At 37.8% G+C, this 72,089-nt stretch overlaps 2 protein-coding genes across 2 annotated transcripts; one reads left to right on the forward strand and one right to left on the reverse strand.

Annotated features, from left to right (window-relative positions):
* Positions 1–4,460: 4,460 nt before the first annotated feature.
* LOC114350529 (stabilizer of axonemal microtubules 2) lies at positions 4,461–21,999 on the reverse strand. The gene is made up of 13 exons (XM_028301368.1): positions 21,992–21,999; positions 19,251–19,398; positions 17,161–17,364; positions 16,113–16,299; positions 15,504–15,646; positions 15,008–15,099; positions 14,416–14,526; positions 13,750–13,846; positions 12,598–12,784; positions 11,326–11,418; positions 8,669–8,781; positions 7,812–7,905; positions 4,461–4,809 (listed from the first exon to the last, which is right to left on the reverse strand). Exons 1-13 carry the CDS (start codon positions 21,997–21,999, stop codon positions 4,727–4,729), a joined length of 1,560 nt encoding a protein of 519 aa, XP_028157169.1. The 3' UTR covers positions 4,461–4,726.
* A 6,366-nt stretch (positions 22,000–28,365) lies between these two features.
* On the forward strand, positions 28,366–38,325 carry LOC114350528 (uridine phosphorylase 1). The gene is made up of 8 exons (XM_028301366.1): positions 28,366–28,463; positions 29,159–29,262; positions 31,837–31,957; positions 33,204–33,359; positions 35,012–35,197; positions 35,455–35,593; positions 37,619–37,812; positions 38,140–38,325. Exons 2-8 carry the CDS (start codon positions 29,165–29,167, stop codon positions 38,233–38,235), a joined length of 990 nt encoding a protein of 329 aa, XP_028157167.1. The 5' UTR covers positions 28,366–28,463; positions 29,159–29,164; the 3' UTR covers positions 38,236–38,325.
* Positions 38,326–72,089: the final 33,764 nt, after the last annotated feature.

Below are 72,089 nucleotides of genomic sequence, written 5' to 3' on the forward strand. Positions count from 1 at the left end.
TTAGTCCCGGGTTTAACTTTTTTGTACTAAGGCTCCCTTCTGGCTCTACCAGCTGGCTCCCTTCGCGCTTCTCACCGCGTTCCCGTCGCGCGAGCTGGCCGAGCCCGCCGCCACGCTGGCCCAGGCCGGCCTGCTCAACTCCACGCTGCTGCAGCGGCTCAAGTAGACAATAAACGCGAGAGAGAAATATAGCGGTTTTATTTCAGTACACAAAACAAAAGACTGGACGCTAGGGCACTTTGAGACACGCCATGGGCACGCTGCACGGCTCAAGTAGGAAATAATAAACGCGAGAGACAAATGGATAGCGGTTTTATTTCAGTACACAAGACTGGACGCTAGCCCCTTTATTACAAAAAGTTAGACTGGTTAGTCCCGGGTTTAACTTTTTTGTACTAAGGCTCCCTTCTGGCTCTACCAGCTGGCTCCCTTCGCGCTGCTCACCGCGTTCCCGTCGCGCGAGTTGGCCGAGCCTGCAGCTACGCTGGCCCAGGCCGGCCTGCTCAACTCCACGCTGCTGCAGCGGCTCAAGTAGACAATAAACGCGAGAGATAAATATAGCGGTTTTATTTCAGTACACAAAACAAAAGACTGGACGCTAGGGCACTTTGAGACATGCCATGGGCACGCTGCACGGCTCAAGTAGGAGATAATAAACGCGAGAGACAAATGGATAGCGGTTTTATTTCAGTACACGAGCGAGACTGGGTCATGGGTCACTTTGGACACGTCATGGATCACTTCATGATACGTCATGGGTCACTTCGTAACACGTCATGCATGGGTCCCTTCGTGGCACGGCATGGGTCACTTTGTGATACGTCATGGGTCGCTTCATGACACGTCATGGGTCATTTCGTGACACGTCATGGGTCACTTCGTGACTTGCCATGAATCACTTCGTGACACGTTGTCATGAGTCACTTCTTTACACGCCATGGGTCACTGCTCAACTCCACGCTGCTGCAGCGGCTCAAGTAGACAATAAACGCGAGTGACAAATGGATAGCGGTTTTATTTCAGTACACGAGACTGGACGGTAGCCCCTTTATTACAAAAAGTTAGACTGGTTAGTCCCGGGTTTAACTTTTTTGTACTAAGGCTCCCTTCTGGCTCTACCAGCTGGCTCCCTTCGCGCTGCTCACCGCGTTCCCGTCGCGCGAGCTGGCCGAGCCTGCCGCCACGCTGGCCCAGGCCGGCCTGCTCAACTCCACGCTGCTGCAGCGGCTCAAGTAGACAATAAACGCGAGAGAGAAATATAGCCGTTTTATTTCAGTACACAAAACAAAAGACTGGACGCTAGGGCACTGAGACACGCCATGGGCACGCTGCACGGCTAAAGTAGGAGATAATAAACGCGAGAGACAAATGGATAGCGGTTTTATTTCAGTACACGAGCGAGACTGGGTCATGGGTCACTTCGTGACACGTCATGACTCATGGATCACGTCATGGGTCACTTCGTAACACGTTGGGTCACTTCGTGACACGTCATGGGTCGCTTCATGACACGTTATGGGTCACTTCATGACACGTCATGGGTCACTTCGTAACACGTCATGCATGGGTCCCTTCGTGGCACGTCATGGGTCACCTCGTAACACGTCATGGGTCACTTCGTGACTTGCCATGAATCACTTCGTAACACGTTGTCATGAGTCACTTCTTTACACGCCATGGGTCACTGCTCAACTCCAAGCTGCTGCAACGGCTCAAGTAGACAATAAACGCGAGAAAGAAATATAGCGGTTTTATTTCAGTACACAAAACAAAAGACTGGATGCTAGCCCCTTTATTACAAAAAAGTTAAGACTGGTTAGTCCCGGGTTTAACTTTTTGTACTAAGGCTCCCTTCTGGCTCTACCAGCTGGCTCCCTTCGCGCTTCTCACCGCGTTCCCGTCGCGCGAGCTGGCCGAGCCTGCCGCCACGCTGGCCCAGGCCGGCCTGCTCAACTCCACGCTGCTGCAGCGGCTCAAGTAGACAATAAACGCGAGAGAGAAATATAGCCGTTTTATTTGTACGTGGGTCCATAGGTCACTTTGCGACACGTCATGGGTCACTTCGTGTGACGTCATGGATCGCTTCGTGACACGTCATGGGTCACTTCATGGGTCAAAAGACTGGACGCTAGGGCACTGAGACACGGCATGGGCACGCTGCTGCAGCGGCTCAAGTAGTAGACAATAAACGCGAGAGAGAAATATAGCGGTTTTATTTCAGTACACAAAACAAAAGACTGGACGCTAGCCCCTTTCTTACAAAAAGTTAGACTGGTTAGTCCCGGGTTTAACTTTTTTGTACTAAGGCTCCCTTCTGGCTCTCCCAGCTGGCTCCCTTCGCGCTGCTCACCGCGTTCCCGTCGCGCGAGCTGGCCGAGCCTGCCGCCACGTTGGCCCAGGCCGGCCTGCTCAACTCCACGCTGCTGCAGCGGCTCAAGTAGACAATAAACGCGAGAGAGACAAATGGATAGCGGTTTTTATTTCAGTACATAAAACAAAAGACTGGACGCTAGGGCACTTTGAGACACGCCATGGGCACGCTGCACGGCTCAAGTAGGAGATAATAAACGCGAGAGACAAATGGATAGCGGTTTTATTTCAGTACACAAGTGAGACTGCGTCATGGGTCGCTTCGTGACACGTCATGACTCATGGATCACGTCATGGGTCACTTCATGACACGTCATGGGTCACTTCGTAACACGTCATGCATGGGTCCCTTCGTGGCACGGCATGGGTCACTTCGTGATACGTCATGAGTCACTTCGTGGCACGTCATGGGCCACTTCATGACACGTCTAGGGTCACTTCATAACACCTCATGGGTCACTTCGTGTCACGTCATGAGTCACTTCTTTACACGCCATGGGTCACTGCTCAACTCTACGCTGCTGCAGCGGCTCAAGTAGACAATAAACGCGAGAGACAAATGGAAAGCGGTTTTATTTCAGTACACAAAAAAGACTGGACGCTAGGGCACTGAGACACGCCATGGGCACGCTGCTGCAGCGGCTCAAGTAGTAGACAATAAACGCGAGAGAGTACACGAGCGAGACTGGGTCATGGGTCACTTCCTGACACGTCATGCATGACAAGTCATTGATCACTTCGTGACACGTCATGGGTCATTGCGTGACTTGTCATGGGTCACTTCGTAACAAGTCATGCATGGGTCCCTTCGTGGCACGTCATGGGTCACTTCGTGACACGTTGTCATGAGTCACTTCTTTACACGCCATGGGTCACTGCTCAACTCCACGCTGCTGCAGCGGCTCAAGTAGACAATAAACGCGAGAGAGAAATATAGCGGTTTTATTTCAGTACACAAAACATAAGACTGGACGCTAGGGCACTTTGAGACACGCCATGGGCACGCTGCTGCAGCGGCTCAAGTAGTAGACAATAAACGCGAGAGAGAAATGGATAGCGGTTTTATTTCAGTACACGAGCGAGACTGGGTCATGGGTCACTTTGGACACGTCATGGATCACTTCATGACACGTCTAGGGCAGGGTTCGAGGATATATATCAAGGGATATATATCAAGATATATATCGGATATATATCCGATATATATCAAGCCGGTTTTGATGATATATATCAACTTTTAAAATTTGTTACTGTATTTGTACTTTTTGACATAAGATTTTTATTTTTTTAGTTGATTTTGCCGTATTTAAAAGAATATTTTATGTTTTTGCTATATTTGTCTGATTTTAAGGTTTAAAAACATTAAAAACATGTTTATGTAGCACATATGCAATAGTATTCATGAATAATACAATAAAATAATAATATGGCTTTCATACAAAATTGATATATATCAAAGTTGATATATATCGGATATATATCATAAATATCCGATATTTTGATATTTATAATAAATATCGGATATTTTCGAACCCTGGTCTAGGGTCACTTCGTGACACTTCATGGACCACTTCGTCATGGGTCACTTCGTGACACGTCATGAATCACCTCGTGACACGTTATCATGAGCCACTTCGTGACACGTCATGGATCACTTCATGACACGTCATGGGTCACTTCATGACACGTCATGGGTCACTTCATGACACGTCTAGGGTCACTTCGTGACACTTCATGGACCACTTCACGTCATGGGTCACTTCGTGACACGTCATGGGTCACTCCGTGATAAATTATCATGGGTCACTTCGTGACACGTAGGATCAATTCATGACATGTCATGGGTCACTTCCTGACACATCATGGATCACTTCGTGCCGTGATACGTCATGGGTCACTTCGAAGCACGTCATGGGTCACTTCATGACACGTCATGGATCACTGTGTGATCATGTGTCATAGCCTAATGGGTCACTAGACTAGATGACGTGTCGGTTCAAGGAAACTGCTGACTAGTAAAAAATTAAACCAAGAAATTATAAAAGTTACTTTTATTTAAAGTAAATAATTACGAAATATAATTTACATATGAATTAACATCAATAACGTTTCTAAACTACGACTAAAATCGTATATCTATGTTATTCTACAAAATATAATTTTAAATAAACATTAGTCGCATATCGAATGTCACGTCCAATCACAATTTCACTATCACAGAAGAATTATCATTCAATAAAATAACCGCGTTATTTTATAACAATCCAAAGCTGATTTAACCTCGAAATCACTACGTCAATACGACGCCATTTTAAATTCGCTGAAATTTGGAACGCCAACAAAATGGCTGCCGTGGCTACGTGCAACACTCCGCCTTGGGGAATGTGCAGGCACATGGGTCGGTCGCTATGCATTCCGCGGGGCATGTGCAGTCACAAGCTGGAATGAGAAAGAAATACCCGTTAATAAAATGAAGCGTGTCAGAACTACCTACAGTTAGCTGCAAAAGAAGTATAATTCGCGTAACGAGGCGAGAGTTGAGGCTGTTGACAAGCAAAGATTTGTATCGCTATCACCCGTTTACACAAACAATAGGGTAAACCACCCAATCATTGGCACTCTACCAATTTATTGGCATGCTCCAGTTTTTTAAGAAAATTAAGGTTTTTTGTAGCCAAACCTTATATTTTTTACTAGAAATTGTACAGTAATATCATTTATTACTCAACTAGCTACACACGTTTTTTATTTTTTCAAACATCGCGGCGCATCAACCATTTGTTTGACAAACCGGGACCTGTGCGAAAAAAACAATCGAAATATTCATTTTTTACTAAGGTAAGAGCTATCATAATCTTTTAAAAAAATGCAAATCTATTTTGTTGTCCCTATACATAATCATTTTGTCTTATTATTGAATATATTAACTGCCTTTTTAAAACATTATTTTATAATTTAACCGCCAACTTTTAATTATTTGTGGTGTGCCAACATTTGGTATGCGTAAAATCTGTTTATCCATTTTATTGGCACACATGCCAATAAAAGGGTATTCAAAATAATTTGAGTTTATTAAAAATTATACCTAGTTTGTCTCAAAATTGAGTTTAAATTGAATTTAAAATATTTTTTAACGTTTTGGATACACCAATCCAAATGTTGGCCCACTGCCAATTATATAAAATCCATTTATTGGCACGGGTGACAAACATTGGTTAAAAAGGTGCCAATAAAAAATATTATCTTTTCAGCCACTTTCAAAGCCTTTCAAAGTCTTATTCCACTAATCCCCGTTGACAATCCCCGTCAACGGGGATTAGTGAACTTTTTGTTCATTAATCGCCGTTAACGCCAATGGAGTTTACGATGGGGATTAATGAACTAAAAAGTTAATTAATCCCCAGTACGTTAAAAATTAAATACATACTCATGTAAGAATCAGGTACCTTCTATTTATTACTGGATAAGAACTCACTTATTATTTTTATTATCAAATTAAATTAAATTTAAGACTGATTACAATACTTAAAAAAAATTAACACTTACCTGATTAACCAAAAGCACTATGGATATTGAATCGTTATTCCCCATTCATCATTTAAAAGAAGATGGAAACGATTACATACAAATTTGGGCCAAGATGTAACAAGATAAAAATGGTGTAAATTAATAGCTTTGTAATCAGGCTTAAATTTAATTTAATTTGATTATAAAAATAATCAATAAGTGAGTTCTTATCCAATAATAAATAGAAGGTACATGATTCTTACATTAGTATTTTATTTTTTAACGTAAGTTTTCTGAATAAAGAAAAATAAAATAAACTAAAAAGTTCATTAATCCCCATTATAAGCTCCATTGGCGTTAGCGGGGATTAATGAATAAAAAGTTCACTAATCCCCGGGATTAGTGGAATAAGCCTTTGAAAGGCTTTGAAAGTGGTACCACGGTCTACTATACAATTCAGATTGAAACATCCTGATCATCGCTCTAAGCCCGGTCCGTTCACAATTTTAACTGACGAGGAAGAACAGCTTTTTGTTGACTGGATAAAATAAAAATCAGTAGCAAAAAAGTATTTCCGAAGAGAAAAGAAGATTTGATAAAAGTGTTTATGGAAAGTTTAAAACCATATTTAAATATAAGCGTTTGAACTGATATGGTATGTTCACAAATTAATGTTACTTTTCTTATAACATATGATTTTATTTTGTTTATTTCTATCACATGAATCTCTTTAAAACCTCTACATAAGACCTAGCAGCTATTTTTCAGTCTTGCAAGAACAGTGCCAATAATAGGTAATTATCACTGCCAATAAAAGGTTTGGCTATGCCAACAACTGGTATTTTGAGGTATTTTTTTAAAAGGTACACTATATTGAATAAATGATTTAATTTATTAATGATAAGTACTTTATAATATTCTGCAAAGATTAAAAGACCAATATAAATGTTTTTTTCTTTGATAAAACATATTTTTACATGCAAATTTTATCGGTTTTGTGAAGTAGCTGCTTAAAGTGCCAATAATTGGGTGGTTTACCCTACTATGAGGTTTCACAGTGTGCGTGGTCCCAAAAATTTATTCATAGACAATAATGTTAGTGGTGGAGTGACACCTTTGTTCGGTATAGGACAGATTCTGGGATTGGACAGATTCGTGGATTCGGCAGATACTGGATTGGACGGACGGACGGACACATGAACAAATCACAGAACTCTATTCAACGCTATGCGTTTCTACTACGTTTGTGAATACGGACGTCTTTGCTGACATTTTGCATAGACGAACTGGCAAGTGCTTTTGTCTTGCTTGAAGACATTTAACAGGAGCGTGGTAGCTAGTGAATTAAGTGTAATGTGTTCTGTTCTATATTGAAATATTACATCAGTGCGAGTATCAACGTGTTCGCCTCAACTTACTTTGAGCGATCTATACCTACACCACTACAATAACTGTGAAGGTGAGTACATGAGTACATGTATCAATTTGTATCAACACTGGTTGTGGTGGTGAGACTTTTGTATTACCTTCTTAACTAACGCCCGTATTCTCAAACATTACTATGAGCTCTCACAGTGCGGGTGGACGCACAGGGTGACACACGAACCAATCACAGAGCTCTATTCAACGCTGTGAGTTCGATTTTATGCTTCACTTAAGCGAGCATCGTTTGTGAATACAGGCGTAAATTAGCTTTAAATTAATCTAAACCGCTTAAGATAGACGCTTGAAATTTGGCATGCAGGTACCTTAGTAAACTTAAAGCTTAGTTACAACAGGATATTGCAAAATTCCCATGGGAACGGGAGTTAGTGGAAAAAAACATTTGTATGAAACAATCTAAACCGTGTAAGATAGATGAAGGGGGTAAAACGGGATCCACGCATACGAAGTCGCGGGCGGCTGCTAGTGCAAGTATAAAAGAGAATGCTCACGTTTGCAGTCTCCATACGAGCAAGGATCCATGTACTGTGTGCAGTCTTCTCCAGGTGGCAGGAACGATGACCGGTAGACGGTTGTGCTCTCCAACTGCAAAGATAAATCCTTATTAGGCCATTTTGGTCTACTATAGGAGTACGACCGTCTCTAAAACCAGACGAAAATTGGTGATTCGGCTTGCACTCCCCACGCTGGCCACATGGCTTGAAGAAACAAAATATAATGTAGACTCAGAGTTTCCAGATAACATCACTTTCAGTGGGTTGTCCAACCTCGCTTTCTGAGCCACTGTGAGCAGTGGCTTACGACATAGAAGACGTGGATAGTTTCACATAGAACATACTACAATAAGATACAATAGGGAATACCTATGCACGGTTTTTTTATTTCTCACATTTCAGTAGCTTTGGCATTATCATATCAATCGGTGCTTTTCTTTAACAACATTTTCAAAAGATGTCTAAGAAGATAATATAGACGTTAGAGATCTCATGACGTCATTGGTCATGTTAGAACAAAATCAAAAAATCAAAATCAAAAATATTTATTCAGTTTAGACCACAAGTGGCACTTATGAACGTCAATAGAAAATAATAAAAAAAGAAAAAGGTAGCCCTTATGGGGCACTTTACATGTCTCCTTATCTTTTGGGCCCTACCAGCGCTTCGAGACAAACATATGGCAAGTGCTGAGAAGAAACGCCGGAACAAACGGAACCGGAACCGGAACGACACGCAGTCCCATACAAGTTACTATGGGTGGGGACCTTTGACGTAAACTTTAAAATGCATATTCCCTATTAACTATGTGCGAGTGTGTGACTATCTTATAAAGGCTGAAATAGGGCTCTTACCCTCTGGCAAGGCTTCTGGTACTGTCCCTTGCAAGCCCATGGGGGCTTCTGGGGCGAAGGCACGCACACCGGCTGGTAAGACATCTTCTGGGTCGTACTGCTCTCCATTTTGGCTGGAAAAACAATTATTATACCTAAGTATTCAGTGAGATGGCGAGACGGTTTTTAAATTTAGGACTTCATAATCAGCATCCTCATTTCAGCCACAGAGGTTCACTGCTGAACATAGGCTTCCCCAATGATATCCACATTAGACATGCCACGAATATTCGGCTACTATTCGGTATTCGGCCTATTCGGCCACTTTGTTTGGTATTCGGTATTCGGCCGAATAATAGGTACTATTCGGCCGAATACCAAATCATTGAAAAAAAAGACACATCATATTAATCAAGATTTGTCTTTATTATCAAACTAGCTGACCCGGCGAACTTTGTTCCGCCTTAATGGCAATAAATAAGCAGACTTTTTGTTATAATTTCGAACGGGATAAAAAGTATCCTATGTCCTTCTCCTGGCTCTAAACTACCTCCCTGACAATTTTCAGCTAAATCGATTCAGCCGTTCTTGAGTTATAAGTGGAGTAACTAACACGACTTTCTTTTATATACAACGTGTCCCAAAATTCAAGGATAAGCCGGCGCCGCAGGGTGGACCTAGTCATGACTGCTTTAGGAAAAATAAGAAAAAAAATCTATCTCAATTATTTTTTAAGTTACACAATAAATTATGAAATTCGTCGAAAATTGACACCCCTTATGATATTTTACATTACCACGACTACAATTTTTCAAATACTTCAGTTTTTTTGTTTGTATCGGCAACTTAAGTAGTGCTGCTGTCCACCCCAATTCTTAAAACCCTCAGAATCCTTGCAGTTTTTACACAAAAGTTAATCAAAATATGATATTTCCTTAAAATTTTGAACGATTTTTACTTACACTCCACTTTGACTCGTCGTTTTGTAAAAAAACAGTATGAACACTACTGCGGCAAGTTTTTTATAAAGTTGACGCAACTATCCAAGATTCCGAAATGGTATAATACNACGTTACTACCACGATGTAATTTAGAGCGTACTTAGAGCGACGGTATACGGAGGACATGGCATGTCTAAATAAGCATGTAGATAATTTGTTGTTAGTTATGTAATATTTACTACTGTTTCGTATCAAAAATGTACAATATTTAAGTTGTACAGGTTTACCTTGTTACTAGGTTGATATTAGATTAGTTAGATACGTGATTAATCCAATTAATCTCACAATAAATAATTTTAATCCAAACTATCGTTATCTACAGAATAGATAATATTATGTAGTACCAAATATACTTATTTATCTCTATTTGTTTTAGAGCGATTTCGCACTATGTCACTAAATCCAAGATCCGTTATCCGATTTTTCTTGTTAGTTTTCTAGACCCATATTTTCACGGATTCGCCACCTAAGGGCCAGTAGGCCTTAGGGCCGGGCTAGGTCCTAGCCTAGCTAATGTTAATTTTTGGACTTTTTCGTTTACTATTCTTACGTTTTACTTACAGATCGCACGGTGAACAGAATGTCTTATTTGAACCCTGGGAGAGTCCCAATGCCAGAATCGTATGCGCCCAACAAGTGCTACGAGAAGCCTTCAGGTATCACACCTCTTGTTCTAAAAACGATGCTAAATGGGTATTATAATTGTAACTTTGCAACAAAAAGTGTCTAAGATAGAACACAATATGCATTAACAATGCGTGCTGTGTAATAAGATTGTAAATAATAAGCCTTGTAAAATATGTATATGGATAAATTAAATAAATACTAAGTCCAGGTAGCAAGAAGGCGCTGGAAGCGGTCCGCTACCAACAAGGCGATGTGGATTAGAGTTGCCACGAATAGTGATTTGGCCGAATACCGAATATTCGGCAACGCTGTCGGCCGAAGCGCCGAATATTCGGCCGCCGAACAAAGTACATGCTAGTCGACCGCGTAAATAATAATCCCATCAAAAACAATACTTGTCAAAAAAACCAAGTCTCGCAACTCAGTTGTTCTACGGTAAAAAGTTGTGAGATCCATGTAATACCAAGTCCAGGCCAGGAAATCTTTAATTAGCGTTTTACATAAATTATTGACTTGGCCATCGCATGAAAACACGTGTAAATTAAATTATTTAGTGCGATGGCCAAGTCAATAATTTATGTAAAACGCTAATTAAAGATTTCCTGGCCTGGACTTGGTATTACATGGATCTCACAACTTTTTACCGTAGAACAACTGAGTTGCGAGACTTGGTTTTTTTGACAAGTATTGTTTTTGATGGGATTATTATTTACGCGGTCGACTAGCATGTACTTTGTTCGGCGGCCGAATATTCGGCGCTTCGGCCGACAGCGTTGCCGAATATTCGGTATTCGGCCAAATCACTATTCGTGGCAACTCTAATCCACATCGCCTTGTTGGTAGCGGACCGCTTCCAGCGCCTTCTTGCTACCTGGACTTAGTATTTATTTAATTTATCCATATACATATTTTACAAGGCTTATTATTTACAATCTTATTACACAGCACGCATTGTTAATGCATATTGTGTTCTATCTTAGACACTTTTTGTTGCAAAGTTACAATTATAATACCCATTTAGCATCGTTTTTAGAACAAGAGGTGTGATACCTGAAGGCTTCTCGTAGCACTTGTTGGGCGCATACGATTCTGGCATTGGGACTCTCCCAGGGTTCAAATAAGACATTCTGTTCACCGTGCGATCTGTAAGTAAAACGTAAGAATAGTAAACGAAAAAGTCCAAAAATTAACATTAGCTAGGCTAGGACCTAGCCCGGCCCTAAGGCCTACTGGCCCTTAGGTGGCGAATCCGTGAAAATATGGGTCTAGAAAACTAACAAGAAAAATCGGATAACGGATCTTGGATTTAGTGACATAGTGCGAAATCGCTCTAAAACAAATAGAGATAAATAAGTATATTTGGTACTACATAATATTATCTATTCTGTAGATAACGATAGTTTGGATTAAAATTATTTATTGTGAGATTAATTGGATTAATCACGTATCTAACTAATCTAATATCAACCTAGTAACAAGGTAAACCTGTACAACTTAAATATTGTACATTTTTGATACGAAACAGTAGTAAATATTACATAACTAACAACAAATTATCTACATGCTTATTTAGACATGCCATGTCCTCCGTATACCGTCGCTCTAAGTACGCTCTAAATTACATCGTGGTAGTAACGTGAGCACGTTCTGACCATTCAGACCATAAGTGCGTAAGTAAATACCTAGATGAGCAAAGATAGAAAATGCATCTGGTATCAAGTGGCCGTTTGCATAGCAATTATAAGCGACACATGCCATTGCAATTTACGACGTGCTTGGGTTAGGAATTAACTACCTATTCATCATTGCAAAAGTGCAGTTACCTACTTTTATCTTTACTTGTTTGGAATATGGTCTAGATATCCATGTACCTAAATCTAAACGCTAGGATACAAATGGTAAGAACTGCTTGTAAAGACAGCAAATTGATTCCATTCTGATCTCTGATGCGTAGCACATGTCGTTATGCATACAATCGCCGTTTTCATTATTTGTTCACTTTAGCTATTTATTGCAGTGTCATGCTGTGGGTAGTTAAAAAATACAGGATGTCCTAAATTAGTATCTTTATTTACACTATGTCACACTGACACGGTGACACCGGAGGTAGCCGGGCCTACGACGCCAAGCCTAAACGCCTATAGAAGTTTCACAAGTTTAGAGTAAAAGTGCTCTTTAAAAGCTTAAGTACTTGCAAAAAAATCGAGTTTTAGGCCTATAACGTTAGTGTCGAGTGACGTGCAAACAAATGTACCTACCTACCTACATTTTTGCTCCACGTCTACAAAACTTTCGGGACACCCTGTATATTAAGTCGCTTACTTTCAAAAGGCTGTTCAACGCTGTGGAACTTGTGCGGCGGCTTGCAGCTCTCAGTCAAGATGCAGGGCTTCGGCACAAAGTCGTGCCGCTGGGTGGTCACGTTCTGCATGGGACCCTGGCCCCACATGTCGTGGTGGCACGGCCGGATCGCTTGCGTCACGCACACAGGGTTCGGCAAGAACGATAGCTGGACGAAGGGAACATAAGCACGGAATAAGTAATAGTACCTACCAAGACATAAGGCTGGTTTTAGTGTCACGCGGACCGTCCGGTGCGGACCCGCTCCGCACGGCCAATCTGTAGGTATGAACTTCTAGGGAGCGTTTTAGAGTAATGCGGTCCGGCCGGAGGAACCGCTCCGCTCCCTAGCAGTTCATACAAATCGGCTGTGCGATTCGCACTGACAGTTCTCGCGACACTAAAACCAGCCTAAGTGAGTATTTTCTCTTGTTTTTCTTTGCCCTAGCCCTTTTAGGGTCGGCTCTCCTTATTCTGTGGCGCTTGAAGTGGATCTAATCATCAGAAAGTACATTTGAATTCAAGTTATTAGTACCTAAGCCCTTTTCAGGGCACATTAAGTACGTTAGAACGTGGTTAGATTGAACCAAATACAGTAAGTCAGCGTCAAATAGTTCGTGATATCCAAAGTAGCCAAAAAGTTCGCAACACGTCTTTCTGGGGTGGGCACGCGTGTAGGTATACGCGCATGCACAAAATAACACGTCGCTGTAATATTATGTAGGTCCTTTCTCATTAAACTCCGGCTCGAAGGACCATGAGGCGCGGCCGCGCGCGTATTTGTGTATGATAGGGCTGGATACTGCGGGTTTCTTGATTAAAACACAATCTTCAGATAACACACTTGTGTATTCGTGGGAGCCGAGACGAGAGAGAGAAAGAGAGAGAGCAAACATTGCCATTACACAAAAATTAAATTCCACAGTTTAGTGTTCCCATGCAACAGTCATCCAAGTACTTAACTGATACCTAACCCGATTACCGAGGTACCACACTGACTAACACCTAAGTGCAATAACTGCAATAGTTATCAACGGCCAAGTGATAAAAAGATGTTGGAGAATTTTGTTTATTTGCTGCCATTTTTTGATTGGTCGGTTAATAACCGACCTTCGATCGTGTGTTTGAATTTACCTTATGCACAGTGTCTCCTTCCATTTGTGCTGTGGATGGCACCAGGTTCGGGGAGGGTTTCACTGGCACCGGTATAGGCGCCTTGGCCGGCAGATAACTAAAATAAAAAGCAACATTCAATACGATTGAAAAGAACTAAAAATTAGATAGTAAAATATGGCTCGGTTTCTAAATCGAGCGTGCTTATTTTCTTCTCAAAGATGAATTACTTAAATATGAAAAGTTATGAAACTTGATTAGAAAATGAGCTCACTTAAACCATGAAATCGGGACATTGTCATCACCAAACTACAAGGTTGTGATTTTAGGATTACCTATACAAGTTACAAGACTATACTCCCATATTCACAAACATTAGTACTATGAGGTCTCACAGTGCGCGTGGACGCACAGGGTGACACACGAACCAATCACAGAGCTCTATTCAACGCTGTGCGTTCGATTTGCTGTTTCACTGAAGCAAGCATCGTTTGTGAATACGGGCGCAACCCTACAGGACACCTATAACCTTATCATCAGGTGATCTGTCAGCTCGTTTGCCTGTCACATAAAAAAAAAAAAGCCAAACCTAGTTTGGTCTTCTATAAAACCCAACCAGTAAAGGTTGAGTAATTGAGTAGTCCTAGGGGATAGCTATTATAGGAGTTAAAAAGGCTATGGGGTCACCTGTTTTTATAAATCGTCTGCGTCTCGAATCTCTTGGAAGCCGTCACCGGATTGGTGCAGCTGTCAGGGAGGATGGCTTGACGGCGGCAGTCGCTCTTCGCGTCTAGAAAACTAAGAGCACAATGACTGTTAGACAAAGCTTTAAGTAGGTTCGAACTTTGATGATGATGATGATTCATCAGACCGATTTCCGCCATGGCCACCACTTCAACTCCTGTGTTGGCGGTGCTGATGCGCCCGAAGATGTGTGATATAGACTTAGCCGATCTTCGCGAAATTTCGTTCGTTTCAGCCTAATGACGTCCACTGCTGAACAAAGGCCTTCCCCAAAGATTTTCATAACGACCGGTCCTGCCCTGCCCGCAACCAGGTTCTTCCCGCGACCTTCACCAGATCGTCGGTCCACCTAATGGGAGGCCTGCCCACGCTACGTCTTCCGGCCCGTGGTCGCCACTCGAAAACTTTTCTGCTCCAGCGGCCATCATCTCTACGAGCTAAGCCCGATCACTGCCACTTGATTTTAGCAATTCTGCGGGCTATTTATTTTAAACACAAAACAGACAAAAATACTAATTCGAAAATTAATGTGTACCTCATAGTGTACGTCGTGTTTCCGTCTAGCTTGTGACACGGCTTTTGATACTGCCCCTTGCATGCCCATGGAACAGGCTCTTTTGGCAAAATCTATGGACAAAAATAATAATAAATCGAGATGGAAAAAATAGCGTTATATTTCGTTCGTTTCAGCAAAATGACGGTCACTGCTGGACAAAGGCCTCCTCCAAGGATTTCCTTAACGACCGGTCCTGCACTGTCCGCATACAGGTTCTTCTAGCGACCTTAACCAGATCGTCGGCCCTATCTATTCATCAAAGGGCGTTTTTATTATGAAGAAAGAAATAAGACTAATAATAATAAAAAGCTCTCATGTAGCATGAAATTCTGCTTCTGCAAAGACGTTTAACCGCTGATAGATTTTGTTAAGTTCCTCACTTGCTGCCAGCGTGATATCAAGTGTCTGTCATGATTTTAGGTTTTGATAATACCTTTTCTAAGTCTACGGATCTAGTGATAGCTATAGACCTTACCTGGTTAGGCATAAAGCTCATTTTGTGTGTGGTGGTTCCCTCCATCTTCGCAGCAGGCTTCTCGTAGCAGCGCTCCGGCGCGAACGACTTGGTCAGCTCGATTTTTTCGGGAGGCAAGTACGATAGCTTGTTGATTGTGCGATCTATAAAACATCAATCGTTATTTACTTTTGCTCTACATCTCTAATGCTTGAAATATAAAGAGCTTTCAATTCGAAGTATAGCAGATTCCCGCGAGTAGTATGTTTAATGAAAGTTGGTACTTCTTTTCAAATATTTAATCTTATGTTTTTCGATGACATTCTACAATTTTACGCATTTGTTTCCAAATTCACACAAGTATAATTTAAAGAACCATAACATTTTTTGTCAGTTAATATGATTATGGTATAAGTCCAAACTCCAAGATGGGCTGCAAACTGCAACCGCAGGCGACACTGCGGCTAAGGCTGCGGCTGACCGCAGTGAAAAAGAAAAAGTCAAAGAGACCGTGCCGTGGTGGCTTATAGTTTGTGGGTCTGCAGTCCATCTTGGACTTGTACCTTCCTCTACAAGATTAAGAAAATCACATCCAAATATAAACGTTCTGACAGCAACAGTGTGGCTCACTTTCGAACGGTTGCTCCACGCTGTGGAACTTCGGGGGAGGCTTGCAGCTCTCTCTCAACACGCAGGGCTTCGGCACGTAGTCGTGCCGCTGGGTGGTCACGTTCTGCATGGGACCCTGCCCCCACATGTCATGGTGGCACGGCCTGATAGACTGCGTCACGCACACTGGGTTCGGGAGGAAGGATAGCTGGGGAAAACCACCATATTTTTTTATTGATGGCAAGGGAGTTAAATCTCTTTTGAATTATTAAAAAAAGCGTGCCATCATGCCTAAAAAGGTAAGTAGTTGCTCTTGTTTACTGTATTTGCGCCACTGACGAATGACAGGACTATCTTACGAGCAAGTGAGTCCAAATGCGACAGTCCTCATTCTGCTTAGGAGCTTATCAGTTGGCGCCAGGTATCTACTTGGGAATGACAGGATCCACGCTAGGCACGTCAATTAGTGACCGCAAAATATGCTAACTTTCTTTCGGTCAACCGGTGACATGAAAGTGGTAGAAGCTCTTAGGATTCAAGGCTAGCGTATAATACGGTACCTGCGACTGCGATAATATGCGATACGTCAACATAGCGTTACATTAGTTGCAACAAGTTGTATTTTTGTCGCTGACGTCAAGGCTCTTCAAATTCTTACGACTGATTGTTTAGTTAGAAGATACTATTCGATAAAGAAATTATTACAAAGGTGTGATTAACTAACAGACGGCGTGTTTTTTCTTTTTGGATTGCACTTTTAATTACTCTAATCGGCGTACTTTTTGAAACTTATCATCATCATTTAATTTTCCTCCTTCTGATGTCCAGTTCACTGCTGAGCATAAGCCTCCGCCAAATATTTTCCATAATGACCGGTACGGCCTCCAACTCCAGAACCTTGCTGCCCCATCGGCCATCAGTCCTGTGTACTATGCGCCGTGCCTATTGTCACTTCAGCTTATTAAAATATCGGGCTATGTCACCGATCTTAGTTCGTTTATGGATCTCCTAATTTCTGATTAAATTGACCTTTACGAGATAGGTAATGAATCAAATCATTTAACCATACCTTTTGCACAGTACAGCTCTCCATCGGCTCGCAACTCGGCACCAGGTTCGGCGAGGGCTTCCTGGCGACTCCTCGGAGGTTCTTACACCCATCCACCGGTAGATACGACATGTTGTAGGTCGTACCCGACTCGACGCGCGCCGTCGGCTTCATGTAGCAGCGGCGGGGCGCGTACGAATCGGGGATCCGGGGTTGCTTGTAGCACTAAGAAACAAAGGTTTTGAGGAATAAATACGTGGCGTGACGTCACATAGACACTGGTACGGATAGAACGCGGGGAGGCGCGGGGTGAGTGCGAGGGAGAGTCGTATTCACACACACTGAAAACCAGCGCCGTGGCCTTCGTCACCGTGGGCCACGGCATATGCTAAGGGGGGTCCCGTTGCAGTGGGCATCTTGTTTGTGAATGGGTGGCACTGCTCAGTTTACTCTTGTTTTTATTTTTTCTTCTTCCATTATTATGCGCCACTGTCATGTCTATGTAATTGCCTGTGTTTGTGTGATGTCCATTGTAATAAATGTATCTTTCTTTCTTTCTTTATTCCAGCGAGATGCGCAGTTAACTTGACCGGGTTGAACTTTAGTTACTTCAAAGGACCAGTCGATGGATTTAAATGTTTTACTTATTTATTGTTTATACAATAGAACAAAGTAGGTACAGACGACAGCGCGTCAAGGTAAACTGTAGCATCTGACGTTGCTGTGTAATAGGAGTGATTTTGCACTAAGAATGAATAGTCTCATGTGCTGTCACTCACTGAACTTACTTTACATTAGTTCACAGTCTACCAAACGGAGCAATATGTAGATGTCGGCAGTTTTAAAAACCTAATAAGTAGGGGAGACCGAGGAGAATTGTAACAGGGGTGAGTTGTGACATTGTCGATTTTTGGCAACCTATTAACTTATCAGCGAGCGTGTATTTGTTAGCTCGAGATTCGAACTAAAAAACGCGCACTGTTACAAGCTCGCTAAGTAGTTAATAAGTTTCAAAAAATCGACCATGTCACAACTCTCCTTTGTCACACACAATTCTCCTCGGTCTCCTCTACTTATTTATGTAAGCTCACAGACACAAAGCGGGTTGGTTTTTCTCACCATTTTTCGAAAAGCTAACAGAAAAGTCAGGACAATGTGACAGAGTTGAACAAAATTCACACTCTAACTGTTTTAATGAAATTCAGCGTGTCTGAAATACAAGCTGTACCATGGAACCAGGTTGTACCAACTATACTATGTATACTGCACTGCGACTAAAATAGTCGAAGCGATGCTTATAATCTAGCTTTTGTCTGGGAATTCGTAGTTAAAATAACAAAGCCCCTATTAAACGCTGACTTTAATACGAGTCTTAAGTTATTTTATTATTTTCTGTAATTTTTTTACTACAAAAGTTTGCTGCGGATTTTTTTGGATAGGAATGATCAAATTACTATTTTCGTCAAATGGCAAGAATAACATGGAGTTGATAATTCTTTATGTGATCAAAGTGACGAGAAAGAGTTGTGTAAAGGCAATATGAAATCTGGAATTTATAGCTGACTGAGCAGCTGGCAACCGGGGCGCCAAACGCGTACCTCCTACTCTTGAATTACACAGGCAAAATTAACATTCAAGTATGATTGTGATCACATCACAGCCGAAACAGCCGTGAGTATCTAAGTAAGTACCTACGTATGTAACTCATTATAGTAAATGTCGCATTGAGACCCTTGTTTCTGACCCGGTGGGTCATGCTCCGGGACCAAGGTCCAATTGACGATTGAATATCTTGGTTTTCTATAGTTAGATCGGAAATCTGATACCGCGATGTAGGTTTGTAGGTACGCGCTTATATCAGCGCCATCTGTTGAGTGGTGCCTGCACTAGTTTGTAGTGGCGACTAAAAAAGAAAGACACTAGTCTTGTTAACGCGACATTATTTTATGAATGAGTTACACTATGTACTCATGGCTTAACATGTAACTCATTCATAAATGTCGCGTTATTCGTTAAGACCCGTGTCTTTCTATTTTAGTGGAAATGGAACGCGAAAGTAAAAATCTTGTAGTGGCGAGTCGATAGATGTCGCTGTTAAAAATATGCCTCACCGGCTTGACAATCGGCGGCTTCCCACAGCAGCAGCTGCGGCACGGGCACGGCTGCTCCTGCCGCCCGTCCATCGGCCTCCCGTCCTGCGGGCCCGACTTGACGCCGGCGGTCGGCGCGCACGGGGCCGCCGCTGGGCATGGTATGCACCTTGAACAATAACATCAAATAAAATATTTTATTCAGTACTTCTCTTTAAGCCACGTTTTCACTAGGGGACATGTCGCGGAGATAAGTCGTCCGACATTCACGTAGTTTGTATCTGCAACTTTATCCCTCGACATCTGACTTGTTCACACTAGCCAGTAGTGAACAGTATGACGCCCGAGGAGCGACACAAAGCGACTAGCGTCCTCACTACTCAAAGGCTGTCGGGCGGCTGTCGAGGGACACGAAGATGGCGCATGTCGATGCTCTGCGAGCATCGACAAGCGACAAGTCTCGCGACCCGTAGATGTCGCAAGCGACGTCGGGCGACATCGCGCGGGACACGTGAATTTCGTGTCGGGCGACAGAGTCGCGGGACAAATGTCTCCTAGTGAAAACGCGGCTTTAGACAGGTGGCGCGACCCGTGACAGTCCACGCGACCCCTTATTTTCCTGTTCCCTTGATGGTACAGTGGAAAATAAATTTTAACCGCTGTACCCTTGGCCGTAAAACCCAACCAACTTAAATTGTACACGTGACCAAGGGGACTAGGTTTTCTTGAATTTGGGCAAAAAACAAAAACAAATGAACATCGATAAAAACAAATGAAGTAACATGGATGTAGATAAAAGTAAAACCTAATTATAATTAATTAAGTACATAATATAATAAAAGACAATATTACGCCATTTTCCTGTACCACTTCTGAAATGTCAAAATTGTAGTACTGTCGACCGTCATGTAATAAAACAATACCGCCATTCCTCTCAATAAAACAAGGTATATCATCGTCAATGCAATTAGCTTCCATGATAAAATTCACAAAAAATATTGTAAAATCAGTTATGAAATAACATTCACAGGGACAATTGGGCAGAAGAATAATATCAAGATATCATATTTCTTTTTCAGAATAATAAAATTAGCCAAGTGCGTGTCGTGCCACGTGCAATGTAGGGTTCCGTAGTTGTCCGTCGTTAACACAATATATTTCAGAAAAACCAAGCAAATACTTAATCTAATCACTTTAAATATTTTCTTCTAAGGAATTTTATAATACATGAGTTAAATGACTATTACTCTAAAAAGAAACGGTAACATTAAATAAGTTCAATATCAATCCTAAAATAGGTACAGGATTACACTTGAAATGTAAAACTATAGTCTCAATCTCATTAAACATAGGTAAATATTAAATCTCATTAAATATGGGTTATATGGGCAACTAAAAAGTATCATCTAACTCCTAAATTACGAAGTTTGACCTTTCATCATTAGCTCACCTAAAAAACCTGAAGTAATACAACTGTATGTAGTACATACGTACCTAAAATATTTGAAGAATTATTCTCCAACTCCTAACCGTTAAGGAGTTTTACCTTCCATCATCACCTCATCAACATTAGATGATGACTATCAGATGCATATACTTGAATATCTTTAGAATAAATATTAAAAACGATATACATGCCTATAGAATTTAAAGGTTGTGCTCGATTTCCCTAGGATCCCATCATCAGATCCTGTCTTGGTGACAATGGGACCACTACAGAAGTGTACCCTATCGAACAAAAAAAAATAATTTTGAAAATCGGTCCACAATTGACGGAGTAATCGGTGAACATAAATAGAAAAAAAAAACATTACATACAGCCGAACATATTATAACCTCCTCCTTTTTTGAAGTCGGTTAGAATAGCGTAATATTGTCTTTATTCTATGTACTAAATTAATTATAATGTACTTAATTAATTATAATTAGGTTTTACTTTTATCTACATCCATGTTACTTCATTTGTTTTTATCGATGTTCATTTGTTTTTGTTTTTTGCCCAAATTCAAGAAAACCTAGTCCTCTTGGTCACGTGTACAATTTAAGTTGGTTGGGTATTACGGCCAAGGGTACAGCGGTTAAAATTTATTTTCCACTGTACCATCAAGGGAACAGCCAAGGGTACACAGGAAAATAAGGGCACGCGACCTGTCATTAGCCTATGATCGCGCCGGCGATAGCGATCTGCACGCGTTGGTGTGGTTGAAGCTTTAAGCCCTTTTCAGAGTTCTTATACACGTCTCAAATATATGTTGCTTGACTACTTAGGGACAGCATGGGCTGGTGCTGAGAAGAGGATAAAGAATAAAATATAACAGAAGAAGAATAACATGAACAAAAAAAACATGAAAATGTTGGCATTCCATGAACAAGACGTTAAATGGCGGCGCATGATTGGGAAAGCTGAACCCGCGTAACGGGATAAGGCGAGGCAGAAGAAGAAGAATAACATTCAGCATCAGGTTTGACAGGGCATTGAAAGAAAGACATTTTCATTCGTTTCAGCTAATGACGTCCATTGCTGGACAAGGCCTCCCCCAAGGTTTTCCACAACGTATACTGCTTCCATACCTCAGGCACTCAGTTTGTGCTAGACATGTAGCTCTTACCGACTACCCTCATGAAATTCCATGGCAAATATCGTCGACGTCGGTCAGGCTACTACCTACGACAATACTTAGACAACACATAGGCCCAACAGTGGGCCAATAGGGACTGAAACATGTCTATGGATTTACAAAGAAAAGAACAAAAATACTCACTCTGGCATGATTTAGCAATAGCACCTAAATCTAAAAATTACACTGTATAAAAACATAAAATAAAACTAAAACCTAAATAAGAAAAGGTACTGAAAAGATTTTATAAAAACATCTCTACTGAAATGGATCATAGAAAATGACAGGAGTGAACATTCGATCGTTTGTTTTTTAATTTTTAAATATTCAGGTTGGTTTTTTCTTTGAAAGAGGTGGTACTTATTATATGTACTTAAGTACAAACTTTTTGTATTTTTTTTTTGTGGATTTCTACATTTATTATAGGTTGCGAAAAGTGAGTTGAGGCCACACAAGCCAAGATTATTATTGTCTGTATAATTATGACTGCGCTGCTTGACTTAAGGTCCTATGTCCCCGAGATGGGGCAGAGGGCGTCCACAACAGTCCTCCATCGCGTTCGGTCTTGAGTTTCGCGTTTGATCTCGCTCCAGGTCTTGCCAATTTTCTTCGCCTCGTCTGCTATAGTGCGCCGCCATTTGCTTGGGGCGACCACGTTTGTGTTTTCCTTGAAGGTTCCAATCCAGGGCCTGCTTAGATATGTGATCGGGATCCCTTCGGAGAGTGTGGCCAATCCAGTTCCACTTGCGGCGCTTGATCTGCTGGTCGATCATGTACTGCGCTGCACTGTATTCGATATTTTGAACTTGAATGTGCAATGCGTTCTGTATTAAAATAGCTGAGTGACAATATAACTTCGTGAATGAGTTAGCAAATGAAACAAATCAGTGGAACATAATTTATATTCTTTAAATATGTTCAATTGGGGTTTCATTACATTACCAATATTTAACCTTAAGTGAAAGAAATTATGTATCATTTATTTTCAAGTATACGGCTTTTCACAATTTATCAAAACCATCCATTTTTTATAACTATCCCGCCAAGAACTTTTTGTTTTTACTTATGCTTTTATTAAACTTTTGCTTAGTATCGATTCCTCGCGACTTTCTGGAAGATGTAACCTAAGTAATCATTGGTAAAACCCAATGATGTAATTGGAATATACGTCTGATTGCAGAACTGCAACTCCTCTCAAGCGACCCGCGGCGGGAGGAGACGCACGTCACGAAGCTCTAAAGTGCTCTGCGGCGGCTCCCGCCGCAAATCACTTGTCCAAGTTCGGGACCTTGTCATTTAAAAAATATAGTTCTGTTTCTTTCGCTCGAAAGTAATAATGCTTAAGTATGAATGTGATAGCTATATTTTCTAGGCACTATGGTTGCTTTTCAACCAAATTTTTCTCAGTCTGTGTTTGAAGATGACGCGATCCGCGGTGCCCGTCTGGGTAGTGAAAAAGATGGATGTTTTTTATCGTTTAGATGCTTTGGAAGTGTGTTTTTCTTTATAAAAAACGTGTATAATGTGATTAACTTTGGAAATAAGTGTTAATATATAACATTGCTTCTAATTTTGAAGGTGAATCAAGTGCAATCACAAAAAGTGACAAAAATGACGAATCTTTTTTTTCAAGTAAGTGTTGTACCTAAAATATATATTTGTTAGCCTTAAAAGTTACACCAAAAGACGGGTAATTTTATCCAGATTCCAAAAATGTGACTCGATAGTATGTAACGGTAATAATGATAAGCTATTTTAGGGAAAATGCGCAACGGGANGGCGGCTCCCGCCGCAAATCACTTGTCCAAGTTCGGGACCTTGTCATTTAAAAAATATAGTTCTGTTTCTTTCGCTCGAAAGTAATAATGCTTAAGTATGAATGTGATAGCTATATTTTCTAGGCACTATGGTTGCTTTTCAACCAAATTTTTCTCAGTCTGTGTTTGAAGATGACGCGATCCGCGGTGCCCGTCTGGGTAGTGAAAAAGATGGATGTTTTTTATCGTTTAGATGCTTTGGAAGTGTGTTTTTCTTTATAAAAAACGTGTATAATGTGATTAACTTTGGAAATAAGTGTTAATATATAACATTGCTTCTAATTTTGAAGGTGAATCAAGTGCAATCACAAAAAGTGACAAAAATGACGAATCTTTTTTTTCAAGTAAGTGTTGTACCTAAAATATATATTTGTTAGCCTTAAAAGTTACACCAAAAGACGGGTAATTTTATCCAGATTCCAAAAATGTGGCTCGATAGTATGTAACGGTAATAATGATAAGCTATTTTAGGGAAAATGCGCAACGGGAATTTTTTTTTTTTCCCGCGGGAAGTGGGGGGCACTTCACGCAGTAGCGCCTTCCCGCCGCAGGTCGCTTGAGGGGACAAAATGTGCAAGAAATAGAGAGAGCTATACTCTCCCATGCATAGTTTATATTGGGACATGTACAATTACCTGAAAAAGTGCTTACTTACATACTTACTATAAAGATGAATTTACATAATATTAAATTAAATACGCTATGTCGATTATATTTTAGTATTTTACTAAACGATGAAGCATATGATGTCCTGCATGCCCAAACAACTGTACGCAATGAATGCTACTGACAACGCCACTCTTGTAGCGGAGTTTTGGGCTGACACGACAAAATCAGGCTTCGAGTTGTTGTAATTTTTTTTAAACTAACTAATAGAATAGTTTTAGGATGACGTCATTTTTCCCGTGAATGTCGTGAAAGCCGATTACTTATNCGATCTATCATTATCCCCCATAACCTGTTTGGCCAGGGTGGGGAGTGTAGGCAATCCTCCATTTGCCTTTGATGAATGAAGATAGAGTCGAGAGCGTAAAGAGAGAATAGAAGGGCAATTTTATAGTAAACTAGTAGCCGCCCGCGAGTTCGTACGCGTGGATCCCGTTTTACCCCCTTAGGGGTGGAGTTTTGTAAAATCCTTTCTTAGCGGATGCCTACGTCATAACATCTAACTGCATGCCATATTTCAGCCCGATCCAGTGGTTTGGGCTGTGCGTTGATAGATCACTATGTCAGTCAGTCAGACAGTCAGTCGGTCACCTTTGAGCGATATATATTTAGATAGTCAATATCTTTAATGCATTCCATGTTGTACATAAGTTAAAAATAATAATAAAAATAAACTTTTTTAAAAACAAGCTTTTATTCTGAATTTCGAAAGCCTGTATCGCGCATGGAATTTATTCCTCTTTTTCTCTGTTTGCGCTACAAGCTTTCGAAATTCAGAATAAAAGCTTGTTTTTAAAAAAGTTTATTTTTATTATTATTTTATTTTACAATTTTTAGTTATATCTTAATCTCAGGACCCTGGACATTGTCTAATACTAAAGTGCTCAAAAAGACAAATCCAACGAACCCAAACACGATGAGTTTCCGCCGTTTTGTTTAGGAGTTCCTATGGCTACCTTCCGACTCCATCATCAGACCAGCTCAATGGTACCATAATATTGCATTGTCATCGTACTTACATAAGTATACCAAATTTCAGCTCAATCGGTTGAGGAGAACTGGTCTTAAATTCAGTTGCAAGATTTGTCCCACACATACCTACTAACAAGTGAAGTCAATATAAAGCTTGTAAAAAAGTTTAGTGTTACATGTCTCATACGTTTACATTTGTCGGCCGTTTGGTGTAGTGGTTCGAAACGGACTACTATTCCGGAGGTAGCGGGTTCGATTCCCGCACAGTACAAACATTTGTGTGCAGAACATATTTGTTTGTATTGGACTGGGTGTTTTCTATGTACTATAATAAGTATGTATTTACAAAAAAAAAAGTATTTAAGTATGTTTATATCAGTTGTCTAGTAGTACTCCTAGTACAAGCTTTGCTTAGTTTGGGACTAGAAGCGCAGTGTAAAATGTCTAAGGATATTTATTTATTACTAGCGGCCGCCCGCGACTTCGTACGCGTGGATCTCGTTTTACCCCCCCCCCCCCTTCATCTATCTTACGCGGTTCAGATATTTTCATACAATTTTTTTTCCCGCTAACTCCCGTTCCCGTGGGAATTTTGCAATATCCTGTTGTAACTAAGCTTTAAGTTTACTAAGATACCTGCATACCAAATTTCAAGCGTCTATCTTACGCGGTTTAGATTTTTTCACACAAATGTTTTTTCCCGCTAACTCCCGTTCCCGTGGGAATTTTGCAATATCCTGTTGTAACTAAGCTTTACGTTTACTAAGGTACCTGCATGGCAAATTTCAAGAGTCTATCTTACGCGGTTTAGATTTTTGTATACAAATGTTTTTTCCCGCTAACTACCGTTCCCGTGGGAATTTTGCAATATCCTGTTGTAACTAAGCTTTAAATTTACTAAGATACCTGCATGCCAAATTTCAAGAGTCTATCTTACGCGGTTTAGATTTTTACATACAAATGTTTTTTCTCGCTAACTCCCGTTCCCGTGGGAATTTTACAATATCCTGTTGTAACTAAGCTTTAAGTTTACTAAGGTACCTGCATGCCAAATTTCAAGCGTCTAACTTAAACGGTTTAGATTTTTCATACAAATGTTTTTTCCCGCTAACTCCCGTTCCCGTGGGAATTTTGCAATATCCTGTTGTAACTAAGCTTTAAATTTACTAAGGTACCTGACTGCCAAATTTCAAGCGTCTAACTTAAGCGGTTTAGATTTTTCATACAAAAAGATTTTCCCGCTAATTCCTGTTCCCGTGGGAATTCCTAAGTATCCTATAACCTGCCCAGGAGTATGAAAAATAATTGTACCAAGTTTCGTTAAAATCCGTCGAGTAGTTTTTGTTTCTATAAGGAACATACAGACAGACAGACAGACAGACAGACAGACAGACAGACAAAAATTTTACTGATTGCATTTTTGGCATCAGTATCGATCACTAATCACCCCCTGATAGTTATTTTGAAAATATATTTCATGTACAGAATTGACCTCTCTACAGATTTATTATAAGTATAGATTTATTTATACATATTTGTTTGTACCCTACCGCTGCTACAAAATGCTGGAGCGATTTTGGGATTAAAAATGTCATGTATTATACCTAAAATAAAAATAAAATAAAATGTTAGTAACTTTAACTTTAATTTCAAGCGGTAGATCAGATACTAAATGACTACAAACAAGTGATCATTTATTTTATCCTGTAGCATAAGTAGACTCCTAAGCTGTAGGTAGGTAAGTAGGTTACACCTAGTTATACCCAATTTAGTAGTACTTAGCAACACGCATTATACGCGTTGTAATGAAATAAATAAAATAACTTAGCAGTTATCATCTAATGAGATAATGAACAATGATAAAAAAATCAAGAGGAAGCTGGTGACCTAACAGGCATCATTGACCTATTAGATATTGATAATATTGCGATGATGGTTGAAAACACAAAATAAATAATAATCGCTATTTAAGTAAATATCTTATTTTTATTTGTCTTCAGTAAGTATTAACTTGTTATTTCCACTCTATTTCTATCTATAAAACTCAAACGTGAAGGATCGGGCTGAAATATGGCATGCAGGTAGATGTTATGACGTAAGCATCCGCTAAGAAAGGATTTTACGAAATTCCACCCCTAAGGGGGTAAAACGGGATCTACGCGTACGCAGTCGCGGGCGGCCGCTAGTTAATAATATAAATCCTTACACATTTTACACAGTACTGTTTTGGTTAAAGCATCAAAAAGCATGTTGCGGTGGAAAACAGTCCAGTACTTACCTTACCTCCTAGTTATTAAAACATACCAGACTAATTACAATTAAAACGTTCATATTATTACCTATTACTATTCTATTGGTATAAACTCGTATAAAATATATTAATATATTTTCTATTCTGATTTTTCTGCACAAATGCTAAATAAGTAGCGTTGAATTAATCAAGGTTAGGTTGTCAAGATTTTTGGTATTATACCTAAGTACCAGCTGCTGTAACTTGTAATATTTTATTAAGATATATAGAGGAATAAAAATGCCAAGTTTTTGCTACCCTTTCTTCTGTGCTTCCTCCGCCATCTTGGAGAAATCGTATAAACAAATTACAAAAGTTTAAGAAAGTTATAACCCTTTCTTCACTGTTACCTTCTCTCATTTATTTCTGAAACCCTTGAAACTTGTAATTATGAAATAAGAGCTTGCTGTTACCAATGTAGGTTTATTAGTTATAATTATTATAAAAAACTGTACCTATGCTAAATAATTTTACCAAAAAATATTTTTTGCAGTACTTACCTACCAAAATCAATCATGATGACTCTCTTCATAATGATCTTTTAATAATGTGATTGTATGCAATGCGAAGTACTTTGCACGCGAGTGTACTTATATCGTTTTATCTCTGTTTATGTATTTTTATTTCAATTTCTAAGTATTACGAACCATAATATAGGTACTAGCGAGGGTTCGCTTTAAGCTAGCCTAAGCAGCTATTAAAGATTAATATACCTAATTAGATAATGATAAAAAGATAAGATATTATTATGCATTTCAATTGCTGTTGTCTTGCAGTGTGTTTCTGACAGTGCGCATGTAAACACGTTTTCGATAAAACATAATTAACTTATTACAAATATTTTGTGATACGATTTGCCGAAGAGAAATACGTGAGTTTATAGTGTTTTTTAATTTATGTGGTTTTTAATTTCTTTCGAATGTCAAAACCATTTATTTTTATTTACAATTTTATAAACTATTGTAGGTAAGTACTTAGTTAATTTTATTAGGTATTATTATTTTATCGTTATGCAGCAGTGGGAAAAATAATTTATAAGTAATTAATTTTATTTATTCTTAATTATTTACCGCCAATACTTACTTAATACGGTATTGTATAGAATAGCTATTAAAACGTTCTACACATTAAAGATCTCGTCTTGATACTTCTGACTTCAAATGAAATAAAATAATAAATGGGTTTACAATAAAAATTCTAATTAAGTTTTTGATCATTTGAAAGTGCTGTACGTAAATATGTGTTTTAAACAAAAAAACTTGAAAAAAAAAGCGACTCTAATCGCCAAAAAAAAAAAATTACGGCGGTGTTGATCGATTTTCATTGGCATATTACTTTAAGATGTATTCAATTACTGTATTTTATTAGGTATAATTGCTGTATTTTATTGAAAAAGAGGCTGACAAAGGTGACTGAGTTTCTTCCGCCACTTTTTCTCAGCGCCAGCCCATATGTTGTCCCGAAGTGGTGGTAGGGCAAGCTATATTTGGGACGTGTATAAGTGCCCTAGAAAGGGCCTATGTACTGAATAAACTATTTGAATTTGATGGTATTTCTTATCAACAGTGAACCATGTCTTGCGATTGTGATTATATCTTGAAGAAAGAAGATGTAGAGACGCAGCACTACTCCAATTGCAGCTCTCTGGCAGGAGGGGCGGCCAAACTTAGGTATAGTCCGTCATCATCATCATCATTGCAGCTACAGGACGTCCACTGCTGATCTGAACATGGTCTCCTTCAATGTTTTTTATACAGGGTGTTAGGTAAATGGGTATATGAGCCGACACTAGCCCATGTTGACATGGTCATATAAATGGTATGGTGAAGTCAGAAAATTGATATCTTCATTTTAATTATTTTAATTTTCATACAAATCGGATTTTATGAAATTTATTTTGTATGAAAATTAAAAAAATTAAAATCATGATATCAAATTTCTGACTTCACCATACCATTTATATGCCTATGTTAACATGGAATAGTGTCGGCTCATATACCCATTTACCTAACACCCTGTATTGCCCGCATGAGGGGCGGCCAAACTCAGGTAGAGTCCCTCATCATCATCATGATTTCAGCCAGAACGTTCACTGTGGAACATAGGTCCCCCTCCAATGATTTCCATATTGCCCGCATGAGGGGCGGCCAAACTCAGGTAGAGTCCCTCATCATCATCATTTCAGCCACAGGACGTCCACTGCTGAACATAGGCATCCCCCAATGATTTCCATATTGCCCGGTTGGTAGCGGCAGTTGCTAAGATTCCTACGATCGTAAAATAGACTTGTTTCTAACTTAAGAAAATCTCTCTGAAACTCTGAAGCTCATAGCAGACTTATCAACTCGGAAAGGTATAAAACACCGTATCGCATTTCGCGCGTTGTCAATTGCGAGGCGAGGCGTTTATTTACAATGCCAGTTCATTCGGATTTTCATAGTGAACGCACGTGTGGACTCTGTGAGAATGGAGGAAAGCGATGAAGAACAATGCAAAGCGAGCGCCGGACTGCGTCCACTGATCGGCATTACGTATGACGTCATCGGCAGGCATCGCAAAAGTTGCCTCTCGGAGCATAGGTGTCGGCATTGTCGACGTGCGTACGATGCGGACAGGTGGACGCACTTATATGAGTTTCTATATAAATAATACTACGATGTATTTTCATACACTGAACACTGACCGACTCGAGTTGATACGGTTACTTACGATCCTATTCCGGGTTGATAAATTTATGTGCTACGTCCTTTAGCGCCTACGCTAAAACTTGCGCGAATACGCGAAGCGGTGATCGTTTTACTATACAGTGTGAGTCACGTTAAAGTGTACATATGAAAATAGATGAAACTAGACCTATTTTTATCGAGAAAAAAGAGGTCAAAAAATTTTTGAGATTTTTTTTTAATTTTTTATAGAATTTTTTTTCTTCAAATTACTTATTGTAAAGAAAACGTAATAAATTTTAAACTAAGCGGTATATCCTGATAAAATAAAAACAGTAATAATGCTAAATAACAGGCAATACTAAAAAAATACATAAAATACACAAAAAATGCCAACAAATAATAAAAAATGATACTTTTTGAAAAAAATCTGCTTAAAAATTCGTGTTTTTTTGGTTATTTGATAAATTTCTCCAAAAAATGCCCCTATAACCGGTGGTTTTTATTACTTTGTATTATTCTCTATCGTATTATCTTTGTAAAACCAAAAATCGCATGTCTCTATCCCTATCACAACATTTGCTATGATCGTTTGAACAAAGGCCTGCCACAACATTATTCTCCGCTACAGGTAGAGACAATTTTAATTTTAACTAAAATGCTTATTTTACTTCGAAATCTTTTGTTTTTATTTGAAATCTAACTTGTTTTTATCAAAATTACAAATCTAGAGCCATTTTCAGTTTTGTTGTTAACGAAGCGTTGAATGGCGCGCCCGGAGAGGCTTAGTTCAAACGATCATTGCAAACGTTGTGATAGGGATAGAGACATGCAATTTTTCGTTTTACGAAGGTAATACGATAGAGAATAATACAAAGTAATAAAAACTACCGGTTATAGGGGCATTTTTTGGAGAAATTTATCAAATAACCAAAAAAACACGAATTTTTAAGCGGATTTTTTTCAAAAAGTATAATTTTTTTATTATTTGTTGGCCTTTTTTGTGTATTTTATGTATTTTTTAGTATTGCCTGTTATTTAGCATTATTACTGTTTTTATTTTATCAAGATATACCGCTTAGTTTAAAAGTTATTATGTTTTCTTTACAATAAGTAATTGGAAGAAAAAAAATTCTATAAAAAATTAAAAAAAAATCTCAAAAATTTTTTGACCTCTTTTTTGTCGATAAAAATAGGTCTAGTTTCATCTATTTTCATATGTACACTTTAACGTGACTCACACTGTATAAACATAATTAAGTCAAGTAAATAGAACATTAAAAAATATAGAATTAACAATAAAAGTATTAACTTAGTTTAAAGACGTTGGAAATAGCATAATATAATTAATGACAGTTTTATTATGAGTGCAATAATGAGTCTAGCTTTTATAATAAATAAACCAAACGGTGTGAGTAATTCCACTCTACCATCCGTGCCACCAGGATCTACAGTTTATTGGTCAATAAAACTCGCACTGTTTTAGGTGGACAGTCCTGGGGCCTACCTTTACATAAAATTACAAAATAGTTATATGTATTTTATTGAAATACGCGGTTTATTTCGATATTTCCCTTACAGAAACCCGGATGGCACCTTGACATTGAATAACAAGCATCTGAAGTCACTGGATTCGGATTACCTGTATCATTTGGGCATAGACACCGGGAGCTATGATCTGTCCATGTTTGAAGACGTTAAGGTAAACATTTATAAATCAATATTTTAGAAATCTATACTTATAATAAATCTGTAGAGAGGTCAATTCTGTACATGAAATATATTTTCAAAATAACTATCAGGGGGTGATTAGTGATCGATACTGATGCCAAAAATGCAATCAGTAAAATTTTTGTCTGTCTGTCTGTCTGTCTGTCTGTATGTTCCTTATAGAAACAAAAACTACTTGACGGATTTTAACGAAACTTGGTACAATTATTCTTCGTACTCCTGGGCAGGTTATAGGATACTTAGGAATTCCCACGGGCACGGGAATTAGCGGGAAAATTCTTTTGTATGAAAAATCTAAACTGCTTAAGTTAGACGCTTGAAATTTGGCATGCAGGTACCTTAGTAAACTTAAAGCTTAGTTACAACAGGATATTGCAAAATTCCCACGGGAACGGGAGTTAGCGGGAAAAAACATTTGTATGAAAAAATCTAAACCGCGTAACATAGATGAAGGGGGTAAAACGGGATCCACGCGTACGAAGTCGCGGGCGGCCGCTAGTAATTACATAAAACGTCAATATTAAGGCTGAACTCAGCAATAAAGTTAGGTGGTGCAACTGCATCACCTAACTTTGACCGTAACTATGACGATAACCGGTGTTTTTACCTGACTGCGCCAGAAGGAGGGTTATGTTTTTCGAGTGTATGTATGTATATAGGGTGGAATTTTGTAATGCCACCTGGAGGGAAAGTACACTTAATACTGTAGATAGAAAATTTTACTCAAAGAAACCATTCCTTTATTTATGAAAAGAAAGAGAACTGCATCCTTTATTTTTGAAAAAGAACTTGTGATCCCCAACTTTTTGAATCCCCTATGTCCATCAGCGATAATGTAGAACTTTTATGGTGAAAGAATTTTTGAAATCGGTCCAGTACCTCGAGCATGAACAACTTTCGTCTTCGAATAGTTTGCGTATTCGATAAAATTCGATACTCAACCATCGATATAAACGATAACTTGACAATTTTGATTCTCAAAATAAGTTTCGTGCAACCATTTCTCATACTAAGTTCACTTTACGATACGTTCACAAGGGCGCTGTTTTAGTTCTCGTTCTAAATCTTTTGATGGCGATTCGAATACGCAAACGATTCGAAGTCGAAAGTTTTTCGTGCTAGAGGTCTTACAGTAGTATTTGAGAATATTCGTTACGAAAATACAGATGTTTTCTCGTTAACATAGTAAGTAAGAAATATGATGTTTTCGGTTCCAGTTTGTCTGCTTGGGCGGTAAGAAGCATAGGATGCACGAGTTTGCCAAGTACATGACTAGAGTACTTGGCTTGGAGACAGGGGAGAAGTTGGTCAACTTGACCAAGCATTCCAAGAGGTTCGCCATGTACAAAGTAGGCCCAGTCCTGTCTGTCAACGTGAGTATTTTATATGGTTTTTTTTAAATTAATTTAAACAGGTTTTAACGCACTACGCGGTCACGGCCGGTGCAACTCGGTCAAAACGACAGGCAAATACAGGTAATATTTCAATGTCACCTATCCGCGTATCGCGTTAAAACCTGTTTAAATTAATTCAATTATGCAACGCAAAAGTTTAAAATTAATTACTTTTTTTAAGTCCCGTGTTAACCCCTGGTTAGTTAAAGGCCTATTCAAACCTGAGCGATATTCGCTGCCGTTGTGGGTAGAGGTACATACCGCGCGGGTTTCGCTCAGGTATTTAGTATCAAATACCGCGGCTAGAGCGACCTGAGCGATATTCGCTGCCGCTGTGGGTAGAGGTACATACCACGCGGGTTTCGCTCAGGTATTTAGTATCAAGTACCGCGGCTAGAGCGATTTCTCTGCCGCAGACGGTAGCGAATACCGCTTAGGTCTGAACAGTATTATTACCGCATACCCACTGGGTTTTCTCTGCCGCAGACGGTAGCGAATACCGCTTAGGTCTGAATAGGCCTTAAAACCCACAAAAACATTTTCATGTCAAACGTTGCCAAGATGTGACCATGGCTTGCATTGTAAAGAAGTTATCAGATATCATGTAGAGTCAAAATTAATAATAAATTTAAACTAAACGCCCTATCTCTTTTATCTATTGTCAGGGAATCCCCTTGTCGCGACTTTGTGATGTAGATAGCATGCTATACTTAATCTGCCTAATAATATTTGAAAGAAAGAAAGAAAAAAAAACATTTATTTATTGATGATGTCTTACCCTTATTGTAAATAAAATCTAACAAGTGCTGACTTGTTCAATTATTATCAATCACTAGCTGACCCGGCGAACTCTGTTCCGCCTTAAAGGCAATAAATAAGCAAATCTTTCCTTATTTGCTCACCGTTTAGACCTACCCTGGACTACGACAAAAAATTTAACACCAAAATCAGCTCAATCGGCCCAGCCGTTCTCGAGTTTTAATCAGACTAACGAACATCAATTCATTTTTATTTATACATATAGATAGATATATTATCTTATAATTTTTGTAAATCGAGTAAAACGGTGCATGTTATTGCATGCAGTGTACCTAAGTATAGGCAGACTGCAACTGTCTTCAAAACAGTAACTTAGTACATACGCATACAGAAAGCATTAAAATTCTCTTAATGTTAAGTGTGAAACTAAAAACTTCATAAGACCAGCACACTATAAACATGAATTTTAACGAAAATTTGATGATTTGTAAAACTATTTTAATTACACAAGAAAAAAAATTTCGAGCATGACAGATTAACGAAGCAACTTCGCGATTTGTGTGAAATTGTCAGCTCGCTGTCTGTAACTTTTAACCGACTTCAAAAAGAAGGAGGTTCTCAATTCGAGTGTGTGTGACCGACACCGAGGCTTATTAATTATATTAAGGCTGGTTTTAGTGTCACGCGGACCGTCTGGTGCGGACCCCGCACGGCCAATCTGTATGAACTTCTAGGCAGCGTTTTAGAGTAATGCGATCCGGAGGAACCGCTCCGCTCCCTAGCAGTTCATACAGATCGGCTGTGCGGAGCGATCTGCACTGACAGACCGCGTGTCACTAAAACCAACCTAACGGTTTACTTTCTCTTTCCAGCATGGCATCGGAGTTCCGTCCATGACGACCGTCCTTCAAGAGGTCATAAAGCTGATGTACTACGCCAAGGCTAAGGACCCCATCTTCATCAGACTGGGAACCAGTGGGGGTCTCAACGTCCCGGCGGGGTCCGTCGTGATATCCTCGTGTGGACTCAGCGGGACAATGGAGAAGTCTTATGACTTGGTAAGTGGGAAAATAAGCTTTATTGCAGTTCGTCGTAAGGCTTGATTATGAAATCCAAAAGGCCTTGGTAAAATTATGGGAATTTTGAAGACTTTAAGGTTAAGAACCGTACCAGAAAGCGCAGCGTGGAATGTCCAAGACGTGTGGAAGACAATGTGAACTGACAAAAATTACCGGTTGTTATGGAAATCCTCCTCCGTCCATTTTTAATTTGATTGAAACTTTATAATTTACTTGATTTATTTTTATAATTCCAGCCAATATTGGGCCAAGTCAGACGTATGCCAAGCATCTTGGACGCGAGGCTTAGTCAAGAGATTCTTCAGGTCGCCAACGGAATCAAAGAATTTAATACCTACATCGGGGCTACTATGGGTGCTGACGACTTCTACAGAGGTTTGTTTTATTATTATAAAAGCGCTTTTTAAAAGCCTAAATTGCAAACGATAATAATGGCTTTTATGACTTTATTGAGGCAATAATTCATGTTAATTTAAAAGTCAATACAACTCCTACTCAAATATTCTAGAATCGACTTCCAGTTGGACCAATATTGACTTTGCAAAATAGAACATTTAAGTTACGTCAAAGGTGGGTGTTTGCAGTCTATGGATAAATTGATGTAAAGTCTAATTTTTTAGAAATCAGCAGAAATGTCATCAAAAATGGCCAACTGACATAAAAATATTTTTAGTCTGTGAACTAGTGATGCGACAAAACCTCTCGTTAATCGCGAAGTGAAATTATTGTAGTACTTGCGTATCATCGCCGGGTGATCGTCAAAATACTAAAAATATGCAACAATGTCGCAACATTGAATGTGATTGTGAACTGATTATGAAATTTTCGAGAACAGGAAACAAACTGTATGCACAGATGTAATAAAAAAAACACACTGGACAGTAAAACAATCAATGATATCCGTAAAGTTATTAAACTTCAAATAGTTGCAAAAAGTTCTGTTTGACAGTGTTGCTACTAGTGACATCTCGCTCGCTCAGTTCTTTGTTGCTCTATTCCGCTAGGGACCTCCCTAGGGTAATTTAAGATGAATCAATTGAAAGAATATTTTTATTTTATTTACTTATATAGGAAAATAAACAATGGAACAATACGTAAGCATAATTGCATAAAAAAGTAAAATAATTTCGTTTAAATAAAACAGACTAAAAATTAAACTGACTCCGAAAAAGTATACACTAAAAGTAGAAAAATAATTTTACGTTATTTCCAATATTGTCGAAGTTATCGCTGGAAAACTAAACAAAGTATCTTATATTTTTTATTTAAAATTAATCAGTAATCGGAATAAGTGAATATTTAAAATAATATCGATTAAATTTACAGATTATTGTCTATGACTCACAGGTTACAGCACTGATGTGTCAGAGACAAGTCATAGACAATATGGAGATAACACATGATTTTAAACGTCAAGTCAATTTAACAAGTCTCACAAATTTTCATCGTCCACGTATTTTGCTAAAATATCCTTGGTGCGTTTTCAGGCTATTTCATTACGTGGTTTCTTTCTTGCGTCTTTAGGGTTACATTTTTCCACGAACTGAGACAAATCTTCCATTATTTTGGATCAAAAACAATAAAAAACCGCAGCAACCTTAAGCATGTTATGAAAAAATCTCCATACTGATTTCGCAGTAACATGACCAAAATACCGTGCTGCCATTGGTCAATCAACTTTTAGAGGGTTTTGAAAGAAACGGACGGCGTTTTAGCGGTGTTTGTAACACAAACCAAATTTTAAGTGCTAGTTTAGTAGTCTTTTAGTGAATTTTGATCGAAAATGATTGAACAGTATGATGAGAAAATTGCAGTAACGTCATTTAGAGATTTAAACAGAAATTCGTTGCAGGAGCGTTTTAGCGGGTTTTGAAACTAGACGACTCAAATATGCGAATATCAGTCCGTCCTCTCCAAGCAGTCTAGACCGCATGGGCCAAATCCTCCATTCGTTTTAGTAAATTAGAGAGAGTCGTGCTCCTGCAATGGAGACAAAATAAACTTAACTTCGAACTGCCATGTTCTTGTGATTAATTTCGTTGCGGGTCCAATGACAGAATTTAGCTTTCCCTGGGACAAACTAGACTCTCACTGGCTGGGTTTTATTGGCGGTCAAACTGTAGATCCTGGCTACACAGGAGTCGCATTTGTGGGAATGAGAGGTTGTATAATAGATCGTTTCATCCACGAAAACGCGCCCCACCATTATTCCGCTAATGTTTGAGTGTTATCGGTAGGTACACGCTAAATTAGCCATGAGTGCACGCACACGCACACTACAATAATGATGCTCGGATCAAACTCCCCGCACCTTGCGCTTCCCTCGACCAAAAATTGGTGGGGCGCGTCTTCGTATATTTATAGATCTTGTATAGTTCTGTTGACTGTATTTTTTTACAGGCCAGGGGCGTTTGGACGGGCCGTTCTGCGACTACACAGAGGAAAACAAGATGGCGTTCCTGCGTAAGCTGGCTGGACTGGACGTGAAGAACATTGAGATGGAGGCAACAGCATTTGCTGCCTTCACTTCTCAGGCAGGCGTGCGTGGTGCCATCATTTGTGTGACTTTCCTAGATCGTCTCCACGGGGATCAAGTAAGAATGCATTTCAAGTGATTTATGTTTTTTTAGGTGACCTACAGACATAGCGCATCACTGAGTAGTTTTCTGCTGCGGAGGGATGACATGATGAGTGCATATGTGATGTATCAGCGCTGTCATGTTACATACATATGATTGCAGCATACCTAAACCTGAAGTCTCGCTGACTTTTCTCATAAGATAACACACGATCGCACCATTCTACCTACCTTCTGTAGGAACTATACCAATTACTATACCATGGCTATAGTACAGTTTTGTGTGTTGTTCACATAAAAACCTTTAGGTATATTAACAATAACATTTATCATTTTCTTTCAGGTTCTTACGCCTCCGGAAACTTTGGCCAAGTGGGAAGAGAGGCCTATGGCTATTTTAGGCAAATTAATCGCTAAATACTGTGACAAAAAGGCTTAAAATAGCAACGAAATAAACTTTGAACGAATATGTTTTTTTTAGATTTTATTTTAAGAATAAAATATTAGACCTAGTAATTTAGGGTACAATAAATTAAAAACCTTAAATTGCTTTTTATACTTTTGTATTGTAATCATCATTATTCAATATTATTCAATAAATAAAAAAACTCAACTTGAAGTTTGATTTAATCTACACACTTATCTTTGTAATTTGTTATGAATTACTTGTAGTAGCCTGTAATGTTATTCTGATGTAAAGCAGCTACTATTTGGATGGATGCATATTTTTTACTTTTTCAATGAAATAAAAAGTGTCATTTAACCATTCTCACAAACTTTTAAATTGAAATATTATCTTTATTTGTGAATCATAGCTAACGTAAAACATGTTTCACACTTAAAATATTGTAGGTAGAAATATGATATTGTCTGTACCCATTAATCAATTTATTAAAAACATTAAAATACTATACTTATATTAATTCAATACTACTTTGGTATAATAATATGGTATTCAATACTACTTTGCGTAGACCGTTACATGCATTGGTCCCGTAGTACGCTCCGTAGTCGCTCCAATGATTTTTCCCTCCAAATCCGTTAGTTCGTAGCCAAAGCTCGCAGCGGGCGGACGGCGCTACGGTTTTCGTAGCGTATTTGTCGCAAAATATCTTAATTTCCTTTATAAAAACCCCGCCCTCGGTGCGTTTTCACGTTTTTAGTGTGGAATTGCGTGTAAAGTGACAGTGTTTGTGTGTTACACGAAGGTTTTGAGGTATTCGACTGTGCGTGAACGTGAAGTGAGGATAAAATAAAGGTTTGCGCTATCGAGGATTGCGTGCGGTGAGAGGTGCACTGTGTCATTGTGTTAATCCTGTAAATTTCGACGATGGCTTTTGGAAGTGAGTAAGAACATTTTATTCCTTATTACAGATTTCCTGGATAAATTTGATATTACTATTAAATTAAGGGAATTCTTCCTTACATTTGTTTATAATAAATTCAAATCAAATTATTTATTTGCGATACAACTCTTAATTTTAAACCACGCAGAATGCTTTGGCGAGGCTCTAATTGACAGCTTAACCCCAAGTAGAGAAACTTCAGTAATTACGAGTAGCGTCTAACTTTACTTAACCTGCATAAGTATATGTGCTCCAGCAAAGCGTCATATTTTTCGTGGCATCGTTTTAATGTGGTCTGCGCCTAGGCTTAACCTGCAAGGGTTTAAACAAACCATAAACAATAGTTAGTGATTTCTTTATCTTACTGGGAACCAAACCATGGACTTGGGGTCGGGAAACAGACCTATAATCATTAGTTAGCGATACTCTGAGCCTAGGGGTCGAGTTAATCCCTTTAAGCTAATAAACGGATTTGTACGCATTAAGTTCGCGCGAAAACACGTCTAAGCGTGGCATAATTTATATAATTAAGGGTTAAATGCCTAAGTTAATATATCTGAAGGTAAATAAAGTAAATATCGTAGGATCAGACGATTCGGTTTGTTATTTTAGGAAAGACTTGATGATGATGATGAAGTAACAATAGAATCAAGAGAAATACCTAAGAATTTTGTGGTATTTTTTTTTCATTTCAAACGTTTCCTATACCTGTTGAAGGCCTGAAGGCCAAGACCTCCCAACGCTCCATTTGAAAAAATTTAGATTAATAAAGCTACAAAAATGATTTAGAATAGGTAAATACGAGATTTATGTATTCAGCTCTGTATATTTGTTACAGCCTGTTGTCACAGCTGTACCTACAAATAAACAAAGTGGCATTCTGAATTAGGGCTAACGTATTTGCGGTCAACGGCTGGCGAAATTGTAGAATGACAGGATGTTACTTGATGCTACTTGATGCTACACAGGCACAAACAGCTCTCCCCCATAGTATCATTTTCCAATGATACTAAAGTACGCCTATCAAACATACTATAAACATATACATATGTATATTAAAGTAATAATAACTGATTTATACCTATTATTTACGAATACCTCCTGGGCATTGGCTTTTCTTCAATCTTCTTTGTCGGCTGTGTTTTAGAGCATTAAAAGCTTGTTTTAGAAAAATTTTTTTTCTTTCCAATTTAATTTGAGGTAGCCCTCCTCGTCCTAAAGCGGGTTTTCTTGTTGTTGATTCGTTTTTTCATTAAATACTTTTGGTTGTTTGCTTACCCATTTTAAATTGAAATGAACCAGTTCCGCCGTTGTTTAGGTTTCCGGGTGAAGCTCGCTTCCACCTTCGGCCTGATCATCACTTATCATCAGGTGAGATTCAGGTCTAGAGCTTCCTCGTTGGGGATTAAAAAAAAATAGAAACAGTAAACTTTTATTTGTTACAGTCCCAGAATCATTACAGTAATAATAATTATTAAAAAAACATTAACAAACTAGACAAGCACAGGTATATTTTCCATCACAAGACTCATTTCTTTGTACAAGCCAATATAGATTGTCGTATTATCGCATCAATACAGGAAGTGTCCCTTTTGCGTACCTCTCCGGGTTCAAACATTTTCAGGGGCATGTCGCGAGATGTGGACGAGTACGTCCTTTGTGCCTTTGTGGCGCAAATTGGGGCATTACCGAGGGTTCCACTGTCAGAGGCGACTAATATAATTGTGTTTGACAGGCTGAGTGCTGTGTGGAAAGAGTGCTGTGGAAATAGAGGTTTTTGTTTTGGTAAAGCCTGATTTTCATTTAAAAGTGCTGAGATTAAGTTATGGTTAAGATTAAAAAGAACCGAGATTATAAGCTTAGGGATAAGTAGGCACTCGTATTGCAAATGTAAGAAATATTCATATTATTTGACGTCACAACATAAACATAGACAATAAGTTCAGCTTTTAAAAAATCTACCGAATGTAATAAAATGGGATTCATCCTACTCTCCCTGAGAATGTGATCTTAAATGATGACTAAGGCAAATTGAAATATGTGGACATTAGGTCTCCCTAACCCGTCTGGTCAGCGTGGAGAGTGTAAGCCGAATCCTCCATTTGCTTCTGGCAAATTGGAAATAATCTTGTTGTTGCAGTGGAGACTAAATGACTTGATGATGATTCAGAGCGTATTGTAGTTACTTTATTTTTTTATGCAGTTTTTTTCAAGTTAAAAGTTAGTTTTTTTATACAGAAAATACAGGTATCTGACTGCAATCTGGTGCTAAGTGAGATGCAGTCTAGAATGATACATACAGGTTGCCCTGTAAGTGCCTATTCACTCTCACCTTGAAGAGGCTCAGTTATAGCGTTCGGGAAAGATAGCAGCAGTGTGGTAGCAGGCAGTGAATTCCAGTTCCTAGCTGTTCGCATTTTGAAAGAGTTATCGATTTAACGACAATAGGCACCTAAACTGCCAGCATCATCATCATCATCATTTCAGCCATAAGACGTCCACTGCTGAACATAGACCTCCCCCAATGATTTCCACAGTAGCCGGTTGGTGGCGGCCTGCATCCAGCGCCTTCCCAAAACTGTACTTTGACAATATTATAATATGATCCCTGGGTACCTATATCATGATTAATAATGTGTGCTCGCTCGTTAAGAGAAGCTGTTCTCTTGCAATCTAAAACAACGAGCCAAGTCGAATTGTATAAATTATCATAATGACTTTCTAAATTACCGTCCTAAATAAGGATCTCTGTGAACAAGAAGATTAATGTTTTTACTTTATTCCGAGGCAGTAAATTGCCCAATGTAAGGTTAAGTGGGTTTTTGGAATAATCTAGCAGGATGGAGGTATTTTCACATAAGTAAGTGCCGTGTGTGGGACATTTTTATGAGAATGAGGAACAGTCCTATTTATTAACTACTAGCTTTCCGCCCGCGGCTTCGCCCGCGTGGAATTTTGTCTGTCACAGAAAAACTTTATCGCGCACGTCCCGGTTTCAAAAACCGGGATAAAAAGTATCTCTATTCCAAATTTCATCAAAATCGGTTCCGTGGTTTAGGCGTGAAAGAGAGACAGATAGACAGAGTTACTTTCGCATTTATAATATTAGTATAGATGTAAAAGGCGATTTTGATGATACCTGAAAGCATTTATCTTCCCTGTCAATCTAGGTCTTCTTTTCAAGTCAGGTGTTGCTACTGTATTTTTTCAATATAATTTAGATGCATACTCGTATAGTCATAGTTTCTTTTCTGAGTTTAAGTACAATGTACAACTTTTTGATCAACAAAGAGGAAGCTTTTGATTTTCATTGCATCTCACCTAAAGGATAGTGAAGATTAGGTCGATTCTATTGCAGATGGACTTTTAGGTATAACTGTAAGTCCTCAACAAATAATAAATAGGCTAATTGTTTTCTCATCTAAACTGTTATTACCTACATTGTTTTCCGTTTTTATCAACAAAAATCTCTGTTTCAAAATTCATCCCTATTTAGGAAGTCTATGAATCTCTCTCTATAAATATTAAACGTCACGACTCCTCGTGGTCACGAAAGGCTGAAGTTGATGTATGGTCCCACAAAAAGGGTTTATTTATTTGTCCACCAAACGCCTGTGGTTTTTCCGAATTTTCCTTTTGGGATTTCATATGATATACGTTTTTTATCAAACCGTAACGCTTTATTTGCATAAAAATTGCCGGTGGTACGGGTGTTACTCGTAAAGATAAAGACTAAATAATTAAACAAAATACAATAATAACGTTTATGTGTAGAAATATAATATAGAAAAACTTTTTTTTTTTTTTTTTTTTTTTTTTTTTTTTTTCTTTTTTTTTTTTTTTTGAGTATAAGACCATTTTTAGGGCCCAAATAAATATTGCTCAACTGTGCTGATTAATGGCGGAAGAGACTCACGCCCGTATCCCCGTATTGACAAACATCTAAATATATAAAAGGAGAAACTGACTGACTGACTGACAGATCAACGCACAGCCTAAACGGCTAAACGTAGGCACTTGAAATTTGGAAGGGACGTAGCTTAGATACCGTAGAGGTGCACTAAGAAAGGAATTCCCGAAATTCCCACGGGAACGGGAATTAGCGGGAAAAACGTACGAAGTCGCGGGCGGCCGCTAGTTACTAATATGAGGTCTCACAGTGCGCCTGGATGCACAGCGTGACATACAAACCAATCACAGAGCTCTATTCAACGTACAGCGTTTGATTTGCTGCTTCACTTAAGCAAGCATCGTTTGTGTATACGGGCGTCAGTGTCCTTTGTCAGCCCTTGTTTATTATAGGAAATACTTGTATAATATCTGCGACCTAGGAAAGTAAGTATGCACATAAACCATTAGAAGTACAAGTAGCTCTACAAAACAGTACTTACCACACACTTTTATTGTATTAAAGTTTTCCCCAAGACTAATGTACAGACTTTGAGCACGATGAAAAAAGACCCCATCCTAGCTTTTGTCCTTGAAATGACTACTAATAATACGTTTAAAATAATGTTTTCTTTTGTGTTCATGTCCTTTATAAAATACTACTTGTAAATGTCTAACAATCGATAGCAATGATGAATGTTTATATGTTTGACTCATCCAGCGAAATCAAAACGAACGCGTTTCATCAGCAATCAATTGAGTCGTCCAAAGTCAACGTGGGTGGCAATGAACACGATGTCGGGGGTTGATTCTCACGCGTCAGATATTTTAGTTCAAAAAATATCGAGCAACCTTATTCAAATCACAGCCTTTCTTTCAAATTAATGATTGAATGATTGATTGGGATATAATAATAAAGAAATGGAGATTGACTCTCACAGGATACTTATTTACTACTTAAATTAGAAAGTAAATCTGCCTGTTTTATTAATTTTGATGAAATTTTATATAAGTAGATAGAGAAAGATAAGCAAAACATAGTTTTTGACCTGGTTTTTGAGAGGGATACACTCGAGCAATTAATCATTTCTGTGATAGAACGAACTTCCTAAAAATCGTGTATTTTATTGTAAAAAAAAGGTACAAAAAATCTTCCACGAAGTCTATTCTAAAAGTGGTATCAACATGAAATGTTTGATACTTCAAGCTCCATTGCTCTCTATTCTGTTCAGTAATATCTCCTGGGATTGGTGTCGCTTTTTTATCTGGAAACGGTGTGTTTCTCTGTAAAAATCTGTATTTCCTTTTTGAGACAAGTGAAAAACGAGTGTGGCATTTTCTGTACTGGTTTTTTATAACCCAATAATGTCATTTTATAAATTAGAAATGCCCATGTGACTGTAGCGAAACGGCCACACCATATATTTTGACTAAGGTGTAGAATTTATGAAGTTATGGCTTGTAGATAGCTCGTGTAGAGTCAAAAACTTGGCTCTACATGAGATCTGATAACTTTTTGACAGTACCAGCCATGTTTTATGTACGTCGTCTTGGTTTTATGTACAGACATTTTAGTTGTAAATTCACTCCTAACAAAAGTACGTAAGACCACACAGTTTACCTTGACATGCCGCTGCACATAAAATATTTTTGGTGGGTCTACTTTATAACCGACTTCAATAAAAAAGAGGTTCTCAATCGGGTGGTATATTTTTTCACGACAAATCAAAGCAAATCGAAAATATTTAATTTAATTTAGACCTCTAGTGGCACTTATGAACGTCAAAATACAGTAAATAAAAAAAGTAGCCCTTATGGGGCACTTTACATTTCTTTTGGGCCCTACCAGCGCTTCGAGACAAATATAATATGGCAAGAAATGCCGGAACAAACTCAGTTACTACTGGTACCAGTAATTATCTAACGGTAAGAATAACCAAATTCAAGTACGAGTATATCAAATACAAGAATACAAGAATCGGCCCCTGGTCATTTGTCGAAGCAATTCAGTATATTGGTTATCGACGCCACGTAGCTTCGAATACACATGATCAATTTGATTGACGCCTATTAAAATAACGAGTGGCTGTCAACGTGGTGAATAGTCTTTATTTGATGGTTTTATTGGCTAGAAGACAGTACGCGTATGTTGTATTGTGTATAGTTTGGTGTCATAACGTCAATGTGGCCCTGAAAGCAATCCAAGTAAGATAGACAATACATTAAACATTAGAGAGCTCGTTGTGTCATTAAAAAAAAAGGTATACCAAAATTCGTATCGTGGCTATCTTCTAAATATATAAAAGGAGAAACTGACTGACTCACTGACATATCAACGCACAGACTAAACGGCTTAACGTAGGCACTTGAAATTTGGAAGGGACGTAGCTTAGGTACCGTAGAGGTGCACTAAGAAAGGAATTCCCGAAATTCCCACGGGAACGGGAATTAGGTTGCAAAATAATTCACTGTCCGTACCTTTAACAGTATTGTGCCTTCCTATATTATATTATGTATTCTGTTTCAGTGAAGTTTACTTAGTTTCTAAATACAAAGGATCTATTCAGCGGTCGGTAACTTGGCCTCGTTATGAATTAAACTAGCCTTTCTTCCGGATCCACTCGTGCTATTCCTGTAAGAACGGTTAAAAAAGTTAGTTAAGTTATAAGTAAAGGTTAATTTGACGTTCCTTGCGTAGTAACTTAACTTTACAACCTTCCACAAATTAATTTTGAATCATAATTATTCAAAAGGGATTAAATTGAAAATTCATTGGGGAAGTTATTTGCACGGTCTATTTTTGTCAAATTAATACGACAAGCGGGTTGGCTAGATTCATTTTGTACTCAATATTAGAAAGGTACTTACGCCCGTATTTATAAACGATGCTTGCTTATGTGAAGCAGCAAATCGAACGCACAGCGTTAAATAGAGCTCTGTGATTGGGTCGTGTGTCACCCTGTGCGTCCACGCGCACTGTGAGACCTCATAGTAATGTTTGTGAATACGGGCGTTAGGTAGGTTACGTCATCTAAAACTGGACCTCTTACAGAAGTAAATTTTCTTGGGTGAACGCATATTGATTAACAAAGCGAATGCATGCATAAACTTCATAGTTTATTCATAGCATAGTTTATTCATGGCTTGCAGAAAATAAACCATGGCTTCACGCGTGACGTAAAATGATTTAAAAAATGTAATCTATGCTATATGGAGCATGAAAAAGGGCTATTTTTTCTGTAACAGGTCAACACAAGGTTATTACTTATGAACAGTTTCTCACATTTCAATGTGTGTTTTCATTTAGGATCGTATTTTAAATATGTATTTCTTCCAAATTCTCCAATAGCGTTCAATAGAATAGTTGTTTACTGACGAGCGTCTACAGCCAAACATGGAGACTCGTATAATGATGTCTCATGAATTCTACCTACTTATAGGTAGTTCATCTGTTTCAGCCAAAATGACGTCCACTGCCGGACAAAGGCCTCCCCCAAGCATTTCATAATGACCGGTTCTGCGCTGTCCTAATCCAGACTCTTCCCGCGACTTTCACCAGATCGTCGATAATTATACCTATGTAAAAAGATAACATATGGTTATATGTTATCTTCGGTCTCGAGGTATCGAGTAGACTGTAAAATATAGAAAGAAAAGGTGGTTCGATGTCCCTTTTATTATTATAGTTGGAATATTACTTATATTTTTCGCGTAAAGTATCCGATAGATTCGTAAAATGACGAAAGCACATTTATTTGCGTCCGGGAGGCTGGGAAAAGTAATACCCTAATAAAATAAGTACCTACGGCACAGTGAATTCTAAAATCCAATAAATCGGATTTCCTTTGACCTATCGTGTGAAATGGGAAATAAGTGAATCGGATCGGCCCTTTGAAGATACGGATTAAGTAACCGGAAGAGTAAATAAGTTTAAGTTTGATGTGTTACGATACATCAGAGTTGCTTTTGAGTTTTCATCATAATCGTCATTCTAGGATTTCCCGATGGGACCGTTGGAAGCGACTTTCTACAACTTTCCTACAACTTTATAAGGTCATCTGTTCATTTTGTGTGTGCCTATATGTGGACTTGCGCTTGCCTATATTATGTGGATTGTGGTATTTTGCTCGGCCGTAGTTTCACGTGCTATATGCCCTGAATCTAATAGGATTCACTATAAAACATTATGAACCAACTCACATCATCATTATCAGACTATTTGATCTCCTCTCTCTATCTGGTCTTTCAGCACTACCCTATAATTTACCAGAGGCTGGAGGATTTACCCTAAACAGGTTATGAGTTACTAGGGAGGCTTGAGATGTTCGCGTGTTTGTGCATTAGTCGCCTCTAACGACATCCATGTAAGTACGAATCGACTAGCACTGCAGCATCAAATATACTTATTCCATACTCCTACCCTAGATAAGTTTCCAGAACTAATAAAATACCAAAAAAATACTACCAAATGAAATCAGGTTGTTGCCCCCGGTTTTTGGCAGGCGCTTGTGTCCTGCATCGAGAAGTGACAATAAAACTGTGTAAGAACGAGATAGCTTTGTCTGCAGTAGGGAGGGACAGAGAGGGGTGGTCAGACGTGCTTGGCAGCCAGATTTGATTGAAGTACCCTTCCACGTTGTGCTTTGAGATAACATTATCGTGGGTTGTATGTAATATGTGAGAGCATACATTTAGGTAGACAGATGCTTTAATGTTAGCTATAAATTGAACAGAAATAACAAAAGTAAGGATATTTTAGCCTTATTCTAGGGAGAATTACTTAGGCCCGATTCGAGCAAACTTTTATCCGAGAATAACTCCTGGTATAACTGGCACATTGACAGTTTCAGTATGGGAAACGTCAAAAAGTCGAATAACTGACGATTTATTCTGAGTTTAATATTTACTTTTGTTTGGTCGAATTCACCCTTAGGCTGGGTTGCACCATCTTACTTTAACTTTGATAAACGTCAAAAATCGGACAAACTCCAAACAAAAAGCACCGGTTATCGTCATAGTTAGGTGATGCAAGTCAGCCTAGTTATTTATATCTTAGGTACCAAAATTAATTTGTTTTTGATCCATAGTACGTTAAAAGATATCCCATTTTATAAGCGTACTATTTTGTAACATTTTAACATCAGATCTAATCAGACCTATCTATTTTAAAACGAAGCTTTAACTCTCGGTTTGTAAAATATATTGTCCCAATAATCCAAAGTATCGACTAGGGCATNTTTCAGAAACCACTTACATTCGTGTTATAAATCTAGATTTATTATAATAATATGTAGATTCAGTAAAATAATAATATTTTATGTAATAATTAATGAATTTAAAAATGGTATCACCGTACGTGATCTACATAGGTAGTTCTTAAATAATATGTAATTTAAAAGAAAACCGTCTGAATGTTGTGCTTACCCTTAAGTGACATATACATATATCAGAAATGTTATCTTCATAAATGTTAATCATAAGAGTATAATATATATGTTGTTGGTATGCCATATAAATAAATAAATAAATAAATAAATAAATAAATAAATAAATAAATAAATAAATAAATAAATAAATAAGTTCTTATTTCTAATCTCGAGGACAAAGCACGAGCATAATCTATATATATAAAAGAAAGTCGTGTTAGTTACTCCACTTATACTCAAGAGCGGCTGAACCGATTTAGCTGAAAATTGTCAGGGAGGTAGTTTAGAGCCAGGAGAAGGACATAGGATACTTTTTATCCCGTTCGAAATTTTAAAAAAAAGTCTGCTTATTTATTGCCATTAAGGCGGAACAAAGTTCGCCGGGTCAGCTATATCTAATAAATGTAATAATTTTAAATACAATTCCATATTTTATTAAATCAAATAAACTAAACATACTCTAGTCAACTGTAAGTGGTGTAGTATAGTTTGGAGCGAAGACGGAATCCATCCACGATACAAACTATACACGATCAGTACGCAAAATTCGTGTATAGTTTGTAGTGACCGACTTACAAAGAGACACTCCAAAATATACACGAGCAGTTTCCTATGTGTGCGTTCTGGCCATGTATAGAACGGAAAGACGCAGCACGTTGTGCCCTATATTCAAAGGCCACGTTTTCGAGCCGTATATCATCACTGGTAACACACACTAATTGAAGACTTTCGTCTTCATATTCGACGATTTACCTCTTTCTCGAAATTGCATCTAACTACCTAGCTGATCGTTTGTCCGTGATAGACATACTTCATCATCATCATCATCATTTCAGCCATAGGACGTCCACTGCTGAACATAGGCCTCTCCAATGCTTTCCATGTTGATCGATTGGTAGCGGCCTGCGTTTAGCGCTTCCCTGCTACCTTTACGATGTCGTCGGTCCACCTTGTAGGTGGACGTGGATAGACATACTTACTTGTCAACAATCTCGAGAATGGAGCTCCTAACCGAAACTGGGTAAGGAGCAACATGGACATTCGACATAAACTTCGTTTTTCCATATTCATCCGAAGGCCTACCTGTTGGGAAACTCGATTAAGATCTTCGAGCATTGTGATAAGGTCTTCCAACGGTTCTGCCTTAATACGCAAAACAGACGGACGATGAGGCAGCAAGATTCTGAAGTGGAGGCCATGTACCGGAAAGCGCAGCGTAGGACTCATAACCAATAGGTGGTCACACAATCACCGACGACCTCATAAAGGTAGCAGGAAGGCGCTGGATGCAGGCCGCCACCAACCGGCCATTGTGAAAATCAGCATCGGAGCCTGTGTTCAGCAGTGAACGTCCTATGGCTGACATGATGATGGCTCGTGGTTTTGTGAGTTGTACATCGATAATCAAAAAAACGAAAGAGAAAAAGAGAAGAAAAAAATTCGAATATGCTTGTAATTTTATCAATTACAAGATTTACAAGCATATTCAAGTTTTTTACCACTCTCTACAATTTTTGTAACACGTGATTTGAATGACTAAAATTCATTCCGCCAACATAAAACAGGGTAATATAATAAAGGAGTAAAAAAGTTTGTTTGATACCTGTCATTTTACAAAAACACTTTAATTATTTGCTAGTCCATATAGGCTCATTTCAGTAACCATTCATTATCAGTAGGCCTAAGATGCACGCCGTGATAACTTTTATCGACGTCAATTTGTATGGGCAAAATCGATAAAATGGCGTGATAACCGCCTATCACGGCGCGCATCTTAGGCCTACAGGTGATCCGTCTGCTCGTTTGCCTCTTGTCACATAAAAAATCAAATGCAATTACGTTATGGGTATCATAACGTAAAAATGGTTTTAAAATACTTCAATTTTGAAGTGCTGTTTTGTACCAAATTAAAGATTTTGATTAAAATCATTATTTTATTGTAAGCAATACAGAATTCTTACAAATATAACCAAATATTAATTTTATAGCACATGAACTCAATTCCGATATTAATATCGGAATTCCGATATTGAGATCTAATATCGGAATCCAATATCGGAATTGAAAACCTTCCGATATTACATGCCCTAGTATCGACGCAAAGCCCTTTGAATTTTTCAACACCGTTGGGTATTCGTACCTATGACTATATTGTACCTACTCGTGTCAAAAGAGCTTTGCATACTCCAGCAAAGCTTTCAGAGCTTTTGATTAAAACACGAGCGCTTCAATAGCCTTCATCAATATTAAAGACTACCTAACTGATACGAAAAGAGAAAAGCACAAAATCTAAAAATCTCATTTTTAGATTTTGTGCTTTTCTCTTTTCGTATACAAAAATTGTTTAATTAAATTACGTCGTAGATTTCTAGTAAGCTCAAGTGAAGATATTAAATTGCAGAACGGATTATAGAATAGAAAATACGTCACAAATGTTACAGGATATACCAAGTGGTTAGAATCACTTTTATACCTATTTCCTTATAAATACTTACATGTAAGTCTTTAGGTATTTAAAAATTTAGGCATATTATGCACTCCAGTTCTTTGCTTGATTTTTTTTTTCATAAAGTAATATTTTTGTACACCCTCAGTTGGAATTGTGTAAAGCAATCGTAATCATTTGACAGTTCATCGTACGATAAAGTCAGTTAAACAAAGCATTTGACAGAATAATCGTACGTTATGAACTGGCAAATGATTACGATTGCTTTACACAATTCCGCCTCTGGTGTCTCTCTTACAAAATAGTAGCCTCATAAATGACAAAACGAAAAGTTATTTCATACATTTATTTTAATATTATAAAGGTTCGCTTTCATTAATCCTAGAGAAAATTACGTTAGGTTTGTGAGAAGCTCACGTGTGTTGGTAGAAGGCGATCAAAGCTTTCCACACACACTCACACACAGACTCATGGGTTTGATGGTACAGTTAGCCAAAGAATACTGCATGAAAATAAACCCGTCATGTAGTAGTTGTTAACTGACTAAATAAAATAAGATTCAAAGCTAATTGAAAAATAAATTTTGTACTGTAATTAGTCGTAGGCAAGTCAAAAAAGACAATATTCAAAAGAAAACTTCTAAATCCCCTTCATAAGCCACACGAAAACTATTCAAAAATACATAATACCAATGACTTCAATGTTTGGAATGCAGGTGTGGTTTTGTTCCCCAGTCGACGAAGCACATGATGTCGTGCCCTGCGTGCCCAAACAACTGCACGCAGGAAGATTTAATGAATGCTACTGACAACGCCACTCTTGTAGCGGAGTTTTGGGCTGACACTGTGTAGTTTTGTTATCGTCACGACAAGAAGGAGAAGAATAATGTTAAAACGTCACAAAAAAAATAGATTAACATTTTACCTACTGCCTTTTTACAAGCTTTTATTTACTTTCACATGTCTGGTGTCTATCGTCAAGTCTTGCAACTTAAAATTGACCCTTCCCGGTCTCCAATTGAGCTGAATTTTTTTTTACTGTAAAACTCCCTTGGTTGACTGTACAATTATCAAAGCTTTGAGAGTTCGCCACGGTCGACTGAATAGAAACCATGATTAAAGAAAAACATTGGAAAACTTTGTCTATTTAACGGTTAGACTATTTTCCTTTTTACCTTCGACTATTATTTATCTAGGGCAGGGTTTCCCATTTTTTTTTGTGCCAAGGAACCCTAATAGGCTAGTTGCCTAAAAAAATTTTTTTAGTCCGTAATGTTTAATATCAAAAAATATTGGACACGTATATTTTTATTTGTCAATCTAACAAATAATTACATAGTTATGGTGCGTTGAAGTTGCGCACGACGTCACAACGTGCGGCATTTTTAAGCAAGCGTTGACGTCACGGGCCTCTTCTTATGAACTTTGGGGCGCTTTATCTCTTTAAATTTTCATTAGTTTGAAAAAGTGAAAAATACGTGTAGAGTATTTTTTGATAAGTTAACTGACGGACTAATTAAAACTCTTGCTTTTTGACCCAGGCAACATCCCCATTGATTATACTTTTCCTAGCGGAACCCCCGTACTACTCCGCCTGCATGCCCTGCCCCTCCCTTGTGCGTAAACAAGTCGGTGCGAGCGAACACGTCGGTCACGAAACGTGGGATAACATTTTTTACGGAACCCTTGCGGCCTTTTCACGGAACCCCAGGGTTCCGCGGACCACCTTTCGGGAACCGCTGATCTAGGGGATTCAGGTTATTAGGCATCTAAATAAATTAGAATTAAAGTAGGTGGACGACAACTAAAAAGTTTTAAATGACGTCATATCACAACTTATCATATAAATGCGTGGTCAGTTTAGTCTGCGCTCAACTAATGTGCCAATTTTGGGCTTAGGTTTTCTTCCTTTACAAAAATTGTATCTGACAACTACTTAGTAGTGATTGAGTTTGTCCCTTTTTCTCAGCACTTACGAAAAGTTAGCTGGACCCAAACATAAGGACATCCTACATACGAATCTGTAAGTTAAGTATACCTTTTTACTTCTTGTAGTCTTGTAGTTATGTTAAGGGCTATGTGCCAACCTTTTTATTTTTTTGTCGTAACAGGTGCCAACTTTTGGTTGAAATTGAATAAACATTATATTTCAATTCCAACTAATAAAGACATCACTCCACCAAATCCGTACAAGGCTTGTTCTTAGTCTAAACCTTGTTGATAGATGTTTGGGCCTAGGTCTTAGTTAAGTTGTGGAATGAATAGGCTTACATGGTACAGACGACAGCACATCTCTATTGCAAAATCATCTTTATTGCAACTACCTATGATGCCTTAAAGTGTAGCTTCTTTAACTACTGTACATTTTTTTATCCATATCGAGGAAGCTCTTGGCCTATATCTCACCTGATGGTAAGCGATGATCAGGCCGAAGGTGGAAGCGAGCTTCACCCGGAATCGTCAACCACAGAGGAACTGGCTATCTTACCTCTAACTGCCGGAACACAACATTGCTGTTAACATTGTTGTTATGGCGACAGACTTAGGTAAGATGGTGGTAGCTAGCCAGGCGGACTTGGAACAAGCCCTACCACCAACCAAACCGAACAGAAAATTCTGCCCCCACTGGAAATCGAACCCGGGACCTCTGCGTCTGAAGGAGGTAACCACTAGACCACAGAGGCGGTTAGAACATTAGAATTAGATTAATGTTACAAGTCACAGAGTTCTGTAGATTATGAAAGCCAAATAGGCCACTTCACTGTCCTGGAATTAACATAACATTGTCCAAATGTCACCATTTGTAGCTGTCTGGCGGCCGAGAGAGACATACGAGAATATAATATTTTTTCGTATGTAGAGACAGTAGGCTTCTTTAAAGAGCTTCTAAATAATTGTCGCCAAGACACGGTTAAGTAGGTATATCAGCACATTTTAAAACAAAGTTTATTCCTAACTACTCGTAGCTTTGGGACGTGGCCTCGTCCCCGTGAAACTCCATCTTTCAATGAAATCTCGCTCGTCTCACCCATCTCTTTCATAAAATGGTTCAGTAATTTAAGTGGGAAAGAGTAACAAACATGCGTCCATCTATCTTCACAAAATATTAGTAAGATACCTAGTTAAAACTAGTAGGATGATGATAATATTACAAAATGTCGATTGCTAGTAACGACGAGCTTTCTGCTCATTCCTGAAGTAGGCGTAGCGCAAATGAACAGCTGTGGGGAATTACGTGTTTGTGTATTTACAGGGTGGGGACAGCAGTAATAAAATTATTAACTTGCCCACGAACTCTGCTCGAAATTCATTTTGTCACAGAAAGACCAAAATCAAAATCAAAATCAAAAATATTTATTCAGTTTAGACCACAAGTGGCACTTATGAACGTCAATAGAAAATAATAAAAAAAAGAAAAGGTAGCCCTTATGGGGCACTTTACATGTCTCCTTATCTTTTGGGCCCTACCAACTTGTTTCTCACTTATTTACTTAGTAAGTTCAGTTACATGTATGGTCATATAGCCCGCGTCTTATTCTAATAAACAATAAAGCTTTATAAAAATCCATTCTGTAAGCTTTTGCGTGAAAGAATAACAAACATTCATAATAATATTATGGATGGAGCCATTCATCCTCCTCACAAACTTTCACATGTTTATTATTTATATTAGTAGGTAAATACGATACTAACTAGTACAATGCAAATGTAGCGATGGAATCAAGCTGTATTTGGAAACGAGTATGTGCCCTTAAAAAAATTGATGTCGCTCCTGGTCATTAAATTAAAAAATCGATCTCTACCCAATAATTATTTGTGGACCTAATGAACGTCGAATTACGTCGAGGAAAGAAAAATCAAATTAAATACGCACGAAGGGATGTTCCCTCATCCCATTCAGGCGAGTCATCCTCATTTGCCAAGTAACCTTAACCTTTTTGGACACACCAGGCTGTTTATTTTTGTTGCAAAATCGCCCTTATTACAACCACGTTACAGTCGTGGAATAACATCTGGGTTACTCTGAAAAACGTTATCCGAAGTGTCGAACGTTCCCATCTCTTTCACGCAAAGCGAAAAGCCAGCATGAGCGACGGTGACAGGTAGACCTGAATCTACGAAAACAGCGTTTTGGAGTAGCCCTGCTGTATTGAAGGTCTGAAGTTTGAATTTGAAGTCTCGATTCATTGTGCTAAGGTTCAAATTGCTACACAGAGTTGAGATGGGAGAGGTTTAGTACCGGAACACATCAAATTGTATTACCTATGTTAGTATAAAATTACGTATTTTCCGGTTGCCTCTGCAGTAACTGGACTTGTAATTTTACTGCAGTACATGGACAATGGACATAACAAATCGTTATCGTTTATAGTTTTGTGCAGATTTCACATTATCCCTTTTTTAACCGACTTTAACAAAATGAGGTTCTCATTCTATTTCTAACTTCGGTAAATATAAAAACAAAGAATTTTATTTCAACTAAAAACAAGTTTTTCCCTTCTATCCCCTCTACGTATTCATATTTTTCTACACCAAAAATTTAACTGGATGAGGATACTCTACTGCAATAAATTCGCCCTGTATTGTTGTGAAATACATAGAAAGAGTCAAAGATAGGGAGTTCGATAAATAAAAAAAAGGTACTTTGTTTATTAAGGACATAACAAATGAACTTCAGCCATTAAAAATACAATTTAGAAAAACGTGCCGTTTCAACTTCTAATCCATCTTTAGAGCCCTATTTTCCTTAATTTGCCTGTATTTTCCTTCATTTGCCTGCAAGAGAAAAACAAGGCTAAAACTCCGTCGGGGACTGACGATCGAACCGCCCTCTGGTGGAAGTTTTAACAATGAACTTAAATTTAGGGAAATTGCATCCGATGTACACTCGACAGCATATTAGATTAATTAATAAAGTAAAGTGGCGAATTATGCAATGAAACTTTAATTAATCGTATGCAGGGTTACAGGGAAACTCGACTTTTCCGTAAAAGGGGTTAAACTAGAGATCATTAACCAATTCAGTCCCATAAACCAGTGGTCAAAACTGGATGGCTAGTTGTAGTAACGGTTCATAGAATTTATAGAAAACAAAAAAACCGATAATAATCCTACTAATATTTTATAATATTTATATGCGAAAGTTTGTGTAGATGTCTGGATGTTTGTTACTCTTTCACGGAAAAACTACTGAACGGATGTTGATGAAACTTTACAGTATTATTGTTTAGAATAACATACTTAAAAGAGATAATTTATGAGGTTCTGAGACAAACTAAATTTCACGCGGGTGAAGCCGCGGGCATAAGCTAGTAGTTAATAAACTCCACCACTCCCACTCTGAACATTGAATTCATACTCTAAATTAAGCTGAAACTAGGTTACTTTAGATCACTGGTTTTAGTTGGTTCATAGCGCGGTCTTTTTTATCGGTTTGAAAAAGATAAGTGTTACTTTACATGTTCAATTGCATTTTATGTTCGTCGACATTTTTTTCAACTGTAATTATTAAATTAAGAGTACTTAAATATTTTTGAATTTGACTGTACCTTACTGCTTGCTAGGAAATTAATATTGGAGATCATCAACAAATCTTTTTAACAGGAAGAAAAAGTTTCAGACTATGTAATCCAATTCAGTCATTTTGTAATCAAGTTGTAGGTATAATTGAAAAAAATCATGAAAAATAAAATGAAAGAAACTTTTTCGAATATTCATCAAAAGTGCTTTTTAAAAGCCCATTTGCAAAAATAAATGAGTTTTAATGAGCTTTTAGTTTTTCATCAATTTTAACTGTGCTATAAATTAGCAATAAGCTCTTTAATTGAGACTTGCTCTAATTAATTCGTGGGCCAAATAACTGCGCACTAATTATTGGACAAAGTTTCGGCTAATTAAGGACACAAAATGCTTTTTTATAACGATAAAGACTTGTCATATGGACTAACCCTTTACCTTTACTTTTTATGAGTTATTTAAGTTTTATTTTCTAAAATCTTCATTGATTTTTCTTGATGCAATACTTTTTTATTTGGAAAGTAATGTTTTTCAAAACATTATTATTACGGAGTGAGTTCGATTTCAAGATTTTTTTTATTCTTGTCGATTTATTTATGTTCATACACGTTACGGATTGCACTTTATTGTCAAAAAATTTTGCGTGCTTGACAATTTCTGTCCTTCTTTAGACTATAGATAATGTTATAATTAAAATATCATTGCAAAATAGAATCTATTTAAATACTTAATAAGGTCCTTAGCTTAAATATCGCGTAGTCCGTAGCCATACTTGTTATTTGCCAATCTGCAGTTTTTACACCTTATTGATTATCGGCTTATCCCAGGCTATGAAAGGCACCTCATTTCTATTCAATGGGTGTTAAATTCTATTCGAATAATGGGCTGAAAATCGGCCTTTAAGGGCAGACTTCAGGCTATATATTTTTTGTTGGAAAATAGAACTTATTGCCTCTACATAAGATCCCAATATTTAGCTTGATATACCGGCTGTACAATGATGTCGAAACCTCAAACTCCCAACTGAAAATTTAATCAAAACTGAGGCAAATCCTGTCTTTTAACGATAATGGCCAAAGTGGGAGCGATATTCGGCCGTTCCTGACGTCATCAGTCCTTTCAGGATTTCGGTAATGTAATCTAGGCTACGCAAGCGATAATCGCTGTCAAAACATTCGAAATACCTACGCTTTTAGGTCGAGTTTGGTTCGGGAACACGACAACTTTCGTTCGATGCGTTACGTAATACAGTACGGCTAGCACGAAAAACTTTCGAGTTCGAATTGTTTGCGTATTCGAATCGCCATCAAAAGATTTAGTACGAAAACTGCAACAGCGCCCTTGTGAACGTGTCGTAAAGTGAACTTAGTATGAGAAATGGTTGCACGAAACTTATTTTGAGAATCAAAACTTTCACGTTATCGTTTAATTCGAAGATTGAGTATCGAATGTCGAATACGAAAACGATTCGAAGACGAAAGTTGTTCATGCTAGAGGTACTGGTCCGGGTTTGGAGGAGTAGGTAAAGCCGTGAGCTGAATTTAATGGAGGACGATAATGTATTGCGATACATTTTCCAGGAACTTTGGTACAGGCATCTGGCTTAGGTATAATGTTGTTTGCACATCGTCTTAACCGTCATTATCTGAATATAGCTTTATACAAGCATCAATATAGCTTAATCTTTTCCTTACCAAGATATTATTAAGAAAAAGTTGTTCAACAAATTATAGCGTCCCACTTTTTAAATTAGAAAATTTATTTTCAAGTTAGAAAACATAATCGGGCATCTATTATAATCTATTTTTCATTTCTTAAAATAAATAAACAATGTCAGAGAAAGCCATTCTTCTTTAGTTAAGATTAAAAAACCTTTTACAATTAAAACAACTACCTATGTATTTTATGTGTTTTGTGTGAGTGTGGGTATGTATAAAAATATTAAATAGGTACAATACATAATTAGTATTAACGTTAATCGAATCTTCATAAAGATAAACCACTCCGACATCATTCCCTATCGCAAAAACAAGGACCTTTACCTCAACATCTCCCGGAATGTAAATTGAATTGTTCGAAAACAATCCCACATAAACAAAAACAGCCTCTTTTCCACCGCACACAAACCTCCCTTTTATGTATACCAAAACATCCAGTTTATCTTGACCCGTAAATCCTGAATTTGACTTAGAGTTTCGGGGTTTTATAAGATCTTTTTATACTGGTTGAGAATCTTTTGTCTTTTCGGCGCCAATTCAGGTGAAAATATTGTGAATATAGTTTGAATATTGCATCTTTTATAATCAAAATGATGTCACTACTTTGCCACTTTTCCCTTTTTTATCAAAACACATTACTGATAGTGCGTAATATAGGGGAGACCGAGGTGAATGTAACCTGTAACAAGCCTGTAATGGTGCGTCCACGCTGGTCATCCTGCTCACCCTGCTCTTGAGTGAGCAGGATGTCGAGTTTGCCGCGCGAACCAATTCACCCAGAGTGGACGCACCATAACTGTAACCAGAGGAGACGCGAGATTGTCGACTTTTGGATTTATTAAATATCATCAGCTCGCACGCAACGGCCTGCATTTGTTAGCTCGAAACTTGAACTAAAAACTCACACTATAATATGTAAGGGAGAGTCCGCTAATTTGGACCAGTTTTTTTCAATCCCATTTTACACATAGTTTTCTTTTGTTTTTGCTAATGTCCATGGTATATGATAAAAGATACATTATTCAACTTACTATTTCATAAGTAGTAATTAACATGATTGTTGTATATTTAGCACAAATCAACAAAGTACGAGTTCAGAGCTTCGGTCCAATTTAGCCAACCGGTTCGATAATTTGTACCACAGGGTTACTAAATTGGATTTCAATTAATTTCAAGCCTATAAAAAAACTATGGCAAAATATTATACGATACATTCTTAACAAATTAGGAAACGAAAAGGAACAGTAGTTAATAACATAGACAATCGATATTGTTTTACACGTTATCACGATTTTGAGTACAAGTTTTGTAATTCCAATTATCGTAACGCACACTTGTACCTAATCTACTTTGCCAGTCGTTTGCTTTCATTTATTGTTAGTCAAACATAACTACGCTATTATAACTTCAAAATATGATTTACTAAAAAAAAATTCAAAATCCTTTGGTAAAGTTCCATACAACTTGATGTGGTACAATTTAGCCGACTAGGTGATAGTGCTTTTAAAAAATCGGTAAAAAATATAGCTTACAAATACCGAAAAATGTTTCAAATAATTGTAATCCACACTAATTTACGCTTCTAAATAATATATTAGAAACACCCTGTGATTAAATTTAACAAAATTACAAACTAAACATGTATTGTCAAAAGTTACTTGAAAACGATGAAAACATACTTTTCAAAATAAAACACACGTGTTTGTTGTCACGGCAAAAACCACATGGCCGATATTAATTGATTTTAGTTGTGTATCGTTGAGTGTTGCAATTACAGACATTCAATAAATACTTTACGAAATATGAGGGTGGTACAATTTACCCGGCGGTACAATATACCGAACTCTCCCCTATAAGCACGATAGTAAGTAGTCAATAATTTAGTCCCAAAAATCGACAATGTCTCAACTCTCCTCTGTTACAACTCACTTCGAAATCCCCTATTTTGTAATTTAACGTACTCGTACTCGTACACATGATAATATTAGTAACACTAATTACCAGCAATAAAGCACCAACATCATTCAAAAACAAATAGAATCCATTCATAAAATATTCCATTAATCATTTCTCAACTTTGACAAGAACTGTACAAAGAAAAAAAACTTCAACTTTATCTACAAAAAATATTGCAAAGTAATTTTCCGCTTTTGTAACTCGGTCTGTCGTAGTCAACAGCACATCGACTCTACATTTTCATTGCAAAACAGTCTCTATTGCAAACGCCATAAGATGCCACTGTGATTAACTTGATGTGCTATCGGTAATAGGGGTGGGGAGCTTCTTTAGTAGCTTTTCAAAGCTAATTCATCAAGTCAATCACGAAATACGATCTTTAAATTGCTTTTTATTACTAGGTATTTTGTGTTTTGAAGCTAACGATCTATTATAATGATAACAATTTATGAAATAATTAGTCGATAGGCAGATATTTAAAATCCTTTTTTACAGTTAGCTAAGAAATGAAGGTACACGAAGGCTATGAAATGGGTACAGCATTTCTCTACGAGTATAATTTTGAATGATTTATGTCGAATACTGAACTAAAAGTTTTGCAATTAGGCTTTTTAAAGCGTTTTTACAGTTTATGGTAATTTTAACTTGACAATTACTTTGGGGCAATAATGTGGGCCAGTACTTAAATATTAACTACTTTTAAAACTATTCTATTTTATCAAGATCTCGGAGTAAAAAAGTGTTTAGGTATATCCTAGACCGCAATATCTGTCATAAATGTTTCAAAAACTGATAAGAACTTACTTTATAGGTGACACAGAAATCTTCAGGAACATCATACTCGTTCTTTTACTACTCTCTCTCTCTTTTTACGAGACTTTAGCCGCCATTTTTGGCAGTAACACTGATAGCATACTTTTTCGCTGTCTGTTTGACTCCCTCTCAATGTGACAACGCTTTTCACTTAGCATTTTATTACAACAAAACCGTCGCAAAGTACCAACATACATGAGTAGCTTATGGCCGCAATTTCTAAATTAAGTAGTTCAGTAATTTTTAGCGTGAAAGAGTAATCCATCCATCCACTCTCTCAAACTTTCATATTTAAATGTATTATAATATGAGTAGGAAGTAGGAGCATAAGGTACAAATTCAATTGAGGAAAATTTTCATTTCGTGTGAGTTACGCCTGTTCTATGTAAAATATTCTTACTGTTTCTGATTTACAGCCCTCACCTTACCCTCAGGCAATGCTATTCCAGTTGTAATACTAATAAATGTCGTGAATTTGAATTATCGTGGAGAATATAAGATAAGATTGTACCTTTATAGGGTAAAAACGCGTTTGTGGTTTTTGAAGTTGTTTTATGCTTCTGAGGAGTTGAATTCAATACCCAGACGGGTCGCATGTAAAGGGAATATGAAATAAAAATAATACAAAAACTTAAGATGAAAAAAGTCCATGTAGGTATTAGAATACACTCACTTGATTTTAATAATACACATAATATATTATAAAGAGTTAGTAGGCAAAGTTTGTAAAGTTGTAGGGGGTAATATCTGAATCTACTGGATAGATTTTGAAAATTCTTTTACCAATAAAAAGCCATAATATTGGATAGTTTTCGGCTTAATAACCGTTATATTTATTAACCCGAAAAATAAAGAAGGAAATCCACAGTGGCGAAGCCGCGGGTAAAAGCTAGTTTATTAAAAGCTATTAGGATTACGTCGATTATGAAAGGCAAATAAAATTAAACAGAAATCGATTGGCTTCTCAGAAATAGTATTTGTCGGCACGAGGTTATTAATGAGTTCAAAGCAGCCCTGACCTTGTACTTCGATTTTAAATACGGCTTAATCAATAGCTTATTGACGCTTTGTTCCTTGGGTTTCAAAGTTTATAATAGCAGTCTACGGACTTTAATTAATAGGGAAATCGGTACTAATATTATAAATGCGAAAGTAAATCTGTCTGTTACTCAAAGGTAACAACTTTTTGAGGCCCTGGGAAAAACATTAAGAAGGGATACCAGTATTTCGTGGTAGATCAGCAATGAGATGGACGGACCAGATCAAGGCCGCAACTAAGTGTTTGGTTAGCGAAAGTGCCCGGAAAGCTGCAGTCCTCGAGGAATGGCGCCGTATTACGAGGAACATCACTCTGAATCGTGATTCACAATGATGACCACGACCACTCTGACAAGAGTGTACCGACTGAGAAAAAGAAGAACCAGTATTTCTACTCCGGTTCGAAGCGCGCGATGAAGACTTTCTATGAACGAAATTATGCGGACTGCAGACAAAGAGTTAAGCTAAGTTAATTAGCTTAATACCTCTATAAGTTTTCAATTGACCAGGACAAACTTGACCTTCACTGGTTGGGTTTTTATTGGCCGTCAAGCTGTAGATCCTGGCTACACAGGAGTTGCAGCGGTGGGAACGAGAAGTGAGAACAGTCCCGTTATCCCGTTGTAGTTTTCAATTAGCAAATGGAAAACTTCGTCAATTATGCGAACTAAGCTTAAATAACTTACTCGTAGCCTAGCTCTTGGTTTGAAACCCGAATTACGCGGGCGAAGCCGCGGCCAAAAGCTATGGATTTTAATTTTTTTTTTTTTTCTCTTTATTTATTTATAGAGGGTTTTTTAAATTAATTAACATGCCACCCTCAATGTAGGTTACATAAAGTAGGTACTTAAATACAATAAAATTATCTACGTTTTATACCCTTAACTACCATTTTGTAAAGCATTCTGGCTTCCCCGGTCAATGGAAAAGCGAGAATGCTATTACAAAATCCAACATCTGTCCTTTTTATATTATATTTTTCACAGAACTCAGCCCTTTCGACCTCGTTCCGGTCACACTCCGTCAAAATGTGTGTAACATCTTCTAGTAAATCACATTCTGCGCAGTTAGGAGATGGCACTTTTCCCATCATAAATGCAAAGCTATTCAAAGGTATGTGACCCGATCGAAGGCGCAAGGCTGTGACAATATCACCCCTGCCCATATCGGCATTATCAATCCATGAAATCCGCGAAACACTTGGTTGAATAGTTTTATACCATATTCCCTTCGATAAAGATCTTTCGTCAAAGTATTCTTTCCACATACTGGACTACACTACACTTTTCTTTTATTTTATATTGTAGGTCCGAATAGAAAGGCTTAATAGTTAGCTCAATGCCATCAGTGGAAGCTTCCTTTGCTAGTGCATCCGCCACTTCATTACCGACCAGTCCAACATGAGCAGGGATCCACTGTAACACAACACTTATATTTTTCTTTGTGAGTCTATCAATAGACTTCAATATGGTGTAGGCTATCGGTGTTCCTCGAAAATTCGAGGTACATCGAGCCAGATGTTGTAGGGCACTCTTAGAGTCTGTAAAAATCACATAGTGAGGAGAGTTGAGTGATTCTATATAACACAAGGCCTCGGAAATAGCTATAAGTTCGACGTACATTATGGACACTTTTGCAGCAATTTGAAATTTCATGGATAAATTTAACTGAGGGTCAAAAAAAGCAGCTCCTATGTGATCTTTATCTCTCGACCCATCTGTATAAATCTGATAGCATTGTGAATAGTGATCATCAATCAATCTTGAACACATCTGTCTCAAAACCAAACTATTATATCTATGTTTAGCTTTCTCTATACTTGCTATATAGGGCACTACAATGCCTGAGAGATTCACATTGCTAACCCAGGTGTCCAAAGTAAACATTTCTAGCTGTTTGGAAGTATGAACTTGAACTTGTTTGAAATTGCTATGCACGACTTGCAACAAAGGTTTCTTTCTCCTGCGTGTTGGATATGTATCATTATACTCATCTAGATCCTCCAATATATTAACTAATTTATTGTCTAAGACCGATTTTGACTTGAGCCAAAACTTTCCTGCAAGATAGTATCTTCGTACCTGGAGTGGCTCAATGCCAAGTTCGTTTTCCATTACGTGAATGGGTGTACTCTTTAAAAAACCACCTACAATACGTAAACATTGGTTTTGAATGCGATCTAGTTTTTTAAGATGAGTGAGGCAACTACTATCGTATAAAAATCCGGCATAATCAATTCGACTTCGTACAATTGTGATGTATAAACGTCTCAAATGTGATGGATGGAGACCCCAAGAGGGCCCAGCCAAACACCTGAGAATATTTAGAAATTTAAGCGTTATATCCTTAAGCTCGTTTATGTGTTTCCCCCACCTCAGCCTACGGTCTATCCATAAACCCAAGTATTTAATATTGTCTTCTACTTGTAAAGGGAAGTCATTAACTCTGAGATCAACCACCTCGCGTCTAAATCCAGAAGAGAATACACATACCTTGCTTTTGAGAGGTGATAGTTCTAATCCTATATTCCATAAGAGTTTGCTTATTATATTCAGAGCCTCTTGAATGTTATTGACAGCATCTACCACACTTCTTTGACCTATGTATAGTGCAAAGTCATCAGCGTATTGCGATATGTGGACATTATTAATTTTCCTGCATATATGTGCAGTGACTATGTTAAATAGCAATGGTGACAATGGATCCCCTTGAGCCAAACCCAGACTGGTTTCACGGCAAATGAAAGAGTCTTCAACTTGTATTTTTAACAATCTTTGGCTGAGGAAATTCCATAAGTAGTTGCATAAAACTGAACCTATACCAAATTGATCCATTATTTTAATTAAACTTAAAATATCCACATTATTATAAGCATTATGGATATCTAAAAAACAACCTATTGTAACTTTCTTTTGTGTCCAGCCTAATTGTATTTCAGAGACCAAGTTTGAAAGGTTCTGTAGGGTTGAACGACACCTTCTGAAGCCTATTGTGTTATTCGACAAAAAGTTGTTTCTCTCGATGAACCATTCCAATCTATTTTTAATAATAGTATGAAATATTTTGCATACACACGACATCATAGAAATAGGTCTCAATGCTGAGACCAGGTTGGGGTCTCTCCCCGGTTTCAGGATTGGTACAATAATTATTTCTCTCCACTGACTCGGGACGAAACCATTTAACAGAAAACCATTATATAGATCGAGCAATATGTACTTCGCATTTTTTGGTAGATTTTTAATCATCGAGTAAGATATATTATCTATCCCAGGAGATGTGTCTGATAACCGAATACTTTTCTCTAACTCCTGTATTGAAATATTAATTTCCAGGTTTGGGTTATTAGATATAGCAACAGGTTTCATAGGACAAACAAAATCAGGTGTTAGAGTATTAATTAGGTCTGAAGCTAAGTTTTTGTCAATAATATGGTTGTGTACTCTATAACCCTTTAGCCATTTCATTTTACGCCACATGTCACTTTGTGAGGTCGTAGAGTTTATCGAAGAACAAAATTCTTGCCATGCGCTGCTTTTCGCTTTTCGTATAAGTTTATGTGCAGAGTGAATTTTGTCTTTCAGTGTGTTCAAATTTTGCGGGGTGGGATTACGTCTAAATTTAGATAGGGCCAATCGACGTTCGGCTACTGCTTTGGATAATGTGGCATTCCAATAAGGTTTGGGTTTAAAGCTGCTACAAGGGTCTTGGTTTATCTTAATATTGGGGATATGTGCATCGGCTGATTCGTTTAAACATTCAATAAATGTATCGTAAGCTTTTTGCAGATTTGCAGGTAATGTAATATCAGAAAACTTATTTTGAAGAGACTCTTTATAGTTAGGCCAATTAGCTTTTTTGAAGTTGCGTTTTAAAATCTTTACGTTACGTTTTTCGATATTTGAAGATATTTTAATAACTTGATGGTCGCTGCCTAATGTTTCATTTAAAGTACGCCAGTCAAATTTCAGCGCAATGTCTGCTGACGCAAAAGAGATATCAGGGGAATATTCTTGAAGACAACCATTAACTAGCTTGGTACGTGTAGAAGATCCATTATTAAGTATTATAAGTGAATTGCTCATCAGACTATCAAATATCCGACTACCTCTGGAGTCAGTTTTCCTTGACCAAGCAACATGATGTGCATTGAAGAAATCCCCGAGTATAAGAGACTGTTTATCATTATGTGATAGGAGAGATTCCCAGTCACTCATAGTGGTATGAACACTTGAGGGACAGTAAACTGCCGTTATATATTTTATATCAGCACAATTGTACAGTTTTAAATTAATTACTTCTATGCCGGAGTTGGTATTATGTATATTTTGTACGCTACATTTAACTGATTTGTGTGTAATGATTGCTACTCCACCATAGGCATCTATACGATCCCTACGATGTACCTATATTATAATTACTTATAGATAATGGACTATCCTGTTCCAACCAGGTTTCACTCAGAGCCGCAATGTGAATCTTTTCTTGCAATAATAATTGTTCAAATGTACCTAATTTGGGTTTGAGACTCTGACAATTCCATTGGATAATATTTAGCTTAATCCAGTTGTTACTGTCCATTTATAAAGTCCAATATTAGTTTTAACATAGGCCAATCTGAAATATTATCTACTACTACTAAAATCAACCATTCAACACAACACTTGATCACATTTTTAATTTTATCTTGTATATGTTCGCTTCTTAGAAATATAATCTCTTTTAGTCTCTCGAGCAATTCACTGAACTTTATCTCCCTTTTTTGTGGCAGCTTAGTGTCTGTCGGTTCGACATTTGGTGTATTATCGTATTCTGGTGGGATCTCAGGTGCTGGAGTATACTTGGCAGCCGGGCGACGTGTTTTCTTGTTCCGAGGAAGGTTACGTTTTGCTTCAGCCTCTGTGTGGATTATTGCCTCTGTCTTAAGCACCTGCGCAAATGTAGGACAGCTATCCTCTTGATTTGGTAAGTATGGGGTAGATTGGCCCTGCGGTGTTATAGGGGTGAAGTTTGTTGTCATTCTGATTGGATTGTTCTCTTCTGGTACTGGGGAGCTAGGTGTCACTAGAATCGTGAGTGCTTTTCTATAGGTGCAATTAAATTCTGCCATCAGTTCTCTAATTCTTTTCTCCCGTTTATATACAGGGCAGATTTTAAGTAAGGACATATGGTTACCTGAACAGTTAACGCATTTGTATGTACTGGTATTACAATTCTCATGATTATCCCCGCATTTTGGGCAAGTTATTTTATTATGTGGACATTTTTTTATAGTATGACCTAGTTTCCAACATCGTGTACATTGTGAAACCGGAAATACGTATGGATCCACTTTTATCCTTAAACCTTCTACAAATACATACGCTGGCAAGAAGGATCCCTTAAAACAAAGCTGTACTGATTCGCTAGGCACCCATCCACTTCCAGTTGTATTTCTCCTTTGTAAACGATTAATCGAAATAATTTCCGCGTTGTTAGGACAGGTGATGTTTTTCAGTATATCTTTGTCTGATAGTTCCATATCTACATCTCGAATAACTCCATATGACAGGTTTTTCTCCATTGCCCTTTGAATCCGCCATCCTTTATCAATGAAAGCCTCGCATGTTTCCAGTTTGGCTACACTCAATTCATTCGTCATATCTAGACGCACCTTGTAGGGGTTTAGGTATTTAACCCTGATTACGTCTGCAATTCCTTGTTCTTTAAACGTCTTAGCTAAAGAAAACTGTTTGGGTAATAATTCATTACTTGAGATATAAACTTCAATTTTATCGGCCTCCATCTTCACTATTTTTTCCTTTCTTTTTACTAATGTCCATTCATTATCTTCTTCTCTAGTTCTTTTGGTCTGTCCTGAGTAATTGATCTCGCTATCCATTTGTGTTTGAGATATAATTTCATCCTCCTGAACTTGCTCCAACTCAACATTCGACATATTATACTCTATACAAGGGCTGTTACACGAATTCTCTAAAGAGTTATCGCTTGAATCTTTGCGCGCGTTGAATTCGCTCATTATAATAACAGAAAGCCCTGCGCGTAGATAAGTAACATCGCTGTGCCTCGCTCGGTAGCAAACCGGTTTCGCGTGGCCCGGCGCACGGCGCCTACGATTTCGACTCGCTTAGTAAACAACTCAACGCACGAATGCAGCGGCTACCTCGTACGCGTATCGACACGAGACTCTGGATTTTAATATTTGTTTAAGCCTAAAACATCATAATTGGTTTTCATTCATTTACAATGGATTCCGTTTTGAAGCGTTAATTAATAACGAACTCAATTAGAAACAAATTAAGCATTGATGTTATGTTTAATAATCACATTAATCAGGCATTTATCAATCTGGGTAATTAACAATACTGTTTAATTATAAATGGGAATGTAAACTACATGGCGAAAGTAGGTAATATTATTTACATTTTTTTTTAATATAATAAAACATCATCATCATCATCATTTCAACATTGCTGAACATAGGCCTTCTCCAATGACTTCCACATCGCACGGTTGTTAGCGGCCTGCATCTACCTTTATCAGATCGTCGGTCCACCTTGTGGATGGACGTCTCACACTGCGTTTTCCGTTACGCAGCCTCCACTCCAGAACCTTGCTGCCCTGCCCATTGCCACTTCAGCTTGCTAATCCGACGGCCTATGTAACGACTTTAGTTCATTTGATCTCATCATTTTGTGTGGTTTACAAAGTAATTTCAAGTTTGTTCTATTATTTACTTAAAAAGGGTGTTAGGTAAATGGGTTTATAAGCCGACACTAGCCCATGTTAACATGTGCATATTAATAGTATGGTGAAGTCAGAAAATTGATATCATCATTTTATTTTCATACAAATCTGATTTAAAAAATATTTTGTATGCAACTTGAATAAATAAATTCAAGAATTCGTAAATATTGTTTGGGTACTAGGTACAAGTTTTATTAATTGTTGACAGTGTTTTTATAACTTTTGATTTATTGTTTTCACCTGTGTTAGGGTCTGTCAGCGCATTTATTTATTTTGAAATACTAAATTTTCTTTTTTTTTCTTTTTCCATACAAGTTTAATAGATAAAGACTTAACTAATTATTTAGCGAGAGTCCATCTCTACAATGTCACTCGTAAACCACTCTCAGTTTAACCCCACTTGACACATCTCGTCGGTCCTCTAATGTACCTACTCGTCCAAGCCCAAAGTTAAAATACAAATAAACCTACTAAAAGCTACTAAAAGGCGTATTTAGTGTGAGCCTAGTAGGCTTAGTTAAACAACCACGAAATAATTAACGTATTCATTTAGGCATCACAAAAGGAGACAATTCGCAGAAATCTTGGATCCGAGCAGACATTTAATTTTGAATTAATCGGATTTCAATTTAAAAAACTACGTTCTTTCATTTCTGACTACCGGAAAAAATATGCCAAAGAAATGTTATTGTGACCTTACAAACTTCATTTCAAAATTCACTTACTGATCTAACGTCATAATTATAATTACATCAAACGTAATTAATTCTAATTTGGATTATTCAAATAAAACACTAAGAGGCTTACTTAGGTTGGGTGTTGTGAACCCTCACACATGTAGTACAGTCAGCACAATATTAAACATTTTTCTATGCATAACAAGGCAGCTATATGACCGCAATCGCACCTGGTGTTAAGTGGGATGCAGTCTAGGATGTTACTTAACTACCCTGTAAGTGCCTACTTATTCACTCTCGCCTTGAAAAGGCCCGGATTATAATGTTCGGGAAAGACAGCAGTACCTCTAGCATGAACAACTTTCGTCTTCGAATCGTTTGTGTATTCGACAAAAATCGATACTCAAACTTCGAATTATACGATAATGTGACAATTTCAAGATTCTCAAAATAAGTTTTGTGCAACCATTTCTCATACTAAGTTCACTTTACGACACGTTCACAAAGGCGCTGTTGTAGTTTTCGTACTAAATCTTTGGCGATTCGAATACGCAAACGATTCGACCTCGAAAGTTTTTCGTGCTAGCCGTAGCAGGCAGCATTACTGCAAAATCGTATCTAAAACGATTACATAAGGTGCTACAATGTTTAGTTTGATGTATGACCGTAATTAGTTAAACGAGTTGGAATAATTATCGTTATACATTTGTTAGAGCCTCGTTAAGATGTTCTCTGTGACATAATAAATTAATCACTTTGGGTTCGGGCCTATTCCCACGGGAATCCAGTTTTGCCGGATCCCGCATAAATAATCTCGCAAAACTGGACTTGTGTGCTCACACAATAGTATCCCGTTTTTTGCAGGAAGGTGATTTGCTGTACGTACGGGTGTTTGCAAAAATGTATGCAGGGTGCGCTAGGGGAACACTTCTATTAAACAATACTATGAAACTGGATTCTGCTTTTTACTGGTCCAGTTTAATCACAAACCAAATTTCAAATTCGAACGGGGGCTTTTGCGGAACACTGCTAACGGGATGTTCGTGTCAATGTGTAGTATTGTAGCGGGCATTAGCGAGATTACTCATACGTATTCCTAATATTATGTAAAGCGTTATACAAAACTGTTTGAAATCTTATTTGACAAGTCAGTGTCTAATAAATCATCATCTAAAGTGTACGTTTCTTTTATCTTCTTATGGACCCTCATACACGCACAAATAGAGTAGACACCAAAGTGGTGACCCCGTAAAACTAAAAACACGTAAAACACGTATGTATTCTACTATCCTGCAAAAAACCCGTTTGTTAGTCGTATACCTCGAAATCAAAAAATCCTTGTAGCTTTTCACCTATTCGCATTTCACCGTGATAGCGTTTTTTGTTATAGCGTGTAATATCGGTAGTATATTTTGTTACTAGCATATATTTTTAACAGATTTTTACAACAGTAGCAAATTGTTATGTAGCATTTATTATCAATAGCCTATTTATTAAGCCGCATATATTTTGAATAGATTTTTACAACAGTAGCAAACGCAGCAGTAACAAAGTAAGCATTACAAACAAATATCTATCAAGGTGAAAAGCGACTACAGTGAAGACAGGCAGGAAAGTAAATCTACTATGAATTTTTTAGACAATTGTAATTAGCGATCAAAAATTATAGTACAAGAATAAAAATCTATTCAGAAATTTTGATATCGCGGCGAAATGCGAATAGGTGAAAAGCTACAAGGATTTTTTGATTTCGAGGTATACGACTAACAAACGAAAAAACAGTACCTGCAAAAATTGAAAAGAGCCCTCAGACTACATTTAAGTTTAGAAAAAATCAAGACGTGACTTCTCCAGTTCATATTTCTAAACGTAACAGTGTGCCTACCATGAGTTTACGTTAGGTGAGCTCGCTAGCGAATACGTCAAAAAATTCTATGAAGATTTTATTTCTTGAAAGTAGCCGCTAGGGGCGCTGCACAATATGTCATACATTTAAATGTCATTTTTTTACGCAGTCGTTAGCGAGCACACCTAACGTAAACTCATGGTAGGCACACAGAATGTAAAATCTTTTAGAGAGGTGAATGCCTTGTAATAATTCTTGAGAAATGTTGGAAACGTTGTTCGTAACTCACTGAAACATAATGAACATTTTCACTGAGTCCAAATCATTTTGAGCTATTCGCTTTGAGGTTTAACATTCTTTGCACATTATTTTACGGAGGATAACCCTTTTGAATTTTTTAACCGACTTCAAAAAAGGAGGAGGTTATATGTTCGACTGTACAGGTTCTACATTGGTTCACTGTTAACAACTTATTGTTAAATGCAAACAAAACTAAGTGCATTAAATTTACCTTACCTAATGTGAGGCAGGTTTCCACGCAATTAATGGTGAAGAATGAACCATTAAATAGCATAAATTCCACAACATTCCTGGGAATCACTTTAGATGCTAAACTTCGATGGGGTCCTCATATTGAAACTTTGTCAAAAAGGCTCAGTTCGGCTGCTTTTGCAGTGAGAAAGATAAGGCAATTAACTGACATTGAAACGGCAAGGCTAGTAGGTATATTTTAGCTATTTTCATAGTATAATGTCATACGGCATATTGTTGTGGGGCTCAGCCGCGGACATTGAAACTGTGTTTGTTCTGCAGAAGAGAGCAGTGCGGGCCATTTATAACCTTGGACCCCGATTTTCCTTGAAAGATTTTTTTAAG

Source organism: Ostrinia furnacalis, unplaced genomic scaffold (assembly GCF_004193835.3).
Source record: "Ostrinia furnacalis isolate ACB-3 unplaced genomic scaffold, ASM419383v2 OfSCF0912, whole genome shotgun sequence".
Lineage (NCBI taxonomy): Eukaryota > Metazoa > Arthropoda > Insecta > Lepidoptera > Crambidae > Ostrinia > Ostrinia furnacalis.

Bases quoted from the DNA above. Each gene is read 5' to 3' on its own strand.
- LOC114350529 (XM_028301368.1), bottom strand. The intron at 12,785-13,749 runs GTAAATTCAAAC...CCCTTCGTCCAG, and splicing joins AAGGAGACACTGTGCATAAG to CTATCGTTCTTGCCGAACCC. The intron at 11,419-12,597 runs GTAAGCGACTTA...TTTTACTTACAG, and splicing joins CGTTGAACAGCCTTTTGAAA to ATCGCACGGTGAACAGAATG.
- LOC114350528 (XM_028301366.1), top strand. From the start codon at position 29,165: ATGTCTTGCGATTGTGATTATATCTTGAAGAAAGAAGATGTAGAGACG. The intron at 33,360-35,011 runs GTGAGTATTTTA...TTCTCTTTCCAG, and splicing joins GCCCAGTCCTGTCTGTCAAC to CATGGCATCGGAGTTCCGTC. The intron at 37,813-38,139 runs GTAAGAATGCAT...ATTTTCTTTCAG, and splicing joins ATCGTCTCCACGGGGATCAA to GTTCTTACGCCTCCGGAAAC.